The following is a 66,823-nucleotide window of genomic DNA, read 5'->3' as shown; positions in this document are numbered from 1 at the left end:
CTTGTAGTGGTCCAGGTGAGCTTCAATGTTGGCTGCTCGACCGTGACCGCTCCTAAAAAGGCGATGTCACAAGTCGAGCCCCAAGCTGAGAAAGCACATCTCTACCTATCGAGGTGACAGGTAGCTGCATCACGTATGTCTTGACTGAGACTACGGTTCCATCCATAAATGTAAAAGAAACTAAAGTTTGGCTGATCATTGTCCTTTGTGGACCCCCTACCCCGACTACACTCGTCGCAGCAGGAGCAAGGGGCCACGCTGATGGCCAGCTAGAAATAGGCACAATCGTAACATCAGCACCTGTGTCTATCAACATAGTCAGGGTAATAGACGTTCCTGAAGGATGCGTCACAACCACCTTTTCTTCAGGCTTGCCTCGTGCAATATCAATAGCTAATAAGACATCAGGAGACCCTGTTGAGCCAAAACCTCCGGCACCCCTCTGTTTTGGCAGCGACCTCGGGACCATTAATCGAAATAATATCAATTGTGCAATTTTTGACCCCTGAGGAATGGTAATCGGGGGGGTCAGCGTATATACCATAATCTTTATAATCCCTGTATAATCAGCATCGATAAGGCTCGGTACAATAAAAATGCCCTGACGGGACACGGAGGAGCGCCCAATTAACAGAGCACTCAGTCCATGGCCCAGCGGTCCTCGTTGATCTGAATCAATTAGAGTGACCGCCGTTGTGACTAAAGTGGTATCTACTGCTGTTGCCAGGTCCATTCCCACGCTTCCTGCAGTGGCGGTGGCGCAACGGTCCAGGCACCCTATACCGCCTCCTGTACTTGTGTCATAGTGCGAGGAGGATGCATCGCGCTTGGTACCCGGTTTCCCGATCGCCTACACTCCGCAGAATTATGGGTGGCGCTTCGACAATTCACACACCATCTACCTCCACTCTGACGTGGGGAGCTTACTTGCCCGCTCGCTTGTCCCTTACTTGCGTTTCTGCACTCTTTACGAAAATGACCTGATTTTCCGCAATTATAACATTTCTTATCATTATTATTACATTTTCCTTTTGATTGCTGTTGCACCAACGGACGTACCGCTGCTCCAACAGCAGCAGCCATAACCGTAGCCTGTTCTTGGGAAAGCACCCGTTCTGCTGTTTCCAGCAGCTGAGCAGTGGTACTGCCTCGAGGTAGGGTACCAAGAGCTTTCTTGGTTTTATCGTTCGCATTATCAAAAGCAAGTAAGTCTAAAAACTTAGCTTTCATGGTCTCATCAAGGTCAGGGTGAGCAGAAATAGCTGCATGCAATCTATCAACAAACCCAGAACAAGGCTCCGTAGGTCCTCGGCGAACATTTGTAAAAGCAGGAGGGTTTTTTTCCCCTCTAATCCCCAACAAAGCCCTGTGAGCTAGCTGTTGACTGAGTTGCAAAACCTCCACAGCAAAATTAGCTTGCCAGTCAGTTCGAACGTAAGGTCCCGTCCCCATTAACATCTGTGTCTGTACCCCATACAAAGGATCACCTTGAGGACGCCGGGTGGCAGCAGCCTGATCACATAGGTTCTGCCACACACTGAAAAACTGCAACTGCTGAGAAGGGGTGAGCAACATTTGAGAAATCTGCTTTGAATCATGTGGTGTGAGTAAATTTGCAGTAAATAAATGCTCCACTATAGCCCTAGTATAGGGAGAGCCTAGTCCATATTAACTAACAGCCTGTTTCGCCTCCTTTAACAATTTCCAATCAAACGGTTCCCAATCCTTTCCACCCCCAGCATTAGCAAACACCGGAAACGCCATAGGCTCAAGAAACACGCCCTCAATTGCCGCGTCTCTAATTTCTCCCCTCCATCGGTTTTTCAATCCTTCCTCCCCTCCTACCGCTCCCCCATGCCCCTCAAATCCCGACAATGGCGGCCACGACAAGGCATGATGAGGCAGTGGCAAAGGAGCAGGGTAAGCTGGAGGAGCTCGTGAACTGGATTGATCGTCTAGACGAGCTTCCAACGCTTCCAACTTTTTTAACAACTCCCAGAACTGAAGGTCTGTCAGTCCACCAGGTGGTACTCTAGTGCTGCTGCCAGGTGATGGCGGAGTAGAGGGTGGCAGAGGAGGGTACGGCGTTGGCTGATCCCTGGAATCCTCAGGGCGGTCTCCTTCGGTACTTTCGACAACAGTGTCTTTGGGAGGGGGAGGAGGAAACGTAGTTTCTTCCTCTTTTCCACTTTCATAAACAGGCATCTCAAGAGGGTCTGTAGCGGGAGTAGGCTGGCTCGGGGCAGTAACGGCATGACTCACTACATTCCCCTGTGTTATTCTGCAGCCCCGGGGTTGAGGGACGACAGCTTCTGGCGATCCCCCAAAAGAAAGGCTCGTGGGGGAAACATCCTTAACTCTGGGTGTTAATGCTGCAAAGGCAGAGGCGGCCGCAGCACGTTCTGCCTGCATTGTTTTCAAAGTCTCTGATACTAACCTCCACACGGTGGAGAGTTTCTGTGCCTCCTTGGATCCTTTACTTACTTCATCCCACAACACCGCTCCTATTTTAGCCCACGTATCTTGAGCAAAAGCGGCAGCAACAGTGGGGATAAGTCCTTTATCCCGCGCCCATGCTAAGAGCGCCTTCAAGGTAGGCGTATCATACTTCAGTCCTCTCGTAGAGAGTATATGTTGGAGGAGCTTAACTACCGCCTCTTCTTCTTTGGAGTGCATAGACCACATCTCCTCCCCGGCCGCTCGCTTGGCCAGAGTGAGATTCCCTAACTTGATGCGCTAGCGTCTTCCCGAGTGCCGGGGCAGCACTCACCTATCGACCGGCTTCTTCTGCCCCCTCCGTCCGTTGGTTGCTCATCGGGTATTCGCTGATCCCAACACCGATCTGAGGGTCCCTGTTCGGGCGCCACTTGTCGACGCAGAAGGCTCGGACAGTAACACCACGACCAATATGATCAGGTTAATGCCACTTTATTGCACAGATAGCTCAGTTATTATAGACATTCTGATTCCGCATCACACGCCGACAATTTGCTGATTGGTTGCATGAGCTGTACATGCAGTAAGCAACATATTATAATTGCCTTAAAACATCTGTCCACGCGAACAATCACCCCTCCTATATCCTGGGCGAAGTTCTGCATTTTGCATGCTGAGTTCAGCACACTTTCTCATATCTTGTTTGTCTCAGCATTTCTAACACCGCTACAATGTTTTCACATAACCTTCAAACTTACAAGGCCTACACAGTTGTTAACAATTCTTCGGTGCTTGGAGTGTTCACAGGATGACCCCTTTGTACTAAAAATCCTCCCACACATTGGGACCTCCCCAGTCAGCCATGACTTCAGGTAGATCACGGAAAGTGGCTTGGCGAGCACGTCTGCCAGCTCTTTCAGCACTCTTGGATGTAACCCATCCGGTCCCATAGACCTGTGCGCATCCAAGCGGCGTAGCAGGTCGTAGATCACTTCCTCTTTCATTGCGATGGCCTCGTGCAGCTTCCCCTCCCTGTCTCCCAGCTCACGAGGCTGGGTGCCCAGGGAACAGTTAGTTCCACTGCTAAAGACTGAGGCAAAGTAGGCATTGAGCACCTCAGCCTTTTCCTCAGCCTTTGTGACTATGTTTCCCTCTGCATCCAGTAAGGGAGGGAGATTTTCCCTAATCCTCCCTTCGTTGTTAATGAATTTATAGAAACATTTTTTGTTATCCTTAACAGCTGTAGCTAGGTTGAGCTCGAGCTGCGCTTTGGCTCTCCTAATTTTCTCCCTGCATAGCTTCGCTATATCTTTACAGTCTTCATGAGAGACCTGCCCCCTCTTCCAGAGGTCATAGACTCTCCTTTTGTTCTTGAGGTCCGGCCAAAGGTCCCTATTTAGCCAGGCCCGTCTCCTTCCCCGCCTACTTGTTTTTCGGCACACAGGGACAGCCTCCTCCTGTGCCTTTAAGACTTCTCTCTTGAAGTACGTCCGGCCTTCCTGGGCTCCTATATCCTTCAGGGCAGCCTCCCAAGGGACTTTGTCCAGCAGTCTTCTGAACAGGTCAAAATTTGCCCTCCGGAAGTCTAAGGTGGCAGTTTTACTAACCCCTCGCCTTGTTTCCTCAAGAATCAGAAACTCGATCATCTCACGATCACTGTGCCCTAGACGGCCACCAACCTTTACTTCCCCTACAAGTTCTTCCCTCTTCACAAGAAGCAGGTCCAGGAGGGCACCTTCCCTGGTGGGCTCACTTACCAGCTGTGTGAGGAAGTTATCTTCCACACATTCCGGGAGCCTCCTGGATTGTTCCCTCTCAGCTGTGCTGTATTCCCAGCAGATATCCGGGAGGTCAAAGTCCCCCACAAGAACAACGGCAAGTGATCGCGAGATTTCCCCCAGCTGCTTATAGAAAGCTTCGTCCGCCTCACTGCTTTGGTTGGGAGGTCTATAGCAGACTCGCACAGCGATAGCAGCTTTATCGGCCCTTAACCTAATCCAAACGCTCTCCACCCCGTCATCACTATACTCGATTTCTGAGCTCTCGTAGCATTCTCTAATATACAGGGCCACTCCTCCACCTCTCCTTTCCTGTCTGTCCCTCCTGAAGAGCTTGTAGCCATCGATTGTGGCACTCCAGTCATGTGAGGCATCCCACCACGTTTCTGTGATAGCCACCGTGTCATAGTTTCCCTGGTGCATCATGGCTTCAAGCTCCCCCTGTTTGTTGCGCATACTGCGTGCATTGGTATAGATGCACTTCAGATGTGCTAATGACTCCAGCACCTTTTTGCGAGTGTGGGCCCCATTTCCCACCAGACCCCTTTCAGGTGCTTCCATGATTTCTAAGCGTCTATCCCTTCTCTCCAATGAAATGTCAGAGTGAGAGTCCTCGCTAGCCCACCATCCTTCAAGCCCTGGCATGCCTCCCTTGGATTTATTCCTGACAGGCCCAGTTGTCTCCCCTTCCCCCCTCATATCTAGTTTAAAGCCCTGTCAATGAGCCTTGCTAACTCCTGCCCCAAAATTCTTTTCCCCTTCTGGGACAGGTGCGTCCCACCTGCCACCAGCAGGCCAGGTGACTCATATAGCAGCCTGTGATCAAAAAACCCAAAGCCCTGCCAGTAACACCAGTCCCGGAGCCGCGAGTTGACCTGTTGCCTCTTCCTGTTAATTTCCTCATTCATAATTGCCACTGAAGGGATAGAGGAGAATACAACTTGTGTTCCTGACCCCTTAAGCCGTCGCCCCAAGGCTCTAAAATCTCTTTTAATCGATTTTGGGCTCCTCCTACCCACTTCGTCACTACCCACCTGAAATACTAAGAGGGGGTAGTAGTCAGAGGAGTTTACTAGGGCCGGAAGTTTGCCTAACGCATCCCTGACCCGTGCCCCAGGGAGGCAGCAGACTTCCCTGTGAAGTGGGTCTGGACGGCATGTTGGCCCCTCCACCCCCCTCAATAGAGAGTCACCCACCACAATGACCCGTCTGCTTTTCCTTTTGGAGCCAACTGTGATGCTGGGTCCATGGCGACTTGGTCTTTCTGACGTTCCTGGCCTGGGTGTATCATCCTCCTCTCCAACAGCCAGTTCCTCCTGCAGGGCTTCATATCTGTTCTGCAAAGGTAACTGGGAAGGTGGGAGGGGCCGGGAGGGCATTCTCCTGCTTCCCCGCGCAGGGACCGGTTTCCATTCCCCCTCGTCTCTGCGATCCCCTCCTATTGCCTGGTGACGAGAGGGGAGGGGGTCCTCTGACTTGTGTGGGGCCTCACCCTCTTCCCTTTCTCTCCGGGAGCGGGTCCACCAGTCACTCTCCCTCTCGCATTCTCTCATACTCCTCAACCTCTCCACTTCTTCCTTCAGCTCAGCCACCAGAATGAGCAGATCATTTACCTGTTCACGTCTTACACAAGTGTTGTCTCTGCTGCCCTCCATGGCGAGTGCCAGGCTCCGGCACTCTTTGCAGCCAGAGGCCTGGCTGCCCATATGTTTGCGTGGGGCCTCTGTCTGGGTGCCCACAGTTTTTTTAACAGCAGCCTTCGACCGGGTAGCAACCACGGCTGGATCTCTAGACACAAGAGAGACCTTGTGACTCGACGGTCAGTTTGGGGGAGCACTGGTTGCTCGCTCTCTGCAGGGACTAGTTCTTGCTCTGGGCAAGGCATCTCGGTCGTATTTAAAGCACCCGTTGCATGTTTATTTTATTAATTGGTGCTTATTTGCATAAATTAACATGGCATTTGGGAGGGAACATGGAGGGTTTGATTAGCTGAAGGAAGGAAATGGAAAGAAAGGCATCTTGTCTCTCCCAACATTATAAAAAAGGCTGATTTTTTTTGTTTCCGAGTCACCAGATTTTGATGACTTTGTTTAATTTTTGCTGAATATTCATGTCCAGTGGAAAGAAAAATAATCTATATTTTGGTTCTGTTTTTCTCTTGAAAGGACCAATCCTCAGGTCTGGGCCTCGATAAACTCCTGTCCCCAAAGCAGAAGGCGTGTGGGAACATTCTCCTTGGGCTTCTCAAGGCTTGTATTTTTCAAAATAAACCTCAAAGGAACGTTTTTATCTAGCCCTTAACGATTCCAAAGGGAAACCGGCTGCCTTCCGGAAACGAAGACGGGCCTCCCAGTAAGGCTGGAGTCAGCGGCAGCCCTGCCAGCTGGGAGGACTGGGAGTTTTTCAGCAGAAAACCTGGGGGCTGTTTCCTTTTCAACAAAGAAAAAGAAGTGGGATGTTGCAGCGCTGAGTGATTTTTTAAATTCCATAGAAAGGGATGAGTTTTGAGCAGTTTGGCTCTGGAGGCGGGGTGGGAAAGCGAGTGCCGAGAGAATGTGGCCCATGTTCTCCGGCGCCAGGACGGCTCGCCGATGCTCCAGGCCGCTCTGGCCGGCGGCAAAGGCCTGCTGGGGCGAGACGGCGGTGGCCGGGATGGCCAGGTACTGCCGGCTCTGCCACCCCCACCATTCCCCCTCCGCCCACCTCGTCTCTCCCTGTCTCTCCGTCCCCCGGCCCACACGGCGGAGGAGCAGGCGAGGGGGGAAGTGCGGGTTATGCTGAGTTCCCCCCAAAAGAGGTGGGTCACGGCCCCAAAATGTCTGGAAGTTGGGCGGGGGTCGCAGTGTTTAAAAAACGTTCAAACCTGTAACTCTGGGTGTGAGGCACTGAAATAGAGAACAAGCTCTTCTTTTGATAGCTATTGAAAAATAATATTAATTTCTGTATCTAGAAGGAGACGAAAATAAAAAGCTCTCTCTCTAAGGATGAAATTATTTCATGGTATGAAATTATTTCGTGGTATGAACTAATGCTGTGGGCCAGCCTGCGTCAAGTGCCTCAAGTCCTCATCTCTACACCTGGGAAGGCTTAAAAGCACCGAGACCGCTGATCCCACATAGGCTAGCTGGCTATGAAGTACATATTTTCCCAAATTCAGACAAGAGAGTTCTAGAAGTGCAGTTTTCCCCAGCATTACAAGAGAAGTTAGTGCTGTGTCGCTCACAGCAGGACACCGGGTAATGGCGGTGACAGACGGAAGATGTCACTGCGAGCCGATTGTGATGCGTGAGGTGAGTTGCCGGGCAAGCGATGACCTGCAGAGGAGGCCACCGCCTGGTGACTGTGACCACCCCGGGAAGGCGGAGGGCTAGTCGCCCCGCACAGAGGCCCTGGGCTCAGTGTGCAGCTTGCACTGTGCAGTGAGGTCCTCGTCCTCCTCCCGGCTGGGCACGGCCGTCTTCTCCTGAGGTACCCCGTGTGCCACAGGGCGCTGACGATGGCTTCTGCCTGGGAGAGGAATCGTCACTACGGGGACCTGCAGAAAGCAGTCGCTTTCCTCCCCTCGCTCCTTGCTGATAGCTCCCTCAGGAGCAACGACACCGCTCAGAGTGTCCACGGAGTGCTGCTCTTTGCGGATATCTCAGGTGGGGGGAGCAGGGAGGAGCAGCCACGGACATGAGCCATGTGGGGACACAGCAGGCCCTTTGGAGCCCCTCAGACAGAGTGGTCATCTTGTCACTGCTGAGGTCTTCTGCTGGGATGCCCACAGAGAGCGGGATGGGTGACCTTGGGCGGTCCATCACGGCTGCCACCAGTGCGGAGCTGGCACGGGAAGGTGTCCCCTACAGGCTCTCGGGCCGGGCATCGTGGAAACTGCTGCCAGGTCTTTTGGCCCACATGGGCATTTCCTGATTTCTGGATGTCCCTGTTCCAGGTTTCACTGCGTTGACCGAGAAATTCGTGCAGAGGAGCGGCGTGGACAGAGGCACTGATGAGCTGGCGCAAACGCTCAATGAGTACCTGTGCAACATTTTGGAGGGTAGGAGCCGTGCTGCAGGACTGTGTGGCATCGGGCCGTGATGGTGGAGGGTGGAGGCAGCCTGGTCCTGCCTCCTTGGAAGGGCTGGGGCTTTCTGTGAGGAACAGCGAGCGCAGCCAGGGTCTGCTGGCGGGTCAGCACCAGCGCGGGTCCTTTCTGCTCCCCGCTGCGGCCGAGGAGGCACCCACTTTCTCAGCAGCCACCTCGGTGCCTCTGGCGTGAACAGCCGTCTCAGTGCTGCGTCAGGGCCCAGAGCAGGCTGAGGGCATCCAGCAAGTGCGCCAGGGTCTGGAGCGTCTGTGCTATGAGGAAAGTCTGAGAGAGCTGGGCCTGGTTTGCCTGGAGAAGAGAAGGCTTGCGGGGGGGACCTTAGAAACGTGCCTACAACCTGAAGAGAGGGTGCAAAGAGGACAGAGCCAGGTTCTCCCCAGTGGTGCCCAGAGTGGAACAGGAGGTTCCCTCTGTGCATCAGGAAACACTTTTCGACTGTGAGGGTGACTGAGCACTGGCAGAGGTTGCCCAGGGAGCTTGTGAAGTCTCCCTCCTTAGAGCTATTCGGAAACCATCAGCCACCGTCCTGGTCAGCTGGCTCTGTGCAGCCGGGCTTGAGCAGCGGGGTTGGACCAGATGGACCCCAGAGGTACCTTCCAGCCTTCACCTTTCTGAGGTCTGGTGGCATCTGGAGGCCCTGCCTCCCTGCCTGCTGTGCGGGGTACAAGGGCTGTGACCACCGTGAGCCTGGGAGAGAGGCCGGAGCGGTGCTTTCCTGAGCTGTGCCCCACAGTGCACCCTTGCCCCGGTGCTCCCCCCAGGCAGAGGGCCTTGCTCGGTGGCTTCTGGAAGAAGGTGTCCACATGACTCTGCCTTTTCTTCCCTCTGTCCACAGAGTTCCTGATTTTTGGAGGAGACATCTTGAAGTTTGCTGGTAGGTTCTCGGGGCGATGACCTCGGGCACTGAGCTGTAGCATTTAACTCCCGTGGCGGCCGTTTGCTCTGCGCTCCTTCTCAAGAGGCTCTGTGCAGCGCCTTGAGCCAGCTCTTTGGCCACGCACGCACCCCTCCAGCAGTGCCCTCTCTCCAGTGCTGCAGCTGCAGAGGAGCGCTCGGGACAGGGGGTGTCACCGCTGCCAGCCGTCTGCTGCTGTGGCTGGCCCGGGATAGGAGAGGTGTCCCGGTGCCCAGGACACGGTCCTCCAGGACGATGGCCTCCCACAAGCCCATCTTCCTCCGCACGGCAGCTGGTTTCTGCTGTCTCTGCAGAACCAGACCGTAGGTCGGGGAGAGTCAGGTCTCGGCAGAGCCTTTACCTTCCCTCCCTTTCCCCAGGAGATGCTGTGCTGGTGCTGTGGAGAACACCACCCCAGGAGGTGGCCAGGACCATCAGCCTGGTGCTGCACTGTAGCCAGCAGATCCAGAAGAAGTACGGAAGACGTGACACAGATGTGGGGCAGAAGATCCAACTGAAGATAGGTACGGGCGCTGTGCCAGACGCAGCTGTGTGGCACTCTGCCATGCCACAGGGTGCTTCTGGTTTGCTGGGCTTCTGGGGCAGGCAGCTGGGGATGACGCCTGGCGCACTCAACACATTCTCAATGTCAACTCGGTTCGTCTATTTCTAGACGCCTGTTTTAGGGACTAGTGTCAGCGTCTCCCCGAGGAGGAGGGAGGATGCTTTACCCCTCCGTAACGCCCCTCTCCCCGCTGGGCTTCAGAGGAGCTTCTGAGCAGCCGAGATGCTGGGGGCTGTGGAGTTCCAAATGTTCCCTGTGTCAGTTCTGCTTCTCCTTCTCCCCAGGGATCTCTGCAGGGACCATGAGCCTCCCGGTTTTCGGAGATGAGAGCTGGCAACACTTCTGCGTTTTTGGCCCGTGCCTGGCTGAAGTTCGTGACGCCGAAGAGGTTGCGGGTGCAGGTGAAGTTGTCCTCTCGGCCACCTGCTGGGAGCTCTGTGAGCAGCACCGGCTGAGGATCAAGCATCTCGCAGGCACAAGAGCTGTGCAGGCAGGTGGATGGGTTGGCCTCGAGAGCCATTCTGAGGGCCTGGGCCTGGCCATGAAGGAGGGAGGTGTTGGAAGGCTGAGGAGATGAATGTGGAGAGAGTTGTAGGTGGGAAAGCGGGCAGGCAGGGGAAGGTCTTGTCCTTCCATCTCAAGGGTAACCGTGGGCTGGGCTTTCTTGCTTTGAGGGGTCAGGAGGCGCTGGGAGGGTTTGAGCCCCAGCAGCAATGTCCTCTGTGGGCCATGGAGCTGTGGTTGCTTGGAGATGGGCATGCTTGGAGAATGGCTGTCCAGCTCCGGTGCTTCTGAGGAAGCACTGCTGTCCCATCCAGCCAGGTGGGCTACTTCTCCCCTTCTCTGGGCAGTGACGGTGGAGGGCAGGCTCTGTCCCCTGGGAGTCCTGGGGAGGCCAGTGGCAGTGCTTTCATTCTGTGTGTCTTCAGGTGACGGGCATGGATCCGATGCCTTGGTCCGAATGCCAAGACGCCTTACGCAAGCTCGTACAAGACCCAGTGAGACACCGCTCAAAAAGGGAAGGTGAGTGCCCACTTCCCCTTGCTCTGTGATTGTCCCGAAAGGTGGGGCTTTGCTGCTTCAGGGGCCAGAGAGGAACCACCTCCTCCCTCTTCCCTCTGTCCGTTAGCACTCAGGCTGTTGGGCCTCCCAGGGCGGTGGCTGCTGCCGCCTCCTCCTTCCAGGGGAGAGCTCTGCCCTCAGCATCTGGAGGTGGCAACATGAGCAAGCGCAGAAGACTCTTTCTCCCCCACTTCCAGGGCCAGGCCCTGCTTTGCAACAGCTCGTAGTCCCGTCCACCCAGCGACCACCTGCCTTTTCTCTCCTCAGGTGCCATGAGGCCTACTCTTCTCTTGCCCAGTGACCTGAACGCCAAGGATGTGCTTAGGAAGTACATACCAGTCGCTGCTCTCGGGAAGGTACGGCAAGGCCACCGCTGCTGGGGGCTGCATTTTCGGAGGGCAGAAGAAGTGGTGCCTTGCAGAGGTGGAGCTCTTACGGGAACAGACCAATCAAAGAAAATGCGCCCTGCGATGACAACGCAGGGAAACTGAGCCCAGGGGCACCGGTGCTGCACCATTGTCTGCGTTGTCCTCAGAGAGACATGGGTGGCAGGAGGAGGACTCCTGTCCCTCTGTCTTTTCCGTGGCTATGGTTCTGGGTGTGCCGCGGACACGACGGTGGGATAAAGGGGAGATTCCCCTGAAGTCCCTGGAGCATCCCTGAGGGTCTCCCCTCATGTCCGTACCGGTCCCCAGATGGCGTGTTAGCGGAGCAGCCTTCTCTCCTTTGTCATTTGTGTTATGACTCGGCGTCTGCCTGCCGCAGGCTGGGCGGCCTGCCCGCCCTTTTGCACCGAGAGGAGGATTTATCCCTTCCTCTGCTATTACCCGCTATCGCCAGCACGCCTGCTCTCCCTCGGTACTGGTGTGGGCAGTAAGAGCCCGGGAGAGCAGGCTGGTGAAGCCGTCGTGCTCTTGTCTTCCAGCTCGATGCAGGACTGCCCATGGATCTCCTCTCTGAGCTACGGCCAGTCACCTGCATCTTTGTCCAGCTGCAGCTTGCTGCAGGTACCAGCTCGGTGCATCTCAGCACCGTCCTCAAGGAGGCCAGCAGGGTGATGCTAGAAATCCTCTCTCCTCACAAGGGCCACATCAACAAAGTCCTCCTGTGTGATAAAGTGAGTGGGGGGGAACGGTGGCCTCCCCCAGCGCCAGAGGGTGGGCAGTGAGCGCGAGGGAGAGACTCCCTCTTAGGCGCTGTAGCAACATGTTCCACATCTGTCCTGGGCAGGGCTGCACGTTCCTCTGCGTGCTGGGACTCCCTGGAAACAAGCTGCCCTGCGAGAGCCTTCACGCCCTGCAGAGTGCTCTGGAGATCTTCAACTCGTGCTCCACCATGCTCGAGGAAAGAGAGTGAGTGTGTGGCGGGGGTCGGCGGGGTGCATGCTGCCTGGGACGGCGCAAGGGGGCTTCACAGAAAGAGATGTGCCTTCTAGCTTGCTCTCCCTTGTCCCTGGCAGGAAGGAGGCAGTGCCCTGAGAGGTGCAGGCAACCCCTGGGCTCAGCCCACGGCAGCCAGACGGAGTCCCTCCAAGCACACTCTGCTGGCCACCGCGCTGGAAAGAGCCCTCGTGAGGGCCAGAGGCCGGCCCTTCTGGGCCACTGCCCCATGAACGGGGATGGGGCCCAGCCACCTGATCCCAAGTGGCTGTCATCGCCAGGCGGTGACATGGCGGGCGCCTTCTTCCCTCTCTCTTTGCTCACAAGAGGGCTGTGGCCCTGCACGTGCTCTGCCCCTGCCCCTTGTCCCTTGCAACCTGCAGATGTTGCACCCCTGAGCTCTCCACATCCCCGAGACCCACGCTGGCAGGGCAGCACAGCCGGTGGCCCAGGCTGGCACCGAGGGGAGGTGTGGGAAGGGATGAAGCCAGGCGGGCAGGACTGCGCCTGGGGCGCTGCTCAAGCCCTGCTGTTTCTCTGTGTGCCAGGACAATGTCTGTGGCAGTTACCAGAGGGACGATGTTCTGCGGAGTCACTGGCCACCCGCTGAGACACGAATACACAGGTATTGGCCTGGAAGGGTGCCGCGGGGCTGGCGGCACGGGCCACACCGACGCATGCTCTCTCTCTCTAACGCGTGCTCTCTCTCTGGCAGTCCTTGGCCAGAAGGTGAACTTGGCTGCCCGGATGATGGTGCACTACCCTGGGCTGGTGTCCTGTGATGCAGTGACCTACGCCGCCTCCCGGCTGCCCGCTTTCTACTTCAAGGAGCTGCCGGAGAGAGAGATGAAAGGCCTCAGGCAGCCTGGCCCTGTCTATCAATACGTGGGGGTCACCGAGGAGAGGTGAGTGTCCTCTGAGACGGTCGGAAGCCCTGGCATGGCAGGCTTTTTGCCCCTCTCCCCTGCTGTCTCCAGCTGCTGAGAGAGCGGGAGTGAAACCAGAGGGATGGGGAAGGTTTGTCTGTCTTGGTAGACACAACCTGGCCTTGTGGGCTGGGTCTAAAGGGCTTTGGGCTGTGCTTTCCCTGCTGTGCTTGCTCCACCACGTGCCCTGGGAATGCTGACCCAAGGAGTTTTCTGTCCCAGCTGCTCTGAGCAGGAAGCTTTGGGCCAGTCTGGTCCCCATGGGGAAACGTGGACCATCGGGACACTCTTCCTCAGGTCTTCCTGCAGAAATCTCAGCTCTTCTGGGCCAGGATTTCACCTTCCCTTTAGAGGACGGTTTGAAGGTTACCACTGCCGTCTCTTTGAGACTGCGGGAAGACTTGAGCCAAAGGTGCCAGGTGCTTGGCATCCCAAGCCCTTCAGGGACACAAGTCCCCCTTTCAAAGACGCTTGGTGTTCTTGGCCAAAGTGGTAAAGCTGTCTCCCAGCCAACAGCACGCCCTGGCTTCTTTCACGTGTCTTCTCCTGTTTCTCTGTGTTTGGCCTCTGGGGATGGACTCTTGATATGTTCTCCTGTCCCACCGTGGCCGCTGGGCTTCTTTACGCTTGAAGCTGTCGTAGCGTGTCAGCTTGAACTTTGGCTGGGAAAGAGTGCAGGGGATAACAGCCTGCTCCAGAGAAAAGCCGGTACCCGAGGAGCACCTCCTTCCCTACCACGCCAGGCTGCTTCTCTAGGTCCCCTGGCTTCTCACCGTCTCATTGACTTGTGTTGTCTTTTCCCCTGCTTCTAGCATCTTTGGCGTGGGTCTTACCAAGAAGAGGTCGGAGTACGTCCCCTTGCTGGGTAGGTGGAGAACGCCTTGCTCTTCTGAAGCCCAGGTTCTTCCCCTTGGTAACTTTTAGTGCCTTGCTGGGAAGGGAGAGGCTTTTACCAGGGATGGTGTTGCCTGCAGCAGCCCTAAGAAAGCGCCGCCTGTCTTGGTCTCTGCTTGCTTGATATCTTTGGGTGGAAAACGAGGTGGGGCGCCTGCTGCTCCCTGCTGTCTTCCAGACCTGGTAGGAAGGTTGCTTTCAACTGTGGAGCTGCTCACAGCCTGGGGGCTAAACTGATCCCTGTCTTTGGGGTCAGGAAAGAGATTTCCTTCTGCCAAATCGATGGAGAGTTTTGACGGTGGGTTCTCCTCCTTGTACTCCTCAGAGCTGCTTTCTTGGCAGCATCTGGGCGAAGACACGGCAATGTCAGGAGGCAGGGGATGCCTGTATTCACTCGGGGTCTTGCCGAATGTTTTGGGCCCTGTTGTGGGTTAACCCCGCTTGGCAGCTCAGCCCCACAGAGCCACTCGCTCCCCACAGTGGGATGGGGAAGAGAATCGGAAGGGTTAAAGTGAGAGCACTGGTGCGCTGAGACACAGACAGCTTAATAGGGAAAGCAAAAGCTGCACACACGCCCAAAGCAAAATCAGGCATTCATTCACTGCTTCCCATGGGTGGGCAGGCGTCTTGCCATTTCGAGGAAAGCAAGGTTTCATCACGTGTGACAGTGACTTGGGAAGACAAATGCCATCACTCCGAACGTCCCCCCTTCCTCCTTTCCGCCGGATTTTCTTGCTGAGCACGGCGTTGTATGGTCTGGAATAGGCCTTTGGGCAGTTGGGGTCAGCTGTGGTGGCTGTGGCGGCTGTGCCGCCTCCCAGCTTCTTGTGCACCCCCAGACTGTTCGCCAGCGGGGCAGCATGAGCAATGGAAAAGGCCTCGACGCTGCGCAGGCGCTCTTCAGCCATAACTAAAACATGGTTGTGTTATCAACAGCGGTGTTTGGTCACAAATACAAAACATAGACCTGTACAGGCTATTGCTGAATAAAATTAACTGTAGCCCGGACCAAACCAGAACGGGACTGACGACGCTGCCTTAGCTACTGGGAGGTGCTGTGCAGCTCACGGCACAGCGAGGAGATGCTTTGAGTCTGTTTGGGACGCAGCTGCCTGAACCGGCTGCAGTCATCCCTTACAGTCTCGTGCTGGATCGCTGCGGGGAGTCGCATGGGGCCGTCAGAATCTCCGTGCCTGTGGGATAGGGGAGAGGGCGAGGGGGCTGCGCTGCGGGGCAGGCAAGCAGGTGGCCCCGTGACTGCTCTGAGGAAGGCAGAGGTGCCCAAGCGTGGACGAGCAGGTGGGAAGGAGGCCTGGGTGCCGGCAGGCTGGCCGATGTGGTAGCGGGGAGGGAAGCTGCGGTGGAGGGTGCCCGCAAAAGGGACGGCTCTTTGCTTTTCAGCACGCCCCCAGCAGCTCGTTCTCTGGTTTGTCTTCGCAGGTCGGAAGCAGGAGACTGACCTCTTTGTCAGCTGCTTGAACGCCTATAGGGATTCAGGCCAAAGGAACATCCTGGCGGTTGAGGGCACGATGGGCTGTGGAAAGAGCCACTTACTTGCTGAACTGGCCTCTCTAGGCCAGGATGCTGGCCACAGGTACAGGTTTTCCACCTGTAGCTTTGGGACACTGCCCCTGCCCATCCCCTGACAGCCGTGGAACGCTCCAGCCCCTCTGCCAGGGTACCTGGCCCTTGGACTGCAGCCTCCCGACAGAGCCTCCTGGAGACACTGCCTGGGAGCACCTGCGTGCTCCGCTCCCGCCTCTGCCTCTTTGGGGAGTTGGAGGTGGCTTCTGGAGCCACGGCCTTTCCTCCTTCACCCCTGGGTCAGGCGCAGATAGAAGGAAAGAGCCCAAGCTCAGTGCTTTTCATCCCACTCCAGACCCCAGAGACAGCAGGGCTGCCTGTCTCAGAAGCCCTGCTCGCCCTCGGCGTGTTTCCCAGGAGGAGCACGGGGGTCTGTGCTCTGGCAGGCAGACCGATAAGGTCTGGAGCCCAAAGGCAAACCCACCACTTGCTCCATTCTTGCCTCTCAGCCCCGTGAGTTCCTCTGCAGGGGGCACGTAGGGAGACCTAGGCCGGCGCTGCAGAGACACAGGCTCTGGACCCGGCTCTCCCGCTGGCTTGGCAGCAACTGCCCCTCTGTGCCCTTTCTCGTACGAGGAGGGAAAAGCTTGGCCTTCTGTGGGAAGCGCTTGGAGATGGGGGGCTGAAGAGCTCCCCCCAAAGGGCACCTCCACCCCTCTTGTCTTAGAAGGCTGGGGCTGTGGGGAATCTCAGTGCCTTTTGCTTTTGCACCGCAGGGTGGTTGCCCTGGAACTGCTGGAGATCGACACGAGGCAGCCCTTCTCTGCCATCCACATGCTGATGGCCAGGGCCCTGGGCCTCCAGGACTGTGAATCGCGCGGCGACAGGCAGCGCGTGCTGAAGACAAAGCTGCAAGGGACAATCGAAGAGAGCAGCTACTGCCTCCTCAATGACATTTTCGGTGTCAAGGTGAGAGCCAGAGGCCCCTGTGGACGTTGAGAAGGCCTTCTCCTGAGCTTGTCTGGGTCTGACCTTGAGTGGGCACGCTGCTGGGAGTGCCTTAGCTCCGGGGTGGGCATTGCGGGGGTCACAGTGTGCATTTGCCATGCCTGGGCCCGGGGGGCTCCCTGTCTGTGGGGCTGGTGTCCTGCGCCGCATCCGCAGTGCCCGGTGCCTTGTTCGGCACCCTGGAAGTGGCACTGGAGAGAGGCTGTTCCTGACCTCGTGCCGAGGTCACCGCTGTGCGAGGGGTCTGCCCCAGCCAGCCCACGATTCCCACAGCCAGAGAACCGGCTCAGCCCAAGCCCCAGCTCTGCAGAGACCCTCAGCAGAGGGCCTTTGCTTTAGGCTCTGGGTGGAGTCCCCGCTGCGGCTCCCTGCCCCTGTGCTGGGCAGAGGTGAGGTGCTGAGGCTGTCAGAGACGGTGGGCTCTGCGGTCTTGCGTGCTGGGTAGGTGTGCCGAGCCCCGGAGCCGTGTTTCTCCCTGACTCTGCTTTTCTGGCCAGTTCCCCATTTCGGACAATGTTCGCGAGATGGATGAAACTCAAAGAAGACTGGAATTGCACTCGACTCGGGTGAAAGTGCTGGAGAAGGTGAGCATTTCTCCTTCCTTCCCCCTGGGTCAGAGAAGGAAAAACCCTGCCGTCTGCGGGCTCTGTACCACTGAGGTGTGAGCAGGCAGGATGACTGCGCACCTGGGTCATGGCCCGTCAGAGCCCGAGAAAGCCCTCGCCCCCCCACTTCCCCCCGCAGCCCCACAAACACACCCGAGGACTTTCCTCCCGTAAAGTGTGCCCTGGAGGAGGAACAATGTCTTCTGGGTTCCCTTGCCCGAGCTCCCTCCTTCTGCAGGGCAAGTGATGTTAGGTATGACCCTCCAGTCTCAAAGAGTCAGTAAGCTTCCGAGCGGGAAAGTGGCTGGGGAGAGACTTCAGAGCATCCTCTCAAGAGACGGAGGCTAAATCTCGTCCCCTGCAAGACAGCTGAGAATCCACTGGATTCCCCTCAGAGCAACCTGCTTTTTTTCAGACCCTTACAGGAGATTTTGGCATATTTGTCATCGACAATGCCCATTTCATCGACCCTGACTCCTGGTTCATCATGTCACCCGTGCTCCAGAAGGTCTCCCTCTTCATGGTCATGAGCTTAGCCCCAGGCTACGAGATAACCGAGAGCTTTCGCAAAGCCGCAGCAGACAACGCCACGTCCCAGAAAATCACTTATCTTCATCTGGACAAGCTGAAAGCTTCAGTTGTGATGCAGAAAGTCTGCAAGGACCTCGGAGTGGTCAGCATCCCCAGGGATCTGGTGAGGTAAGTTGGAGGCAGGGGAGCTCTTCCTGAGGGCCTGAACCTCTGCTGACCGTGGTAGGGAATCAGGCCCCCAGGCAAGGGAGCGCAGGGCCGCTAGAAGCATCCCGGACTCTAGCGAGTGCCAGGCGTGGGCGGCTTGTTATGCCTCACCCTGGTGGGTGCGCGCTGAGAGCGGGCAACTCCCGAGACACCCAGCCTGGGAGGTGTCAGCCTTGGCTGCCGCACAGGGAGGAAGGGAGGAAGAGTCCTGAGCCCAGCTGTGTCTGGGTGTGAACAGAAAAGGCCTTGGTCTGGGTGGCTGGGCTGTGGGGGAGGTTCCCCGGGGCAGAGGTCCATCCTCTCCAGGCTCCTGAGGAGAAGAAAGGCAGGGCTCGCTGCTCTGCGCTTTGGGCATTGTCCGCAATTCTTTTCCCGTGGACTTCGGCAAAGGCTGGAGGGTTCAGGGGGCACAAAATCCCAAGGCAGTGGGAGGACGATCCCTTTCCAAAGTGAGGCGTAGCTGTGATGAAGATGCTGGCTACCCTGGTATGCCTGAGTGACTGGCCGCCCAGCTGAACTGTGTTTCACCTTACTTTCCTTGTGCTGGTCCCCGACGGGTCTGCTCCTGTGCAGGTTCCTGATCCGAACCAGCTCAGGGATCCCATATTACTGCGAGGAGCTGCTGCGCTGCCTTCGTGCCAACGACATGCTCCAGTTCTGCACCCGGAGGCAGTCTGGAAAAGCAAAGGACAACTGGGAGAGCCTGATCAGTAAGCACCTTGGCTGCGACTAGCGAGTTGCTGTGGCGTGTTCTCCACAGCAGAGTCTTGCCCCGTTGTTCCCCCATGGCTCTGGGCAGAGTCAGATCTTGGTCTGGCGGAGGTGTGGGCTCCTGTGCGCCTTGCTGTTGGGACAGGCAAAGCAGGGGCAGTGAGTTCTGGTGGCTCGGAGGGACCTACATTCTTGGGGCGGGGGTTGTGGGGCTAAAACACAGGGGAAATCCTTCCGAAGCACATGTGCTTGTGGTGTTTCTTAGGCATTCCAATGGGCATGCAGTTTAGCTTGGCCAAAGGCTAGCTCACTTGAGAACAAACCCCAGCTTGAGGTGAGGGACGAGCCCAGGAAACTTGAATGCCAAACCATAAATCCCCACAAGAGTGCCGGTAACGGAAGAAAACGGTGGTAATGCCATCCGAGAGAGCAATGCCAGCCAGAGTGCCGCGGCCTTGGGAAGAGCCAGGACTGAGGCCACGTCTTGCATTAGCACCAGCAGTTTCCCTGGCTGGGAACTGGTGGGAACTGTTTTGCTCTGCTTCATGACCACCACATTCAGGGCAGGCACTGGACCATGTCAGGGGCGACTTGTCCCATCCCAAGTGAATCGTGAAGCGCTCGCGAGCTGCGAGTCGCTTTGCGAACTGCCTTATCGGTGCTCTCTTGCTCCGCCCAGCATCTGCAGCCGAGGCTTCATCCCTCGCAGCAACCTGGAGCTCCGAGGCGCGGAATGACGGGAGGGTCTGCCTCCTCAGGCCAGGCGTGACCCTGGAGAACACCGCGCTGCCCATCCCCTTGAAAGGTAAGGAGCCGAGCGCCGCTCTGCCGGCTGTCGGCTGTGCTGGGGCTCCTTCCCGGGGCAGGGGCTGGAGGGAGGCCGGGCATCCGTGTGCTGCAGAGTCACCCTCTCAGCGTGGGGGCTCTGCTGGGAAGGCGGCTCCGGTCCCACCAGAAACAGGCCTGGGGCTGCAGGCAGCCGCTTTCCCCTCCTGTGAGCCTGCTGGCTGCTCTCCGTCAGCAGGTAGGAGAGAAAAGGTTATCCGTGCAACACTGAAATGGCTCCCTTTTCTCACCAAAACAAATACTTTGCTGGGAAAAGGCTTTGACTTGCCTCTGTCCCAACTTTGACGCAGCATCTGTGTTGCTGTTCTCTTTTTAAGTTCCCCAGCTAATGCTGGTCTCAAGGCACTTAATCCAAACCAAATCCTTCTCTTTTTTCTTCTTTTTTTTCGTTTTGTTTTGGTTTTTTGTTTTCTGCGGATCGGCATGGAAATCCTCCTGTAGCCAGGGGAGCTGGATGGGGGAGCTTTCAATGAGTGTCCCTCCTCTCTGGCCATAGACATTTGTTATGAACTGTGAAGAGACATCATGCTAAAGTATTCCTGCTGTGAAGTGGCTTTGTCCAAAAAAAAAAAAAAAAAAAAAGAAAACCAAGAGAAAGGAATAGTATTGTCTGGCCAAGTTAAGGCAAGCGTTGTGGGGAGCTCTGTGTCCACCTGTGATGTGGGGAAAGTTCTCTGTGTGTGCTGTTGGGCAAAAGCCTACTCCAGATCTGGTAGGGCACATCATGGGATGCGCATACCTGCTGGGTCCTGCCCTCCCTGCCCTCGGTGGGGGAGCATTTGTTTGAGCATCTGGCTTTTCCCCAGGCCTCATGGCCTGCGATTCCATCAGGAGCGGAGCCAGTTTGAAGATGCCTACCCTGGGTTGCGATTGCCCAGTAGGTGCAGCCGCAAGGAGAGGAGGCCAAAGTCTACCCCATCTCATGGGTTGAAACTTTCCAGCCTCTCCAGCCTCAGCATGGGGAAGAGGCAAGAGAGACGTGTTGTTTCTTCTTGACAGAGATTGCGCTGACTCAGCTGGATCGGATGCAGCCGCTGACGCGGATGGTTGTGAAGTTTGCAGCCATCATCGGGCCGGTGTTTACCACCCAGCTCCTGTTGCACATCCTTCCCACTGGCCTCAGGACCCATATGAATTCCTTGTTGGACGAGCTGGTGGGCGACAACATCCTGAGGTGGCTGAAAAACACAGAGGTGCCAGAAGATGTGCAAGATCCTACCGAGGGGCCAGCCACCTCTTCGCAGGTGGAGAGCAGTAAGTGGTAGCGGGCAGGTGGACAAGGGAGCTCCCAGCTGTGTCCCGGCAGGGCTCCCCAGGGCATGGTGCGCTTCCCCTGCTGTGAGGGGTGGCTGGGGCTCAGGCAGGCACGGCTCTTTGCGATGGGTTGTTCAAAGACCTTACGGGTCAGTCTCAAAGCCCGCTAGCTTTGCGCTGGAGGGAGGTTCCCACCAAGTGCCATCCCGAGTGCTGCTCGTAGCACAGGCACGGGAGGGCGTGTGGAGCCCCTGACATCCTCTCCCAGCCACCTGATCAAAGATGCTCTCCAGGTTGCCCCGGGGCCCTTGACGGGCTTTTATTCAGCTTTGACTCCCCTGTGGTGCAGGAGGAAGCTCAGGAGGCTGGGGACTGCCTTGCCAAGAGCAGGGAGAAAGTGCTGGACGGGGCTTGCTTGGGCTGGTGGTGACATGCCCAGCTCCTGCCTGGAGCGCAGCTGAGCGCTGTGTCCGCGGGGCTGGGCTAGCGTCAGCAAGGCAAGCTGGGCCCTTTTGCCCCGTGCTGCAAGGCTCGGTGTGCAGCAGTGCTGGTTGGCTGGCAAGGGTGCACGCCAAGGCATGACTCTCGTGCCCCGGCTGCGACGGCCCTGAGCTGGGGCTGATGCCGAGGCCCTTTGCCTTGCAGGTGTGCAGAGGCCCTCTCCCAGCACGAGGACCGAGGAGCAGCAGCCTGGCGTCTTGGCCTTCTGCGTCCCGCTGCTGCAGAAGGCTGCGTACGAGCTGTGGCCCGAGAGGCAGCGAGTCGCCTTGCACGGCAAGTGTGCCGCCTTCCTGGAGCAGCACGCGCACAAATGCAGGAGCTGCGGCCAAGGGGAGTTTGTCGCCTTCCACCACTTCGCCGTCACCAGCAGCCAGGACGGAGGCAGCTGTCGGGACCCTGCCGACGGAGGCGACTCATGCAGCTGGGAGGCCTTGGTGCTGGCTGGAGAAGAGCTGAAGCAGGATAGGACCCACGCCACTGGGGGTACGCTGTGCACCGTGCTCCACAGCCCGGGCCCTCCAGGAGCCCAGGGGTGTATGCTGGGGATCGGCTGGGAGGAGGTCTGCCGGGGACGAGCCCAGGAGCTGAGGACAACCACCGCAGACTTTGCTCAGCGTGTCGGCACCCTCGCAAGGGTCCTTGAAGCCCAGTGGGAGAGCGAGAGCAGCTCTTCCCCTGGGGCAGGCGAGGAGGTGTCTAACCCCCTGTTTTCTTTGCAGATGCCGCAGAGCAGCAGGCTTTCACGGAGGCGGAAACCGGGTGAGCAGACAAGGGTTTGATTCTCTGTAAAGGCAGGGGCCTCAGGGGTCTCCAGAGGAGACCAAGGAAGCGCTGGCATTTGCCTGCCGGTTGTGACTCTAGCTTAAGGAAGAGGCTTTCTGTGAGGTGGGAGCTGGGAAGAGATGGCCACGGAGGTGAGACAGTGCTGGAGGAAGCCCGTGGGCTCCTAGTGATGGTCACACTACGCTGGAGCAGGCCTTGCTTTCCAGTTCCTCGAGAGGAGCGCTACAAAATCTGCAGGCGAAAAGCCACCACAAGGGAGCCGGGTGGTTTGCCTGGGGGAGGTGACAGAAAGCCCAGCTTGTCTTCTTCTCCCTGGCTACAAAGCAGCTGTAGGAGTCATGCCTGCCCGTGGGCTCGCGCTCCCTTTTGAACAAAGGGCTTTTGATGGCCTCTCTGTGGGGCAAAAGACCAGTGTAGGTGATGCCTGTGCATTCTTTGCTCTCTTCTTCCCCTGGGAACGGTGCTCTGACTAGTGTGGCGGAGCGGCTTCTGCCAGAGGGCAAACAGACAACTGAGCTGCCCGACGAGACCGACAGGCAGCACAACGGCACACACTGGTGTGAATGCCGAGCCATCGTGGAATCGGTGCTTGTGCCTTTGGCTCGCCACTACGTGGCAATGGGCGATGCCGACCGAGCCTTTTACTACCTTCTGGAGTGTGCTGCTGCCTACCTGCACGTCTCCAACAGCTACATGGTGAGTTGCCTCGCTCGCCAGTGCCCACCGTGCACGGAGTCCTCTCAGTCAGCTGGCTCTGGGCAGGACAACTTCACCGCTGCAATAGGGCATGCCTTGACGGGGCCTTGGAAGGGACATGCTGGGGTCAGAGCCTGACTTCTTCCTCCGGCTTGCCTCTTCTGTGGACGGAGACACAGGCCACCGTGCCCATAGCAGGAGGGGAATTAGCAGGGAGGGGATCTGAAGGAGCACTGGTGCCTGTGCTCTGAGCCGGCGTGACTGTGTTGGGGCGGGCATCAGCAGGGGGAGAAACGGGCCCTCTTAAGACAGATGCCAGAGGCAACAGGGGAGGACGAGGCCGGCCATGGGCTCTGCATCACGCTCGCCTGCTCTCTCTGTGCTTGCGCAAAGGCCCTCATGAAGCTGAACGAAGCGGAGGTCCTGAGGAAGATGAAAGCCACTGCGATAGCCTGCTTTGAAGAGGCCACCTTCTTCAGCCTCAAAGGGGAGGTAAAGAGATGGGGAGGTCTGGAGGGATGTCCTGGGGGATGGAGCTGGATGCTTTCCCCGGCTGCAGGGGCTATCCCTGGCATCACAAGCCACCGGCAGACTCCGGCAGTCTCTTGGCCGACTCGAGCAGATCAGGGTGTTTCCCTTTTCCTCTGCAGGTTTGCTGGTGTATGCAACGCCTTCAGCTGGCAGAGAAAATGATGAGGGAGGCTTTGAGCTTGCTCAGAAGGAACTTCCCCGAGACCTTCCTTGGCGCCTTTGTCAAGGCTCAGGTGGAAAAGTTGCCTTGTGTCGCTTACGTGAGAAGAGCAGCCTGCCTTCTGCAGAAGGGCCGGTAAGGAGCAGAACTGAGAACCCAGGGGAGGAAGAGCCATTTCCTACCTGGTCCCAGACCTGCCTGGGCTTGAGGCCACACGTGACCTGACGCACGGCCCTTACAGGACCGAGGGGTTAAGGAGCGATGTGCGGGTGGAATGGGGAACGACAGAGCCCCACACTCCCTCCCCCCTGCATGCTCCTTCCCCCCTGGGTAAAAAGCAGCTCACAGCCGGGGCTGTGCCTGCCGGCACGCGTCGACGGCGGCAGGGCCTTGGTGGTGGCTGGGGACAGAGAGCTGCAAACAGGGAGTAGAGGCTGACGAGGGGCAGGGGAAGGAGCAGTGGGTGGGGGTGAGGTGTGAGAGCGAGGAAGCTCAGAGGGCGATAACCCTTTTCTTGCCGGTTCCCAGCTTTGCTTGGGCCCCCGGGCGCTGTAGCGCCAACGCGCCCTCTCGAGCGGTCAGCTTCCCCTGGCGGCACTGCTTTGTTTGCCCCCTTCCTCTCCATCAGCTCCCTTTCCTCCCAGGAGGTGCGACTGGCTTGTCCGCCGCCCTGCTTTCCCCCAGCCCTGTCTGATTTAGCGCTGTACAGCGAGAGCCTCTGGGCCCAGCAGTTTCTCTCGTGCAGCAGGATGAAGAGGCTGGCCTGGCTGCTGCAGCAGAGCTGCTGCCTTTCCTTACTGGAGCGCCTCTTCAGCCTGGAGGGCACTTCCAGCGGACGGAGGTTCTCCCGCCTGGCAGCGCGCATGAAGGCCAACACGGACAGGGCGTTGGACTCCTGTTGGACAGCAGAACTCCCGCCACGCACAGACTTAGGACACAGACAGATGCCAGCACAGACGCAGACACAGGTACAATTGGGCACACAGGCACCGTACAGAGACCTTCACAGACGCCGGCACCAATACAGGCAGGGACACCCGTACTGATACCATCAGAGATACCACCGCCCATTCCGTTGCAGGTGCAGATGCCGTTGTAGAGGCCGTGGCAGACACAGATACCGCTGCAGACGCCCTTGCAGAAACCAGGTAGTCTTTCAGATGCAACTGCAGACGGAGATGCCATGGGAGAGACAGATGCCACACCAGATACCCTTTCGTGCGCCACTGCAGATGTAGACAAAACCGGAGTGCAGAGAGCATTGCAGATGCCCTTGCAGACAGAGGGAGCGTTGCTGATGCAGGTACCATTTCAGAGGAAGGCATCTTTGGGGATGCCGGTGCGGATGCAGATAAAATTGAAGATGGAAACGCAGATGGAGACCACGTTGCAGGTGCTGTCGTTGCAGGTGCTGTTGCAGGTGCAGTTAGCGTGGCAGATGGTTTTCTTAAACAGGGACCATTCAGGACAACTTTACCGACTTCTTCTGTCACCAGAGCTGTATATTTGTTTTCCAAATAAAATGGTTCTTATGAAAACTCTGGAGTTCTGTTCTCCGCCATACAACTCTGCAATGACCAAGTCAAGTGGTATCGCCAGAGCGTTTCAATCTACTAGACTTCAGGAGACATTGATTAGCATTTGTAAAGCAACTTGACAGTGTTTTGGAGGGCTACAAAAGTAGAATTTGTAATGGCATGTTGCAGTTCCTTCTTTGTTGGATGGAGGAGTCAATATTAGTACAATTAGCCACTTCCCATCGCAAGCAGTTTTGAAAGAATCCAGCGTGTTTTGAAAGAATCGGGGAAGGAAGGCACTTCCTTGTGTTTCAAGCCTCTTCTGTCAAGGTACATTGGTACTGAAGTTCAAAAATAAGCACACATATTATGTGAGTTATCTCTGAAATAAGTCCGTTCACTGACAGAGAGCCGCCACAGTTTCTATTGTAATTTCACCAAAGACACCAAAGAGTAAGACATTTGCCAATGTCAGGCAGAGTTTGCCTTTGGTGAAGCCGTGTTGGCTGTCACCAATCACCTCCCTATTTCCCATGTGCCTTAGTAGCGTTTCCAGGAGGATCTGCTCCATGACCTTGCCAGGCACAGAGGTGAGACTGACCGGCCTGTAGTTCCCTGGGTCTTCCTTTTTTCCCTTTTTGAAAATGGGCGTTCTGTTTCCCCTTTTCCAATCAGCAGGAACTTCACCAGGCTGCCACGACTTCTCAAATATAATGGAAAGAGGCTTGGCGACTTCATCTGACAGCTCCCTCAGGACCCGTGGATGGATTTCATCTGGTCCCGTGGACTTATGCACCTTCAGGTTCCTCAGATGGTCCTGAACCCGATCTTCTCCTACAGTGGGCGCTTCTTCATTCTCATAGACCCTGCTTTTGCATCCTGCAACTTGGGTGGTGTGGGTGGAGCCCTTGCTGGTGAAGGCCGAGGCGAGAAAGTCATTCAGCATCTCAGCCTTCTCCGTGTCCTGGGTGACCAGGTCTCCTGTGTGCTTCCTGAGAGGGCCCACACCTTCCCTAGTCTTGCCTGTACCCGTGACGTACTCATAGGAGTTTTTCTTGTTATCCTTGATGCCCCTAGCCAGATTTAACCAGGCTGGGAAGTTTTCAAGTGACGTCCCTGACCCCGGCCCCGGGGAGGCAGCATACCTCCCTGTCAAGAGGGTCTGCGCGGCATATTGGGCCTACTACTATAACCCGCCTCTTCTCCCTTGCAGAGGCAGTTTTTAAACTGGGGGTAGGCCTTGCTGGTCCCGGCATCTCTTCTGGTGTAGCCAAACCATCTTCCATGCCATCCATGGGCTGGCCTCCCTCCTCAAGAGCCTCATACCTGTTGTGCAGAGGCACCTGGTTGGGGGATGTGGGCAAGGAGGGAGTTCGCTTCCCTCCCCTCGTAGGGACTAGCCTCCATTCACTGGCCTCCTTTTGGCCACTGCCTTCAGTGGCAGGGCGAAGGGACCAGATCTCCTTCAGCTCGGGGTTTTTTTGGGGGCTCCTCTGGTTTTTGACTCAGGGAGGTCAGAGTCTGCTTCCACCAATCCATTCCTTTCTCACTCTCCCTGATGCTCCGCAGCCCTTCTGTTTCCTCTTTCAGCTCTGCTGCCAGGCTGAGCAGATCATCCCCCTGGTGGCACCTCACGCAGCTGTCACCTCTTCTACCACCCACCAGCCCTGGGAGATTAAGGCACTCTCTGCAGCCGGCGACCTGGGGGGCTGCGTGCTTCCAGGGGAGCTCAGTTGGTACGGCCACGTCTGCTCTGGCAGGTGCAGCAGATGCGGGAAGCTGCGTCCTTCAGTTGGAGACCATGGCTGACCTTCCCCCCCGAGCGTCCTGCGCCCTTCCACGCGAACTGACGCGCCATGCCCTGCCTGCCCGCCCTGTTCACCGCACTCCCTTGGGCCGCCTTTGAAGGGGCTGGGGGCTGGCCGCTGCTGCTGCAGGCTCACTTGCCTCAGCCAGTGACCGTTGGTGGCGGTTACGCCTCCTTTAAACCTGCCGCGGCTGCTGCAGGCTCCGCCCCGGCCTCGTCAGACGCTCTCGCATCAGCTGTCAGCTGCGGGCTCCCTGCGGGTCCCTGCCACTGCCCGGTCTTCTCCCGGCCTCAGAAAAACTCGGAAAAAGCCCCTTTTCGCCACCGTTGCCCGGCTCTGCTGCCAACGTGCCAGCACCGGAGCTGTTTGCCTCGGCGAGTGACCTGTGCTTGTAGATTTGCTGGCTTAAACCCTGTTTTTCATTTTACTGAGCCTCCACTGCACCAAGTGAAATTAAATTTCCAGTCTTTCAAGTACTCTTGAGTGTCTCCCTGTGAAGCTGTGAAAGTTACTGCATTGCTCAAAGCAATGATGAGAAGCTCTCTGTGGTTCCAATTTGTAGCTACCACATGCTTGGTGACTTGACATTTCAAAAAATGGGTCTCAGCTGACCCATCCCCACCTGTTTGGCTTCTGAAGGAAAAACACTCATTTTTTAAAAACGCGACATGACGAGGAGAGTATCTTCTCCGTTGTTTTTGGTCCTAGATACAAACATTGGGCTTTTTGTCCTCGAGGTGAGACTGACCCGGAACATCCCACACAGAATCTCAAATACAAGGTTGCCGACTTCACGCCAAAGGCAATTAGCAAGAAAGAAATACAGTCTCCTCTGCTGACATTCGGGGACAGGTAGAGGAGAGTACTTCATTACTTACCAATGAAGTAATGAAGGAAAAAAACCCAAGGAACACAACACGCGTATTTATGCATGTATCATCACATACTCATCCTTCAGCCCTCGGGTTTGGGCTTTCTGATTCTCGGCACAGTGCTGGATGGTTTGTTTGCCGCACACTACGTTCTCCTCCTCCACAGGAATTCGTAGTTAGTACCAACCGTTTCATTACAGAACCAGAGCACAACACAGAGGGCAGTCAATAAGTAGCGGGTTTTGGTTTGTTACTTAGGATCATAGGTAAGGCATTCTTACCCATGGTAAGAATATAATAAGGTATAAAGAAGAGAACGGTATAACTTCCAAGAGAAATTATGATCTACCAAGGTATAGATATATATACATAGAAAAGTATATATATATCTCAATTAATGTGGAAACATTCTTTGTTTTTATGGGACTGTTGAATTGGGTCTCTAAAGAGTCTCTTCTATCCCTACGGGACAGGAGAACAGCATGAAAGGAATAGGTTAGGGAAAACTGTTTGGGTTTTTCCTGCCTCAGGCAAGGGCAAACCCATTCGTGGGACTGTTTTTGCTCAAGGACCTGGAGGTACTTGGTGGGTGATGCTGGAGAATGGGGAAGCTCAATGTGTACCCCAAGGAAATTCGACCCTGGGTGAGAAGACTTAATTCCGAGCTGTATGATATTAACCGTTATATGATGCTAACAGTGTTCTAGAAGTGTTCTTCAGGATAACACAGTAGTGATGAAACCTGAATGTTGTGGTTTGGCCTCAGACGGCAACAAAGAACCATGTGCCGCTCGCTCGGGCCTTCCCAATACAGGACTCTTGGGTTGAGACAAAGGCAGTTTAACAGAACGGCAAAGGGAACAAGCAAACAACAACAATCACACGGACAGAGGAATATACAAACACGATCACGGAACCGCCGCTCCCCGCCGCTCCCCGACCGGACCCGGGACGCCCCAGCCTGCTCCGAACGGTGACTTCCTGCCCCCTCCCCGGGCAGCTCAGGGTGGGCATGGCTCACATGGCATGGAATACCAGGAAAAATTAACCCTATCCCCGCCGGAACCAGGACATTATCCACCCCTTATTCCATACCATCTATGCCATGCCCGGATCTTACAGGTTCCAATGAATTGCCACCACTCTCCCCTGTCATATATATATATACACACATATATATTCATGCGGATATAATGCCCTTAGTTTATGGGCCATCCCTCCAAAGCGTCCGTTGAGTTCTTTTAATCCATGGCTTTGGGCTCCACCTGTTAGAACAGTCTCTCAGGGCAGGTGAGATGCTGGGTGGTGCTGGTCTGTTGCATGCTGTATTTTCGGAGGTTGTGACTGGTGCACCCGGTGTGGCTCATGCACACAATCCGTGGGCTGAAGATGTAGATCTTGAGGAAGTTGCTGGGCGCCAGCTGCTGAGGTCAGTTCTTATCCCATCACCCCTGTGCCTTACTCGTAGTACAACTGATAGCAATTATAGTAATGAGCACATACAGTGAGAGTGTTACTTAGCAATTAACAGCACACAATTTGATTCATTGGCTATTCTCATCCAAAATCAGATCCCCATGAGGTATACGTCGGACTTCCCCATGCTGCCACATCACGCACCAAGTGCACCCAGGTCCTTGGGCAAAAGCAATCCCACGGATGGGTTTGCCTTTGCCCGAGGCAGGACTAACCCAGACTGTCTTCCCTAGCGTATTCTTCATGTGCACTACGGGGACTTCATCCCCTTCTACGGTACGTGGAAGTTTTGATTGGGCAGGGCCAGCCCCATTGGTAGATCCCCTGGTGTTAACTAGCCAGGTAGCTTTTGCTAGATGTGTATCCCAATGTTTTAAAGTCCCACCACCCATTGCTCTCGGTGTAGTTTTTAACGATCCATTGTATCGTTCTAGCTTCCCGGCGGCTGGTGCGTGACAGGGGATGTGATATACCCACTCAATGCCATGCTCTTTGGCCCAGGTGTCTATGAGGCTGTTTCGGAAATGAGTCCCGTTGTCCGACTCGATTCTCTCTGGGGTACCATGTCACCACAGGACTTGCTTAAAAGAGCAAAAGGTGGTGGGCTGGCTGCCTGCAAAAGCAGCCCCACAGCCACAGCCTTCTGCGTGGAGGCAAGGGGGAGGAGTGGGAAAGGCTGCTCCACAACTTTTCAGCCCCCTGCCCTGAAAGCAAGGCTCTCGTGTGCAGGTGAAGGGGCTGGTGGAGTTCCTCTTAGAAAACCACTGGGGCCAAGATGTCTGGCCTTTCCAGTCCCTCAGCTGAGGAGTCGCCAGCAGCCAGGGACGCATCCAGAGGTAGGAGGAGGGACTGAGGGTTCTCACAGCCAGAGCAGAAAGCTGGTGGAGGGCTTTGGGTGGGTTTTGCTTTAGGTGTTGTCCACTTCCCACAAGTCACTTGGCTACACAAGTTTTTGCTTTCCAGATTTGCCTTTGGAAGAGCAACGTGGCCCTGCTGGGGAAGGTGATGTAGAGCACCAGGCCAAAGCCTTCCTGGACGCACCACCCTCTCTGCTCGTCCTCCAGAAAGCAGCAGGGGTAGATGCGGTGAGAGGACGGGAAATGGCAAAGGTAGGGCAGGTCCACAAACCCTGGGACAAGGCGTCTCATCTAGGAGGAGGTTCCCGATGAGTTCAAGGAGCTGCTCTGCCTCTTCCTGATATTTTTGCTCTGTTGGATTTAGGTAGGGCGTCCCTTGCCACCTGCTAACGCCAACATTTCTGCTTTAGGCACCCGCCGCTTTGCCTCCAACTGCCCCAGAGACCACGGAAGATGCCCCAGGATGCGCACAAGAACTAAAGAGCCTTTCCCAGGAAAGATGGTTAAAGGAGTCAGCTTTGCTTCCATCAAGACGTGATGAATCCAGTTGATCCTGCCTTTACCTATCTAAACCCACTGGGGGATGGAAAGCTTTGCAGGCTCCCTCCAGGAAACTGAAAACCCAAAAGGAAGAGAGAAGAGGCCTGGGATGAGGAGAGGGAACGCTGGCAAGAAGAGGAAAGAAGGAAGAGTGCAAAAGATGGGGACGGAAAAAGAGGAGGGAGAAGCCCAGGTGTGTCCCAGGCTCTGCTACCCATCTTTCCCAGCCGGGGAAACTGCTCTAAGGCAGTCCAAGGGGCTGGCAAGGGAGGGCAAGGGACGGTGCTGCGCAGGGTTTGGGAAGAACTCCACGGCAGCTCCCCAGGGGCTCCCCATGGAGCCCTGCTGCGTGGCACAGGGGCACTGAGCACCTCTGCACACGCAGGGGCCTCTAAGGGCATTTCCATGGGGGATACGGTGCCAGAGCCATCCCCTCGGCAATGCCCGCAAGAGCTCTCTCTTCTGGGCTACAAACTACTCCTTGTCAACTCTGTTTCCCAAAGAAAGGGCAACCAAGTCCTGCCTTTGTGGGTTCATCAGTGCTTTCCGACTCTCGTTGTAGATGCCCATTTCCTTTCAGGAGCCGAACCCCTGCCATTCCTGGGCTCCCGCACCTCATGTCTGTCCACAATAAAAGGCTGTTTTCTCCCATCTGACTGCGCCTCTCGTCAGCTGTTCTGGAGTGAGAGCTCTTGTTTTGCGATGGTGCTTGTAAGCATCTGCTCTGCAACCGATTTGAGCAAAAGAGAGTAAAATCCTGTTCCCACTTGTAACCCTTGTGCTGCGTGTCCTTGCAAGTGGTTTTGGAGATGAAAAATCCATGGCATTTCAGGCTCATCATGATTTGACTCATTGGAAAGGAAGGAGAAGGGAAGGAAAAGGGGAAGGGGAAACAAAAGGGGAAGGAAAAAGGGAAGTAAAATGAGAAAGCAAAGGGGAGGGAAGGGAAGGAAAAGGTTGGACTGCTGTGCTGTGCTCCCATTGGTCGAATGTGGAGATTGACAGTGGCAGCGGGCCAATGGAGCGGTGCAACCCAAGAAGGAGGGGGCGGGCGATGGGGCAGCGGTGGCCAATGGGCGCCCGTCGTGGGCGGGCCGGCCCGGGGGAAAATGGCAGCCGGCTGGAAAGGGGAGCGGGGCGGTCGGGGCGGAAAGCAGGGCCCGGCGGGGGTGGGTGGTTGGGCCGGGCCCGCGGGGCCGCTGCGAGCACGTGGTGAGGCAGCTGGAGCATGTGAAGGTGAGTGGGCGGCCCCGAGGGGTGGTGGAGGGGCCGGTAGGGCCCTGAGTGGGGCTGGGAGGGCTGAGGGGGGGCATTGACGGGTGGGAGGGGGGTGTCTGGGCCCGGCTCCCCGCAGGGTGCCTTGGTCCTGGGGGGTTTGGGGTGCGGTGCCGGCGATGGCGGAGAAATGGAGCCCGTCAGGGTGGTAAGAAAGCGATGCTCGGGCCGTGCTGGTGCCGCCCCGGAGGGACGCGGGGCCGGGCCCTCCGCAGTTTGCCAGCGCTCCCCGCAAAGTGTCGGTGGGGCCCTGGGTGTGCCGGGCTGTGGGGTGTCTGCTGTCCCTCAGCGTCGCCCAGGGGGGCTGCAGAGGGGGGCGAAGCAGAGAGGGGAAGCAGAGAGGGGGAGCCGGTTTGTGGCCTGACCCGGAGAGTGGGACTCCTGCTGCTGGGGCTGGCAAAGGGGCTGGCGTGGCTGGTTTTGGGGCTGAGAAAGAGAGGGAGTTGTGTGGCTTTGGGCTGAGGAAGAGGGCTGGAGATGAAATCCGCGCCAGGCCCCTTCTCTCTGCGCGGAGGATCTGTCCCAGCCCCGCTCCGGAGGGGCAGAGGTGAGGTGGGGGTCCCCCATCTCATCCCCCTTGGCTGGGTGTGACAAACAGGCTCATTTCTCCTCTCTTCTTTTCCCAGCGTCACCTTCTGCGGCACGGCAAGAAAACCCTGCCTGGCTGATTCCGCTCACTGCTCAGGTAGTCGCATGCCTGGGGCGAGACACGTTGGTGAGTTCAGGGTCGCTACAGATCTTCCCCGTCAAAGCCGCAGAAAAGGCAAATTTGCTGCCAGTGCAGAAAAGCTGATGAGGAGTTTTGTGCTTGTTTTTGTGCGGCTATGTAGTCGTTTGAGGACCAAAGGCCTCCAAGAGAAGCGTTATAAAAACAGGTGTTTTTATTAATACTAAAGTGAGAAGTGTAGAGTAACGCGAGGAATGAGTGCATTTTTTATTAGCGTCGACAGCTCTAGATTCGCCAATAACAGCACTTCAAAAGCGCTCGTGTCCAGGGCGCTCTGAAAACCATTAACTAATTAATCCGGTGCCAAAGGCTGAGAAATCATTTCAGGAGCTCAAGTCTTGGGATGTTTAATGAAGTGAGATGGAGCCTTTCAAGTGGCGGTAACGTGATGCTGCTGGAGAAGTTGTTAGAGGAGAGCAATTAGTGCTTTCCTGGGAAATACGGGCCGTATTTATTACAGCACCTCACGTACGCATGCGTCTATCCTGCCGCAGCTGTTCCCCCTGTCCTGCCGCAGCTGTTCCCCACTCGCCTTCCTCACTTCCTCTTCCTCACACTTTCAGGCACGTCAGCATCAGCAACCAATTCCAAGCGGAGCTTCCCGACCTCCAGGACCCAGCCCGTTTGGAAGAGGAGGAAGAGGGAGCGTCGCTGGTCTGGAAACCCTGGGGCGACATCGAAACCAACCCGGAGACGCAGGAGAAAGGTTTTTCTAATGCTTCTCTTCCACTTTCACCCCACCCAGGGATATGATGGGTTGAAAATTCCACCTTTTTGGGATTCTCTCCCTCCTTTTCTTGCCCGCCTTCATGTTCGAGGGAAGGAGATGGCTGGGTTTTGGTGGGAGAGTGACTAAAGAATAACGGGCGATGCTCTCGGCAGCGTCTTCCATGAAAAACAGGCGTTTGGAGCTGTCCCACCTCATCTGCGGCACCCTCGGGAGAGGGGAGTTTTCAAGTGCCTCAAGTCCTCATCTCTACACCTGGGAAGGCTTAAAAGCACCGAGACCGCTAATCCCACATAGGCTAGCTGGCTATGAAGTACATATTTTCCCAAATTCAGACAAGAGAGTTCTAGAAGTGCAGTTTTCCCCAGCATTACAAGAGAAGTTAGTGCTGTGTCGCTCACAGCAGGACACCGGGTAATGGCGGTGACAGACGGAAGATGTCACTGCGAGCCAATTGTGATGCGTGAGGTGAGTTGCCGGGCAAGCGATGACCTGCAGAGGAGGCCACCGCCTGGTGACTGTGACCACCCCGGGAAGGCGGAGGGCTAGTCGCCCCACACAGAGGCCCCGGGCTCAGTGTGCAGCTTGCACTGTGCAGTGAGGTCCTCGTCCTCCTCCCGGCTGGGCACGGCCGTCTTCTCCTGAGGTACCCCGTGTGCCACAGGGCGCTGACGATGGCTTCTGCCTGGGAGAGGAATCGTCACTACGGGGACCTGCAGAAAGCAGTCGCTTTCCTCCCCTCGCTCCTTGCTGATAGCTCCCTCAGGAGCAACGACACCGCTCAGAGTGTCCACGGAGTGCTGCTCTTTGCGGATATCTCAGGTGGGGGGAGCAGGGAGGAGCAGCCACGGACATGAGCCATGTGGGGACACAGCAGGCCCTTTGGAGCCCCTCAGACAGAGTGGTCATCTTGTCACTGCTGAGGTCTTCTGCTGGGATGCCCACAGAGAGCGGGATGGGTGACCTTGGGCGGTCCATCACGGCTGCCACCAGTGCGGAGCTGGCACGGGAAGGTGTCCCCTACAGGCTCTCGGGCCGGGCATCGTGGAAACTGCTGCCAGGTCTTTTGGCCCACATGGGCATTTCCTGATTTCTGGATGTCCCTGTTCCAGGTTTCACTGCGTTGACCGAGAAATTCGTGCAGAGGAGCGGCGTGGACAGAGGCACTGATGAGCTGGCGCAAACGCTCAATGAGTACCTGTGCGACATTTTGGAGGGTAGGAGCCGTGCTGCAGGACTGTGTGGCATCGGGCCGTGATGGTGGAGGGTGGAGGCAGCCTGGTCCTGCCTCCTTGGAAGGGCTGGGGCTTTCTGTGAGGAACAGCGAGCGCAGCCAGGGTCTGCTGGCGGGTCAGCACCAGCGCGGGTCCTTTCTGCTCCCCGCTGCGGCCGAGGAGGCACCCACTTTCTCAGCAGCCACCTCGGTGCCTCTGGCGTGAACAGCCGTCTCAGTGCTGCGTCAGGGCCCAGAGCAGGCTGAGGGCATCCAGCAAGTGCTCCAGGGTCTGGAGCGTCTGTGCTATGAGGAAAGTCTGAGCGAGCTGGGCCTGGTTTGCCTGGAGAAGAGAAGGCTTGCGGGGGGGACCTTAGAAACGTGCCTACAACCTGAAGAGAGGGTGCAAAGAGGACAGAGCCAGGTTCTCCCCAGTGGTGCCCAGAGTGGAACAGGAGGTTCCCTCTGTGCATCAGGAAACACTTTTCGACTGTGAGGGTGACTGAGCACTGGCAGAGGTTGCCCAGGGAGCTTGTGAAGTCTCCCTCCTTAGAGCTATTCGGAAACCATCAGCCACCGTCCTGGTCAGCTGGCTCTGTGCAGCCGGGCTTGAGCAGCGGGGCTGGACCAGATGGACCCCAGAGGTACCTTCCAGCCTTCACCTTTCTGAGGTCTGGTGGCATCTGGAGGCCCTGCCTCCCTGCCTGCTGTGCGGGTACAAGGGCTGTGACCACCGTGAGCCTGGGAGAGAGGCCGGAGCGGTGCTTTCCTGAGCTGTGCCCCACAGTGCACCCTTGCCCCGGTGCTCCCCCCAGGCAGAGGGCCTTGCTCGGTGGCTTCTGGAAGAAGGTGTCCACATGACTCTGCCTTTTCTTCCCTCTGTCCACAGAGTTCCTGATTTTTGGAGGAGACATCTTGAAGTTTGCTGGTAGGTTCTTGGGGGGGCGATGACCTCGGGCACTGAGCTGTAGCATTTAACTCCCGTGGCGGCCGTTTGCTCTGCGCTCCTTCTCAAGAGGCTCTGTGCAGCGCCTTGAGCCAGCTCTTTGGCCACGCACGCACCCCTCCAGCAGTGCCCTCTCTCCAGTGCTGCAGCTGCAGAGGAGCGCTCGGGACAGGGGGTGTCACCGCTGCCAGCCGTCTGCTGCTGTGGCTGGCCCGGGATAGGAGAGGTGTCCCGGTGCCCAGGACACAGTCCTCCAGGACGATGGCCTCCCACAAGCCCATCTTCCTCCGCACGGCAGCTGGTTTCTGCTGTCTCTGCAGAACCAGACCGTAGGTCGGGGAGAGTCAGGTCTCGGCAGAGCCTTTACCTTCCCTCCCTTTCCCCAGGAGATGCTGTGCTGGTGCTGTGGAGAACACCACCCCAGGAGGTGGCCAGGACCATCAGCCTGGTGCTGCACTGTAGCCAGCAGATCCAGAAGAAGTACGGAAGACGTGACACAGATGTGGGGCAGAAGATCCAACTGAAGATAGGTACGGGCGCTGTGCCAGACGCAGCTGTGTGGCACTCTGCCATGCCACAGGGTGCTTCTGGTTTGCTGGGCTTCTGGGGCAGGCAGCTGGGGATGACGCCTGGCGCACTCAACACATTCTCAATGTCAACTCGGTTCGTCTATTTCTAGACGCCTGTTTTAGGGAATCGTGTCAGCGTCTCCCCGAGGAGGAGGGAGGATGCTCTACCCCTCCGTAACGCCCCTCTCCCCGCTGGGCTTCAGAGGAGCTTCTGAGCAGCCGAGATGCTGGGGGCTGTGGAGTTCCAAATGTTCCCTGTGTCAGTTCTGCTTCTCCTTCTCCCCAGGGATCTCTGCAGGGACCATGAGCCTCCCGGTTTTCGGAGATGAGAGCTGGCAACACTTCTGCATTTTTGGCCCGTGCCTGGCTGAAGTTCGTGACGCTGAAGAGGTTGCGGGTGCAGGTGAAGTTGTCCTCTCGGCCACCTGCTGGGAGCTCTGTGAGCAGCACCGGCTGAGGATCAAGCATCTCGCAGGCACAAGAGCTGTGCAGGCAGGTGGATGGGTTGGCCTCGAGAGCCATTCTGAGGGCCTGGGCCTGGCCATGAAGGAGGGAGGTGTTGGAAGGCTGAGGAGATGAATGTGGAGAGAGTTGTAGGTGGGAAAGCGGGCAGGCAGGGGAAGGTCTTGTCCTTCCATCTCAAGGGTAACCGTGGGCTGGGCTTTCTTGCTTTGAGGGGTCAGGAGGCGCTGGGAGGGTTTGAGCCCCAGCAGCAATGTCCTCTGTGGGCCATGGAGCTGTGGTTGCTTGGAGATGGGCATGCTTGGAGAATGGCTGTCCAGCTCCGGTGCTTCTGAGGAAGCACTGCTGTCCCATCCAGCCAGGTGGGCTACTTCTCCCCTTCTCTGGGCAGTGACGGTGGAGGGCAGGCTCTGTCCCCTGGGAGTCCTGGGGAGGCCAGTGGCAGTGCTTTCATTCTGTGTGTCTTCAGGTGACGGGCGTGGATCCGATGCCTTGGTCCGAATGCCAAGACGCCTTACGCAAGCTCGTACAAGACCCAGTGAGACACCACTCAAAAAGGGAAGGTGAGTGCCCACTTCCCCTTGCTCTGTGATTGTCCCGAAAGGTGGGGCTTTGCTGCTTCAGGGGCCAGAGAGGAACCACCTCCTCCCTCTTCCCTCTGTCCGTTAGCACTCAGGCTGTTGGGCCTCCCAGGGCGGTGGCTGCTGCCGCCTCCTCCTTCCAGGGGAGAGCTCTGCCCTCAGCATCTGGAGGTGGCAACATGAGCAAGCGCAGAAGACTCTTTCTCCCCCGGTTCCAGGGCCAGGCCCTGCTTTGCAACGGCTCGTAGTCCCATCCACCCAGCGACCACCTGCCTTTTCTCTCCTCAGGTGCCATGAGGCCTACTCTTCTCTTGCCCAGTGACCTGAACGCCAAGGATGTGCTTAGGAAGTACATACCAGTCGCTGCTCTCGGGAAGGTACGGCAAGGCCACCGCTGCTGGGGGCTGCATTTTCGGAGGGCAGAAGAAGTGGTGCCTTGCAGAGATGGAGCTCTTACGGGAACAGACCAATCAAAGAAAATGCGCCCTGCGATGACAACGCAGGGAAACTGAGCCCAGGGGCACCGGTGCCGCACCATTGTCTGCGTTGTCCTCAGAGAGACATGGGTGGCAGGAGGAGGACTCCTGTCCCTCTGTCTTTTCCGTGGCTATGGTTCTGGGTGTGCCGCGGACACGACGGTGGGATAAAGGGGAGATTCCCCTGAAGTCCCTGGAGCATCCCTGAGGGTCTCCCCTCATGTCCGTACCGGTCCCCAGATGGCGTGTTAGCGGAGCAGCCTTCTCTCCTTTGTCATTTGTGTTATGACTCGGCGTCTGCCTGCCGCAGGCTGGGCGGCCTGCCCGCCCTTTTGCACCGAGAGGAGGATTTATCCCTTCCTCTGCTATTACCCGCTATCGCCAGCACGCCTGCTCTCCCTCGGTACTGGTGTGGGCAGTAAGAGCCCGGGAGAGCAGGCTGGTGAAGCCGTCGTGCTCTTGTCTTCCAGCTCGATGCAGGACTGCCCATGGATCTCCTCTCTGAGCTACGGCCAGTCACCTGCATCTTTGTCCAGCTGCAGCTTGCTGCAGGTACCAGCTCGGTGCATCTCAGCACCGTCCTCAAGGAGGCCAGCAGGGTGATGCTAGAAATCCTCTCTCCTCACAAGGGCCACATCAACAAAGTCCTCCTGTGTGATAAAGTGAGTGGGGGGGAACGGTGGCCTCCCCCAGCGCCAGAGGGTGGGCAGTGAGCGCGAGGGAGAGACTCCCTCTTAGGCGCTGTAGCAACATGTTCCACATCTGTCCTGGGCAGGGCTGCACGTTCCTCTGCGTGCTGGGACTCCCTGGAAACAAGCTGCCCTGCGAGAGCCTTCACGCCCTGCAGAGTGCTCTGGAGATCTTCAACTCGTGCTCCACCATGCTCGAGGAAAGAGAGTGAGTGTGTGGCGGGGGTCGGCGGGGTGCATGCTGCCTGGGACGGCGCAAGGGGGGCTTCACAGAAAGAGATGTGCCTTCTAGCTTGCTCTCCCTTGTCCCTGGCAGGAAGGAGGCAGTGCCCTGAGAGGTGCAGGCAACCCCTGGGCTCAGCCCACGGCAGCCAGACGGAGTCCCTCCAAGCACAATCTGCTGGCCACCGCGCTGGAAAGAGCCCTCGTGAGGGCCAGAGGCCGCTGCGGCCAGAGGCAGGCCCTTCTGGGCCACTGCCCCATGAACGGGGATGGGGCCCAGCCACCTGATCCCAAGTGGCTGTCATCGCCAGGCGGTGACATGGCGGGCGCCTTCTTCCCTCTCTCTTTGCTCACAAGAGGGCTGTGGCCCTGCACGTGCTCTGCCCCTGCCCCTTGTCCCTTGCAACCTGCAGATGTTGCACCCCTGAGCTCTCCACGTCCCCGAGACCCACGCTGGCAGGGCAGCACAGCCGGTGGCCCAGGCTGGCACCGAGGGGAGGTGTGGGAAGGGATGAAGCCAGGCGGGCAGGACTGCGCCTGGGGCGCTGCTCAAGCCCTGCTGTTTCTCTGTGTGCCAGGACAATGTCTGTGGCAGTTACCAGAGGGACGATGTTCTGCGGAGTCACTGGCCACCCGCTGAGACACGAATACACAGGTATTGGCCTGGAAGGGTGCCGCGGGGCTGGCGGCACGGGCCACACCGACGTATGCTCTCTCTCTCTAACGCATGCTCTCTCTCTGGCAGTCTTTGGCCAGAAGGTGAACTTGGCTGCCCGGATGATGGTGCACTACCCTGGGCTGGTGTCCTGTGATGCAGTGACCTACGCCGCCTCCCGGCTGCCCGCTTCCTACTTCAAGGAGCTGCCGGAGAGAGAGATGAAAGGCCTCAGGCAGCCTGGCCCTGTCTATCAATACGTGGGGGTCACCGAGGAGAGGTGAGTGTCCTCTGAGACGGTCGGAAGCCCTGGCATGGCAGGCTTTTTGCCCCTCTCCCCTGCTGTCTCCAGCTGCTGAGAGAGCGGGAGTGAAACCAGAGGGATGGGGAAGGTTTGTCTGTCTTGGTAGACACAACCTGGCCTTGTGGGCTGGGTCTAAAGGGCTTTGGGCTGTGCTTTCCCTGCTGTGCTTGCTCCACCACGTGCCCTGGGAATGCTGACCCAAGGAGTTTTCTGTCCCAGCTGCTCTGAGCAGGAAGCTTTGGGCCAGTCTGGTCCCCATGGGGAAACGTGGACCATCGGGACACTCTTCCTCAGGTCTTCCTGCAGAAATCTCAGCTCTTCTGGGCCAGGATTTCACCTTCCCTTTAGAGGACGGTTTGAAGGTTACCACTGCCGTCTCTTTGAGACTGCGGGAAGACTTGAGCCAAAGGTGCCAGGTGCTTGGCATCCCAAGCCCTTCAGGGACACAAGTCCCCCTTTCAAAGACGCTTGGTGTTCTTGGCCAAAGTGGTAAAGCTGTCTCCCAGCCAACAGCACGCCCTGGCTTCTTTCACGTGTCTTCTCCTGTTTCTCTGTGTTTGGCCTCTGGGGATGGACTCTTGATATGTTCTCCTGTCCCACCGTGGCCGCTGGGCTTCTTTACGCTTGAAGCTGTCGTAGCGTGTCAGCTTGAACTTTGGCTGGGAAAGAGTGCAGGGGATAACAGCCTGCTCCAGAGAAAAGCCGGTACCCGAGGAGCACCTCCTTCCCTACCACGCCAGGCTGCTTCTCTAGGTCCCCTGGCTTCTCACCATCTCATTGACTTGTGTTGTCTTTTCCCCTGCTTCTAGCATCTTTGGCGTGGGTCTTACCAAGAAGAGGTCGGAGTACGTCCCCTTGCTGGGTAGGTGGAGAACGCCTTGCTCTTCTGAAGCCCAGGTTCTTCCCCTTGGTAACTTTTAGTGCCTTGCTGGGAAGGGAGAGGCTTTTACCAGGGATGGTGTTGCCTGCAGCAGCCCTAAGAAAGCGCCGCCTGTCTTGGTCTCTGCTTGCTTGATATCTTTGGGTGGAAAACGAGGTGGGGCGCCTGCTGCTCCCTGCTGTCTTCCAGACCTGGTAGGAAGGTTGCTTTCAACTGTGGAGCTGCTCACAGCCTGGGGGCTAAACTGATCCCTGTCTTTGGGGTCAGGAAAGAGATTTCCTTCTGCCAAATCGATGGAGAGTTTTGACGGTGGGTTCTCCTCCTTGTACTCCTCAGAGCTGCTTTCTTGGCAGCATCTGGGCGAAGACACGGCAGTGTCAGGAGGCAGGGGATGCCTGTATTCACTCGGGGTCTTGCCGAATGTTTTGGGCCCTGTTGTGGGTTAACCCCGCTTGGCAGCTCAGCCCCACAGAGCCACTCGCACCCCACAGTGGGATGGGGAAGAGAATCGGAAGGGTTAAAGGGAGAGCACTGGTGCGCTGAGACACAGACAGCTTAATAGGGAAAGCAAAAGCTGCACACACGCCCAAAGCAAAATCAGGCATTCATTCACTGCTTCCCATGGGCGGGCAGGCGTCTTGCCATTTCGAGGAAAGCAAGGTTTCATCACGTGTGACGGTGACTTGGGAAGACAAATGCCATCACTCCGAACGTCCCCCCTTCCTCCTTTCCGCCGGATTTTCTTGCTGAGCACGGCGTTGTATGGTCTGGAATAGGCCTTTGGGCAGTTGGGGTCAGCTGTGGTGGCTGTGGCGGCTGTGCCGCCTCCCAGCTTCTTGTGCACCCCCAGACTGTTCGCCAGCAGGGCAGCGCGAGCAATGGAAAAGGCCTCGACGCTGCGCAGGCGCTCTTCAGCCATAACTAAAACCTGGTTGTGTTATCAACAGCGGTGTTTGGTCACAAATACAAAACATAGACCTGTACAGGCTATTGCTGAATAAAATTAACTGTAGCCCGGACCAAACCAGAACGGGACTGACGACGCTGCCTTAGCTACTGGGAGGTGCTGTGCAGCTCACGGCACAGCGAGGAGATGCTTTGAGTCTGTTTGGGACGCAGCTGCCTGAACCGGCTGCAGTCATCCCTTACAGTCTCGTGCTGGATCGCTGCGGGGAGTCGCATGGGGCCGTCAGAATCTCCGTGCCTGTGGGATAGGGGAGAGGGCGAGGGGGCTGCGCTGCGGGGCAGGCAAGCAGGTGGCCCCGTGACTGCTCTGAGGAAGGCAGAGGTGCCCAAGCGTGGACGAGCAGGTGGGAAGGAGGCCTGGGTGCCGGCAGGCTGGCCGATGTGGTAGCGGGGAGGGAAGCTGCGGTGGAGGGTGCCCGCAAAAGGGACGGCTCTTTGCTTTTCAGCACGCCCCCAGCAGCTCGTTCTCTGGTTTGTCTTCGCAGGTCGGAAGCAGGAGACTGACCTCTTTGTCAGCTGCTTGAACGCCTATAGGGATTCAGGCCAAAGGAACATCCTGGCGGTTGAGGGCACGATGGGCTGTGGAAAGAGCCACTTACTTGCTGAACTGGCCTCTCTAGGCCAGGATGCTGGCCACAGGTACAGGTTTTCCACCTGTAGCTTTGGGACGCTGCCCCTGCCCATCCCCTGACAGCCGTGGAACGCTCCAGCCCCTCTGCCAGGGTACCTGGCCCTTGGACTGCAGCCTCCCGACAGAGCCTCCTGGAGACACTGCCTGGGAGCACCTGCGTGCTCCGCTCCCGCCTCTGCCTCTTTGGGGAGTTGGAGGTGGCTTCTGGAGCCACGGCCTTTCCTCCTTCACCCCTGGGTCAGGCGCAGATAGAAGGAAAGAGCCCAAGCTCAGTGCTTTTCATCCCACTCCAGACCCCAGAGACAGCAGGGCTGCCTGTCTCAGAAGCCCTGCTCGCCCTCGGCGTGTTTCCCAGGAGGAGCACGGGGGCCTGTGCTCTGGCAGGCAGACCGATAAGGTCTGGAGCCCAAAGGCAAACCCACCACTTGCTCCATTCTTGCCTCTCAGCCCCGTGAGTTCCTCTGCAGGGGGCACGTAGGGAGACCTAGGCCGGCGCTGCAGAGACACAGGCTCTGGACCCGGCTCTCCCGCTGGCTTGGCAGCAACTGCCCCTCTGTGCCCTTTCTCGTACGAGGAGGGAAAAGCTTGGCCTTCTGTGGGAAGCGCTTGGAGATGGGGGGCTGAAGAGCTCCCCCCAAAGGGCACCTCCGCCCCTCTTGTCTTAGAAGGCTGGGGCTGTGGGGAATCTCAGTGCCTTTTGCTTTTGCACCGCAGGGTGGTTGCCCTGGAACTGCTGGAGATCGACACGAGGCAGCCCTTCTCTGCCATCCACATGCTGATGGCCAGGGCCCTGGGCCTCCAGGACTGTGAATCGCGCGGCGACAGGCAGCGCGTGCTGAAGACAAAGCTGCAAGGGACAATCGAAGAGAGCAGCTACTGCCTCCTCAATGACATTTTCGGTGTCAAGGTGAGAGCCAGAGGCCCCTGTGGATGTTGAGAAGGCCTTCTCCTGAGCTTGTCTGGGTCTGACCTTGAGTGGGCACGCTGCTGGGAGTGCCTTAGCTCCGGGGTGGGCATTGCGGGGGTCACAGTGTGCATTTGCCATGCCTGGGCCCGGGGGGCTCCCTGTCTGTGGGGCTGGTGTCCTGCGCCGCATCCGCAGTGCCCGGTGCCTTGTTCGGCACCCTGGAAGTGGCACTGGAGAGAGGCTGTTCCTGACCTCGTGCCGAGGTCACCGCTGTGCGAGGGGTCTGCCCCAGCCAGCCCACGATTCCCACAGCCAGAGAACCGGCTCAGCCCAAGCCCCAGCTCTGCAGAGACCCTCAGCAGAGGGCCTTTGCTTTAGGCTCTGGGTGGAGTCCCCGCTGCGGCTCCCTGCCCCTGTGCTGGGCAGAGGTGAGGTGCTGAGGCTGTCAGAGACGGTGGGCTCTGCGGTCTTGTGTGCTGGGTAGGTGTGCCGAGCCCCGGAGCCGTGTTTCTCCCTGACTCTGCTTTTCTGGCCAGTTCCCCATTTCGGACAATGTTCGCGAGATGGATGAAACTCAAAGAAGACTGGAATTGCACTCGACTCGGGTGAAAGTGCTGGAGAAGGTGAGCATTTCTCCTTCCTTCCCCCTGGGTCAGAGAAGGAAAAACCCTGCCGTCTGCGGGCTCTGTACCACTGAGGTGTGAGCAGGCGGGATGACTGCGCACCTGGGTCATGGCCCATCAGAGCCCGAGAAAGCCCTCGCCCCCCCACTTCCCCCCGCAGCCCCACAAACACACCCGAGGACTTTCCTCCCGTAAAGTGTGCCCTGGAGGAGGAGCAATGTCTTCTGGGTTCCCTTGCCCGAGCTCCCTCCTGCAGGGCAAGTGATGTTAGGTATGACCCTCCAGTCTCAAAGAGTCAGTAAGCTTCCGAGCGGGAAAGTGGCTGGGGAGAGACTTCAGAGCATCCTCTCAAGAGACGGAGGCTAAATCTCGTCCCCTGCAAGACAGCTGAGAATCCACTGGATTCCCCTCAGAGCAACCTGCTTTTTTTCAGACCCTTACAGGAGATTTTGGCATATTTGTCATCGACAATGCCCATTTCATCGACCCTGACTCCTGGTTCATCATGTCACCCGTGCTCCAGAAGGTCTCCCTCTTCATGGTCATGAGCTTAGCCCCAGGCTACGAGATAACCGAGAGCTTTCGCAAAGCCGCAGCAGACAACGCCACGTCCCAGAAAATCACTTATCTTCATCTGGACAAGCTGAAAGCTTCAGTTGTGATGCAGAAAGTCTGCAAGGACCTCGGAGTGGTCAGCATCCCCAGGGATCTGGTGAGGTAAGTTGGAGGCAGGGGAGCTCTTCCTGAGGGCCTGAACCTCTGCTGACCGTGGTAGGGAATCAGGCCCCCAGGCAAGGGAGCGCAGGGCCGCTAGAAGCATCCCGGACTCTAGCGAGTGCCAGGCGTGGGCGGCTTGTTATGCCTCACCCTGGTGGGTGTGCGCTGAGAGCGGGCAACTCCCGAGACACCCAGCCTGGGAGGTGTCAGCCTTGGCTGCCGCACAGGGAGGAAGGGAGGAAGAGTCCTGAGCCCAGCTGTGTCTGGGTTTGAACAGAAAAGGCCTTGGTCTGGGTGGCTGGGCTGTGGGGGAGATTCCCCGGGGCAGAGGTCCATCCTCTCCAGGCTCCTGAGGAGAAGAAAGGCAGGGCTCGCTGCTCTGCGCTTTGGGCATTGTCCGCAATTCTTTTCCCGTGGACTTCGGCAAAGGCTGGAGGGTTCAGGGGGCACAAAATCCCAAGGCAGTGGGAGGACGATCCCTTTCCAAAGTGAGGCGTAGCTGTGATGAAGATGCTGGCTACCCTGGTATGCCTGAGTGACTGGCCGCCCAGCTGAACTGTGTTTCACCTTACTTTCCTTGTGCTGGTCCCCGACGGGTCTGCTCCTGTGCAGGTTCCTGATCCGAACCAGCTCAGGGATCCCATATTACTGCGAGGAGCTGCTGCGCTGCCTTCGTGCCAACGACATGCTCCAGTTCTGCACCCGGAGGCAGTCTGGAAAAGCAAAGGACAACTGGGAGAGCCTGATCAGTAAGCACCTTGGCTGCGACTAGCGAGTTGCTGTGGCGTGTTCTCCACAGCAGAGTCTTGCCCCGTTGTTCCCCCATGGCTCTGGGCAGAGTCGGATCTTGGTCTGGCGGAGGTGTGGGCTCCTGTGCGCCTTGCTGTTGGGACAGGCAAAGCAGGGGCAGTGAGTTCTGGTGGCTCGGAGGGACCTACATTCTTGGGGCGGGGGTTGTGGGGCTAAAACACAGGGGAAATCCTTCCGAAGCACATGTGCTTGTGGTGTTTCTTAGGCATTCCAATGGGCATGCAGTTTAGCTTGGCCAAAGGCTAGCTCACTTGAGAACAAACCCCAGCTTGAGGTGAGGGACGAGCCCAGGAAACTTGAATGCCAAACCATAAATCCCCACAAGAGTGCCGGTAACGGAAGAAAACGGTGGTAATGCCATCCGAGAGAGCAATGCCAGCCAGAGTGCCGCGGCCTTGGGAAGAGCCAGGACTGAGGCCACGTCTTGCATTAGCACCAGCAGTTTCCCTGGCTGGGAACTGGTGGGAACTGTTTTGCTCTGCTTCATGACCACCACATTCAGGGCAGGCACTGGACCATGTCAGGGGCGACTTGTCCCATCCCAAGTGAATCGTGAAGCGCTCGCGAGCTGCGAGTCGCTTTGCGAACTGCCTTATCGGTGCTCTCTTGCTCCGCCCAGCATCTGCAGCCGAGGCTTCATCCCTCGCGGCAACCTGGAGCTCCGAGGCGCGGAATGACGGGAGGGTCTGCCTCCTCAGGCCAGGTGTGACCCTGGAGAACACCGCGCTGCCCATCCCCTTGAAAGGTAAGGAGCCGAGCGCCGCTCTGCCGGCTGTCGGCTGTGCTGGGGCTCCTTCCCGGGGCAGGGGCTGGAGGGAGGCCGGGCATCCGTGTGCTGCAGAGTCACCCTCTCAGCGTGGGGGCTCTGCTGGGAAGGCGGCTCCGGTCCCACCAGAAACAGGCCTGGGGCTGCAGGCAGCCGCTTTCCCCTCCTGTGAGCCTGCTGGCTGCTCTCCGTCAGCAGGTAGGAGAGAAAAGGTTATCCGTGCAACACTGAAATGGCTCCCTTTTCTCACCAAAACAAATACTTTGCTGGGAAAAGGCTTTGACTTGCCTCTGTCCCAACTTTGACGCAGCATCTGTATTGCTGTTCTCTTTTTAAGTTCCCCAGCTAATGCTGGTCTCAAGGCACTTAATCCAAACCAAATTCTTCTCTTTTTTCTTCTTTTTTTTCGTTTTGTTTTGGTTTTTTGTTTTCTGCGGATCAGCATGGAAATCCTCCTGTAGCCAGGGGAGCTGGGTGGGGGAGCTTTCAATGAGTGTCCCTCCTCTCTGGCCATAGACATTTGTTATGAATTGTGAAGAGACATCATGCTAAAGTATTCCTGCTGTGAAGTGGCTTTGTCCAAAAAAAAAAAAAAAAAAGAAAACCAAGAGAAAGGAATAGTATTGTCTGGCCAAGTTAAGGCAAGCGTTGTGGGGAGCTCTGTGTCCACCTGTGATGTGGGGAAAGTTCTCTGTGTGCGCTGTTGGGCAAAAGCCTACTCCAGATCTGGTAGGGCACATCATGGGATGCGCATACCTGCTGGGTCCTGCCCTCCCTGCCCTCGGTGGGGGAGCATTTGTTTGAGCATCTGGCTTTTCCCCAGGCCTCATGGCCTGCGATTCCATCAGGAGCGGAGCCAGTTTGAAGATGCCTACCCTGGGTTGCGATTGCCCAGTAGGTGCAGCCGCAAGGAGAGGAGGCCAAAGTCTACCCCATCTCATGGGTTGAAACTTTCCAGCCTCTCCAGCCTCAGCATGGGGAAGAGGCAAGAGAGACGTGTTGTTTCTTCTTGACAGAGATTGCGCTGACTCAGATGGATCGGATGCAGCTGCTGACGCGGATGGTTGTGAAGTTTGCAGCCATCATCGGGCCGGTGTTTACCACCCAGCTCCTGTTGCACATCCTTCCCACTGGCCTCAGGACCCATATGAATTCCTCGTTGGACGAGCTGGTGAGCGACAACATCCTGAGGTGGCTGAAAAACACAGAGGTGCCAGAAGATGTGCAAGATCCTACCGAGGGGCCAGCCACCTCTTCGCAGGTGGAGAGCAGTAAGTGGTAGCGGGCAGGTGGACAAGGGAGCTCCCAGCTGTGTCCCGGCAGGGCTCCCCAGGGCATGGTGCGCTTCCCCTGCTGTGAGGGGTGGCTGGGGCTCAGGCAGGCACGGCTCTTTGCGATGGGTTGTTCAAAGACCTTACGGGTCAGTCTCAAAGCCCGCTAGCTTTGCGCTGGAGGGAGGTTCCCACCAAGTGCCATCCCGAGTGCTGCTCGTAGCACAGGCACGGGAGGGCGTGTGGAGCCCCTGACATCCTCTCCCAGCCACCTGATCAAAGATGCTCTCCAGGTTGCCCCGGGGCCCTTGACGGGCTTTTATTCAGCTTTGACTCCCCTGTGGCGCAGGAGGAAGCTCAGGAGGCTGGGGACTGCCTTGCCAAGAGCAGGGAGAAAGTGCTGGACGGGGCTTGCTTGGGCTGGTGGTGACATGCCCAGCTCCTGCCTGGAGCGCAGCTGAGCGCTGTGTCCGCGGGGCTGGGCTAGCGTCAGCAAGGCAAGCTGGGCCCTTTTGCCCCGTGCTGCAAGGCTCGGTATGCAGCAGTGCTGGTTGGCTGGCAAGGGTGCACGCCAAGGCATGACTCTCGTGCCCCGGCTGCGACGGCCCTGAGCTGGGGCTGATGCCGAGGCCCTTTGCCTTGCAGGTGTGCAGAGGCCCTCTCCCAGCACGAGGACCGAGGAGCAGCAGCCTGGCGTCTTGGCCTTCTGCGTCCCGCTGCTGCAGAAGGCTGCGTACGAGCTGTGGCCCGAGAGGCAGCGAGTCGCCTTGCGAGGCAAGTGTGCCGCCTTCCTGGAGTAGCACGCGCACAAATGCAAGAGCTGCGGCCAAGGGGAGTTTGTCGCCTTCCACCACTTCGCCGTCACCAGCAGCCAGGACGGAGGCAGCTGTCGGGACCCTGCCGACGGAGGCGACTCATGCAGCTGGGAGGCCTTGGTGCTGGCTGGAGAAGAGCTGAAGCAGGACAGGACCCACGCCACTGGGGGTACGCTGTGCACCGTGCTCCACAGCCCGGGCCCTCCAGGAGCCCAGGGGTGTATGCTGGGGATCGGCTGGGAGGAGGTCTGCCGGGGATGAGCCCAGGAGCTGAGGACAACCACCGCAGACTTTGCTCAGCGTGTCGGCACCCTCGCAAGGGTCCTTGAAGCCCAGTGGGAGAGCGAGAGCAGCTCTTCCCCTGGGGCAGGCGAGGAGGTGTCTAACCCCCTGTTTTCTTTGCAGATGCCGCAGAGCAGCAGGCTTTCACGGAGGCGGAAACCGGGTGAGCAGACAAGGGTTTGATTCTCTGTAAAGGCAGGGGCCTCAGGGGTCTCCAGAGGAGACCAAGGAAGCGCTGGCATTTGCCTGCCGGTTGTGACTCTAGCTTAAGGAAGAGGCTTTCTGTGAGGTGGGAGCTGGGAAGAGATGGCCACGGAGGTGAGACAGTGCTGGAGGAAGCCCGTGGGCTCCTAGTGATGGTCACACTACGCTGGAGCAGGCCTTGCTTTCCAGTTCCTCGAGAGGAGCGCTACAAAATCTGCAGGCGAAAAGCCACCACAAGGGAGCCGGGTGGTTTGCCTGGGGGAGGTGACAGAAAGCCTAGCTTGTCGTCTTCTCCCTGGCTACAAAGCAGCTGTAGGAGTCATGCCTGCCCGTGGGCTCGCGCTCTCTTTTGAACAAAGGGCTTTTGATGGCCTCTCTGTGGGGTAAAAGACCAGTGTAGGTGATGCCTGTGCATTCTTTGCTCTCTTCTTCCCCTGGGGACAGGTCCTCTGACTAGTGTGGCGGAGCGGCTTCTGCCAGAGGGCGAACAGACAACTGAGCTGCCCGACGAGACCGACAGGCAGCACAACGGCACACACTGGTGTGAATGCCGAGCCATCGTGGAATCGGTGCTTGTGCCTTTGGCTCGCCACTACGTGGCAATGGGCGATGCCGACCGAGCCTTTTACTACCTTCTGGAGTGTGCTGCTGCCTACCTGCACGTCTCCAACAGCTACATGGTGAGTTGCCTCGCTCGCCAGCGCCCATCGTGCACGGAGTCCTCTCAGTCAGCTGGCTCTGGGCAGGACAACTTCACCGCTGCAATAGGGCATGCCTTGACGGGGCCTTGGAAGGGACATGCTGGGGTCAGAGCCTGACTTCTTCCTCCGGCTTGCCTCTTCTGTGGACGGAGACACAGGCCACCGTGCCCATAGCAGGAGGGGAATTAGCAGGGAGGGGATCTGAAGGAGCACTGGTGCCTGTGCTCTGAGCCGGCGTGACTGTGTTGGGGCGGGCATCAGCAGGGGGAGAAACGGGCCCTCTTAAGACAGATGCCAGAGGCAACAGGGGAGGACGAGGCCGGCCATGGGCTCTGCATCACGCTCGCCTGCTCTCTCTGTGCTTGCGCAAAGGCCCTCATGAAGCTGAACGAAGCGGAGGTCCTGAGGAAGATGAAAGCCACTGCGATAGCCTGCTTTGAAGAGGCCACCTTCTTCAGCCTCAAAGGGGAGGTAAAGAGATGGGGAGGTCTGGAGGGATGTCCTGGGGGATGGAGCTGGATGCTTTCCCCGGCTGCAGGGGCTATCCCTGGCATCACAAGCCACCGGCAGACTCCGGCAGTCTCTTGGCCGACTCGAGCAGATCAGGGTGTTTCCCTTTTCCTCTGCAGGTTTGCTGGTGTATGCAACGCCTTCAGCTGGCAGAGAAAATGATGAGGGAGGCTTTGAGCTTGCTCAGAAGGAACTTCCCCGAGACCTTCCTTGGCGCCTTTGTCAAGGCTCAGGTGGAAAAGTTGCCTTGTGTCGCTTACGTGAGAAGAGCAGCCTGCCTTCTGCAGAAGGGCCGGTAAGGAACAGAACTGAGAACCCAGGGGAGGAAGAGCCATTTCCTACCTGGTCCCAGACCTGCCTGGGCTTGAGGCCACACGTGACCTGACGCATGGCCCTTACAGGACCGAGGGGTTAAGGAGCGATGTGCGGGTGGAATGGGGAACGACAGAGCCCCACACTCCCTCCCCCCTGTACGCTCCTTCCCCCCTGGGTAAAAAGCAGCTCACAGCCGGGGCTGTGCCTGCCGGCACACGTCGACGGCGGCAGGGCCTTGGTGGTGGCTGGGGACAGAGAGCTGCAAACAGGGAGTAGAGGCTGACGAGGGGCAGGGCTCAGGAGACGGGGAAGGAGCAGTGGGTGGGGGTGAGGTGTGAGAGTGAGGAAGCTCAGAGGGCGATAACCCTTTTCTTGCCGGTTCCCAGCTTTGCTTGGGCCCCCGGGCGCTGTAGCGCCAACGCGCCCTCTCGAGCGGTCAGCTTCCCCTGGCGGCACTGCTTTGTTTGCCCCCTTCCTCTCCATCAGCTCCCTTTCCTCCCAGGAGGTGCGACTGGCTTGTCCGCCGCCCTGCTTTCCCCCAGCCCTGTCTGATTTAGCGCTGTACAGCGAGAGCCTCTGGACCCAGCAGTTTCTCTCGTGCAGCAGGATGAAGAGGCTGGCCTGGCTGCTGCAGCAGAGCTGCTGCCTTTCCTTACTGGAGCGCCTCTTCAGCCTGGAGGGCACTTCCAGCGGACGGAGGTTCTCCCGCCTGGCAGCGCGCATGAAGGCCAACACGGACAGGGCGTTGGACTCCTGTTGGACAGCAGAACTCCCGCCACGCACAGACTTAGGACACAGACAGATGCCAGCACAGACGCAGACACAGGTACAATTGGGCACACAGGCACCATACAGAGACCTTCACAGACGCCGGCACCAATACAGGCAGGGACACCCGTACTGATACCATCAGAGATACCACCGCCCATTCCGTTGCAGGTGCAGATGCCGTTGTAGAGGCCGTGGCAGACACAGATACCGCTGCAGACGCCCTTGCAGAAACCAGGTAGTCTTTCAGATGCAACTGCAGACGGAGATGCCATGGGAGAGACAGATGCCACACCAGATACCCTTTCGTGCGCCACTGCAGATGTAGACAAAACCGGAGTGCAGAGAGCATTGCAGATGCCCTTGCAGACAGAGGGAGCGTTGCTGATGCAGGTACCATTTCAGAGGAAGGCATCTTTGGGGATGCCGGTGCGGATGCAGATAAAATTGAAGATGGAAACGCAGATGGAGACCACGTTGCAGGTGCTGTCGTTGCAGGTGCTGTTGCAGGTGCAGTTAGCGTGGCAGATGGTTTTCTTAAACAGGGACCATTCAGGACAACTTTACCGACTTCTTCTGTCACCAGAGCTGTATATTTGTTTTCCAAATAAAATGGTTCTTATGAAAACTCAGGAGTTCTGTTCTCTGCCATACAACTCTGCAATGACCAAGTCAAGTGGTATCGCCAGAGCGTTTCAATCTACTAGACTTCAGGAGACATTGATTAGCATTTGTAAAGCAACTTGACAGTGTTTTGGAGGGCTACAAAAGTAGAATTTGTAATGGCATGTTGCAGTTCCTTCTTTGTTGGATGGAGGAGTCAATATTAGTACAATTAGCCACTTCCCATCGCAAGCAGTTTTGAAAGAATCCAGCGTGTTTTGAAAGAATCGGGGAAGGAAGGCACTTCCTTGTGTTTCAAGCCTCTTCTGTCAAGGTACATTGGTACTGAAGTTCAAAAATAAGCACACATATTATGTGAGTTATCTCTGAAATAAGTCCGTTCACTGACAGAGAGCCGCCACAGTTTCTATTGTAATTTCACCAAAGAGTAAGACATTTGCCAATGTCAGGCAGAGTTTGCCTTTGGTGAAGCCGTGTTGGCTGTCACCAATCACCTCCCTATTTCCCATGTGCCTTAGTAGCGTTTCCAGGAGGATCTGCTCCATGACCTTGCCAGGCACAGAGGTGAGACTGACCGGCCTGTAGTTCCCTGGGTCTTCCTTTTTTCCCTTTTTGAAAATGGGCGTTCTGTTTCCCCTTTTCCAATCAGCAGGAACTTCACCAGGCTGCCACGACTTCTCAAATATAATGGAAAGAGGCTTGGCGACTTCATCTGACAGCTCCCTCAGGACCCGTGGATGGATTTCATCTGGTCCCGTGGACTTATGCACCTTCAGGTTCCTCAGATGGTCCTGAACCCGATCTTCTCCTACAGTGGGCACTTCTTCATTCTCATAGACCCTGCTTTTGCATCCTGCAACTTGGGTGGTGTGGGTGGAGCCCTTGCTGGTGAAGGCCGAGGCGAGAAAGTCATTCAGCATCTCAGCCTTCTCCGTGTCCTGGGTGACCAGGTCTCCTGTGTGCTTCCTGAGAGGGCCCACACCTTCCCTAGTCTTGCCTGTACCCGTGACGTACTCATAGGAGTTTTTCTTGTTATCCTTGATGCCCCTAGCCAGATTTAACCAGGCTGGGAAGTTTTCAAGTGACGTCCCTGACCCCGGCCCCGGGGAGGCAGCATACCTCCCTGTCAAGAGGGTCTGCGCGGCATATTGGGCCTACTACTATAACCCGCCTCTTCTCCCTTGCAGAGGCAGTTTTTAAACTGGGGGTAGGCCTTGCTGGTCCCGGCATCTCTTCTGGTGTAGCCAGACCATCTTCCATGCCATCCATGGGCTGGCCTCCCTCCTCAAGAGCCTCATACCTGTTGTGCAGAGGCACCTGGTTGGGGGATGTGGGCAAGGAGGGAGTTCGCTTCCCTCCCCTCGTAGGGACTAGCCTCCATTCACTGGCCTCCTTTTGGCCACTGCCTTCAGTGGCAGGGCGAAGGGACCAGATCTCCTTCAGCTCGGGGTTTTTTTGGGGGCTCTTCTGGTTTTTGACTCAGGGACCCGGTCAGAGTCTGCTTCCACCAATCCATTCCTTTCTCACTCTCCCTGATGCTCCGCAGCCCTTCTGTTTCCTCTTTCAGCTCTGCTGCCAGGCTGAGCAGATCATCCCCCTGGTGGCACCTCACGCAGCTGTCACCTCTTCTACCACCCACCAGCCCTGGGAGATTAAGGCACTCTCTGCAGCCGGCGACCTGGGGGGCTGCGTGCTTCCAGGGGAGCTCAGTTGGTACGGCCACGTCTGCTCTGGCAGGTGCAGCAGATGCGGGAAGCTGCGTCCTTCAGTTGGAGACCATGGCTGACCTTCCCCCCCGAGCGTCCTGCGCCCTTCCACGCGAACTGACGCGCCATGCCCTGCCTGCCCGCCCTGTTCACCGCACTCCCTTGGGCCGCCTTTGAAGGGGCTGGGGGCTGGCCGCTGCTGCTGCAGGCTCACTTGCCTCAGCCAGTGACCGTTGGTGGCGGTTACGCCTCCTTTAAACCTGCCGCGGCTGCTGCAGGCTCCGCCCCGGCCTCGTCAGACGCTCTCGCATCAGCTGTCAGCTGCGGGCTCCCTGCGGGTCCCTGCCACTGCCCGGTCTTCTCCCGGCCTCAGAAAAACTCGGAAAAAGCCCCTTTTCGCCACCGTTGCCCGGCTCTGCTGCCGACGTGCCAGCACCGGAGCTGTTTGCCTCGGCGAGTGACCTGTGCTTGTAGATTTGCTGGCTTAAACCCTGTTTTTCATTTTACTGAGCCTCCACTGCACCAAGTGAAATTAAATTTCCAGTCTTTCAAGTACTCTTGAGCGTCTCCCTGTGAAGCTGTGAAAGTTACTGCATTGCTCAAAGCAATGATGAGAAGCTCTCTGTGGTTCCAATTTGTAGCTACCACATGCTTGGTGACTTGACATTTCAAAAAATGGGTCTCAGCTGACCCATCCCCACCTGTTTGGCTTCTGAAGGAAAAACACTCATTTTTTAAAAACGCGACATGACGAGGAGAGTATCTTCTCCGTTGTTTTTGGTCCTAGATACAAACATTGGGCTTTTTGTCCTCGAGGTGAGACTGACCCGGAACATCCCACACAGAATCTCAAATACAAGGTTGCCGACTTCACGCCAAAGGCAATTAGCAAGAAAGAAATACAGTCTCCTCTGTTGACATTCGGGGACAGGTAGAGGAGAGTACTTCATTACTTACCAATGAAGTAATGAAGGAAAAAAACCCAAGGAACACAACACGCGTATTTATGCATGTATCATCACATACTCATCCTTCAGCCCTCGGGTTTGGGCTTTCTGATTCTCGGCACAGTGCTGGATGGTTTGTTTGCCGCACACTACGTTCTCCTCCTCCACAGGAATTCGTAGTTAGTACCAACCGTTTCATTACAGAACCAGAGCACAACACAGAGGGCAGTCAATAAGTAGCGGGTTTTGGTTTGTTACTTAGGATCATAGGTAAGGCATTCTTACCCATGGTAAGAATATAATAAGGTATAAAGAAGAGAACGGTATAACTTCCAAGAGAAATTATGATCTACCAAGGTATAGATATATATACATAGAAAAGTATATATATATCTCAATTAATGTGGAAACATTCTTTGTTTTTATGGGACTGTTGAATTGGGTCTCTAAAGAGTCTCTTCTATCCCTACGGGACAGGAGAACAGCATGAAAGGAATAGGTTAGGGAAAACTGTTTGGGTTTTTCCTGCCTCAGGCAAGGGCAAACCCATTCGTGGGACTGTTTTTGCTCAAGGACCTGGAGGTACTTGGTGGGTGATGCTGGAGAATGGGGAAGCTCAATGTGTACCCCAAGGAAATTCGACCCTGGGTGAGAAGACTTAATTCCGAGCTGTATGATATTAACCGTTATATGATGCTAACAGTGTTCTAGAAGTGTTCTTCAGGATAACACAGTAGTGATGAAACCTGAATGTTGTGGTTTGGCCTCAGACGGCAACAAAGAACCATGTGCCGCTCGCTCGGGCCTTCCCAATACAGGACTCTTGGGTTGAGACAAAGGCAGTTTAACAGAACGGCAAAGGGAACAAGCAAACAACAACAATCACACGGACAGAGGAATATACAAACACGATCACGGAACCGCCGCTCCCCGCCGCTCCCCGACCGGACCCGGGACGCCCCAGCCTGCTCCGAACGGTGACTTCCTACCCCTCCCCGGGCAGCTCAGGGTGGGCATGGCTCACATGGCATGGAATACCAGGAAAAATTAACCCTATCCCCGCCGGAACCAGGACATTATCCACCCCTTATTCCATACCATCTATGCCATGCCCGGATCTTACAGGTTCCAATGAATTGCCACCACTTTCCCCTGTCATATATATATATACACACATATATATTCATGCGGATATAATGCCCTTAGTTTATGGGCCATCCCTCCAAAGCGTCCGTTGAGTTCTTTTAATCCATGGCTTTGGGCTCCACCTGTTAGAACAGTCTCTCAGGGCAGGTGAGATGCTGGGTGGTGCTGGTCTGTTGCATGCTGTATTTTCGGAGGTTGTGACTGGTGCACCCGGTGTGGCTCATGCACACAATCCGTGGGCTGAAGATGTAGATCTTGAGGAAGTTGCTGGGCGCCAGCTGCTGAGGTCAGTTCTTATCCCATCACCCCTGTGCCTTACTCATAGTACAACTGATAGCAATTATAGTAATGAGCACATACAGTGAGAGTGTTACTTAGCAATTAACAGCACACAATTTGATTCATTGGCTATTCTCACCCAAAATCAGATCCCCATGAGGTATACGTCGGACTTCCCCATGCTGCCACATCACGCACCAAGTGCACCCAGGTCCTTGGGCAAAAGCAATCCCACGGATGGGTTTGCCTTTGCCCGAGGCAGGACTAACCCAGACTGTCTTCCCTAGCGTATTCTTCATGTGCACTACGGGGACTTCATCCCCTTCTACGGTACGTGGAAGTTTTGATTGGGCAGGGCCAGCCCCATTGGTAGATCCCCTGGTGTTAACTAGCCAGGTAGCTTTTGCTAGATGTGTATCCCAATGTTTTAAAGTCCCACCACCCATTGCTCTCGGTGTAGTTTTTAACGATCCATTGTATCGTTCTAGCTTCCCGGCGGCTGGTGCGTGACAGGGGATGTGATATACCCACTCAATGCCATGCTCTTTGGCCCAGGTGTCTATGAGGCTGTTTCGGAAATGAGTCCCGTTGTCCGACTCGATTCTCTCTGGGGTACCATGTCACCACAGGACTTGCTTTTCAAGGCCCAGGATAGTGTTCCGGGCAGTGGCATGGGGCACAGGGTATGTTTCCAGCCATCCAGTGGTTGCTTCCACCATTGTGAGCACATAGCTTATTTGTTAGCTAGGCCTCTTCTAACTCTCTGAAATTAACAGCACGTTGTGTCTGAAACGGTTCGTTCAGAGTGATAAGACAGTTTGTGCCACAGAATGGTGTGCACAGAGACTCTTGATTATACTTATTGCTATAACAACCAAGGTCAGCCGGCTGCAGAGTGTGCCTTCGCCTCTCTGGGCTGGTGGGTGGTAGAAGAGGTGACAGCTGTGTGAGATGCCACCAGGGGGATGATCTACTCAGCCTCAGTGCTTATTTTCAAACTTCAGTACCAATGTACCTTGAGAGAAGAGGCTTGAAACAGTGCCTTCCTTCCCCGATTATCTCCCCGATTATGCAGCACCCTCAGGGGGAAGAGATGGAAACCAGACCGGCAGACACTGCGGCTACTGCAACCCCTGTGACAGCCACTTCGACTACTCCAACCCCCGTAGCAGCCACTGCCACTGAACCAGGGAATGAACCCGTGCCAGTATCAGTTGCCCCCATACAGAAGAAGTACACGAAGAAATCAGTTCGCTTAGTAAGAGATGATGATGAACCAGGGTCATCACGAGAGCAGGAGGAAGAGGCAGAACCAGAGATAATTACTCGATCCCTATCCTTGAGTGATCTGCAGGATATGCAAAAAAATTTTAGCCAACTTTCAGGTGAGCACATTTTCACCTGGCTGCTCCGGTGCTGGGATAACGGGGCCAGTAGCCTGGAATTAGAGAGTAGGGAGGCCAGGCAGCTGGGATCCCTGTCTAGGGAAGGCAGCATTGACAAGGTAATTGGGAAAAAGACCCAAGCCCTCAGCCTCTGGAAACGACTCCTGTCAGGTGTGAGGGAGAGGTACTCCTTCACTGAAGATGTTGTATGTCAACCAAGCAAGTGGACTACCATGGAAAGAGGTATCCAGTAACTGAGAGAATTAGCCGTGCGGGAGATGATTTATTATGACTTGGACAATGCAGACTTACCCACAGACCCTGATGAGGTGCAATGCACAAGGCCCATGTGGCAGAAGTTTGTACGGAGCGCACCATCATCATATGCCAACTCACTGGCAGTAATGGAATGGAAAGGTGAAGAGCGACCAACGGTGGATGAGGTGGCTGGCCGGCTCCGGCAATATGAAGAAAGTCTCTCTTCCCCCCTTGTCTCAGCTGTGGAGAAACTGTCGCGGAAGGTCCAGCAACTTGAAGAGAATATCTCCTACTCCCCACCTGTACAGGCCAGTGTCTCAGCTATTAGAAGCAGGCATTTCCCCACTCAAGAGAGAGAGTACAGAGGGTACACACCACGAGGCACCCTGTGGTTCTACCTGCGTGACCACGGAGAGGACATGAGGAAGTGGGATGGACAACCTACTTCGATCCTGCGGACATGGGTAGAGGAGTTGCAAGGAAGGACAACCACAAAAGGGGATCCCTCCAGGAAAAGTGCGGTCCCAGTTTCCAGTGGGACGTTCCCCAGACAGAGCAGAAGGCCTGATGTTGCTTCTGATCCTCTTGAAGGAAGTTCCAAGTCATTTATGCAAGAAGTGAGTAATGGATACTATGACCAGTATTAGAGGGGCCCTGCCTCCGGCCAGGTGGAGGAAAGGGACAACCGGGTTTATTGGACGGTGTGGATTCGATGGCCTGGCACATCAGACCCACAGGAGTATAAGGCTCTAGTGGACACGGGTGCAGAGTGTACTTTAATACCATCAAGCTATAGAGGGGCAGAACCCATTTGTATTTCTGGGGTGACAGGGGGATCCCAAGAGTTGACTGTACTGGAGGCGGAAGTGAGCCTAACTGGGAATGAGTGGCAAAAACATCCCATTGTGCCTGGCCCAGAGGCTCCATGCATCCTTGGTATAGATTACCTCAGGAGAGGGTATTTTAAGGACCCAAAAGGGTACCGTTGGGCCTTTGGCATAGCTGCCTTGGAGACGGAGGAAGTTAAACAGTTGTCTACCTTGCCTGGTCTCTCGGAGGATTCTTCTGTTGTGGGGTTGTTGAGGGTCAAAGAACAACAGGTGCCGATTGCTACCGCAACGGTGCATTGGCGGCAATATCGCATTAACCGAGACTCTCTGATTCCCATCCATAAGCTGATTCGTCAACTAGAGGTTCAAGGAGTGATCAGCAAGACTCGCTCACCCTTTAACAGTCCCATGTGGCCGGTGAGAAAATCTAATGGAGAGTGGAGGCTAACTGTAGACTATCGTGGTCTGAATGAAGTCACACCACCGCTGAGTGCTGCCGTGCCGGACATGGTACAACTCCAGTACAAACTGGAGTCCAAGGCAGCCAAGCGGTATGCTACGACTGATATAGTGAATGCATTCTTCTCAATCCCTTTGGCAGCAGAGTGCAGGCCACAGTTTGCTTTCACTTGGAGGGGCGTCCAATACACCTGGAATCGACTGCCCCAGGGGTGGAAACACAGCCCCACCATTTGCCATGGGCTGATCCAGACTGCACTGGAACAGGGTGAAGCTCCAGAACATCTGCAGTACATTGATGACATCATTGTATGGGGAAACACAGCAGAAGAAGTTTTTGAGAAAGGGGGTAAAATAGTCTGAATCCTCCTGAAAGCTGGTTTTGCCATAACACGAAGTAAGGTCAAGGGACCTGCGCAGGAGATCCAGTTTTTAGGAATAAAATGGCAAGATGGACGCCGTCAGATCCCAATGGATGTGATCAACAAAATAGCAGCTATGTCTCCACCAACTAGTAAAAAGGAAACACAAGCTTTCTTAGGCATTGTGGGTTTTTGGAGAATGCATATCCCAGATTACAGCCTAATTGTGAGCCCTCTGTATCAAGTAACCCGGAAGAAGAATGACTTTAAATGGGGTCCTGAGCAACGACAAGCTTTTGAACAAATCAAACAGGAAATAGTCCATGCAGTGGCCCTGGGGCCAGTCCGTGCAGGACAAGATGTTAAAAATGTGCTCTACACCGCAGCCGGGGAGAACGGCCCTACCTGGAGCCTCTGGCAGAAAGCACCAGGGGAGACCCGAGGTCAGCCCCTGGGGTTTTGGAGTTGGGGATACAGAGGATCCAAAGCCTGCTACACTCCAACAGAAAAAGAGATATTGGCAGCATATGAAGGGGTTCGAGCTGCTTCGGAAGTGGTTGGCACAGAAGCGCAGCTCCTCCCAGCACCTCGACTGCCGGTGCTGCGCTGGGTGTTCAAAGAAAGGGTCCCCACCACACATCATGCAACTGATGCTACATGGAGTAAGTGGATTGCACTGGTCACACAGCGAACTCGAATGGGAAACCCCAGTCGCCCAGGAATTCTGGAAGTGACCATGGACTGGCCAGAAGGCAAGGATTTCGGAATGTCACCAGAGGAGGAGGTGACGCGTGCAGAAGAGTCCCCACCATATAATAAACTGCCAGAAAATGAGAAGAAATATGCCCTGTTCACTGACGGGTCCTGCCGGATTGTGGGAAAGCATCGAAAGTGGAAGGCTGCTGTGTGGAGTCTTACACGAAAAGTTGCAGAAGCCAGTGAAGGAGAGGGTGAATCGAGCCAGTTTGCAGAGGTGAAAGCCATTCAGCTGGCTTTGGACATTGCCGAGCGAGAAAAATGGCCAGTACTTTATCTCTACACTGACTCATGGATGGTGGCAAATGCTCTGTGGGGGTGGTTACAGCAGTGGAAGGCAACTGGCGGCACAGAGGCAAACCCATCTGGGCTGCTGACCTATGGCAAGATATTTCTGCCCGGATAGAGAATCTGGTTGTGAAAGTACGCCATGTAGATGCCCACGTACCAAAGAATCGGGCCACAGAGGAACATCAGAACAACCAGCAGGTGGATCGGGCTGCTAGGATTGAAGTGTCTCAGGTGGATCTGGACTGGCAACATAAGGGTGAACTATTCACAGCTCGATGGGCCCATGACTCCTCAGGCCATCAAGGAAGAGACGCGACATACAGATGGGATCGTGACCAAGGGGTGGACTTGACCATGGACACTATTGCACAGGTCATCCGTGAATGTGAGACATGCGCTGCAATCAAGCAAGTGGAGCGTTTGAAGCCTTTTTGGTATAGAGGACGATGGCTGAAATATAAATATGGGGAGGCCTGGCAGATTGATTATATCACACTGCCACAAACCCGTCAAGGCAAGTGCCATGTGCTCACAATGGTGGAAGCAACCACTGGATGGCTGGAAACATACCCTGTGCCCCATGCCACTGCCCGGAACACTATCCTGGGCCTTGAAAAGCAAGTCCTGTGGTGACATGGTACCCCAGAGAGAATCGAGTCGGACAACGGGACTCATTTCCGAAACAGCCTCATAGACACCTGGGCCAAAGAGCATGGCATTGAGTGGGTATATCACATCCCCTGTCACGCACCAGCCGCCGGGAAGCTAGAACGATACAATGGATCGTTAAAAACTACACCGAGAGCAATGGGTGGTGGGACTTTAAAACATTGGGATACACATCTAGCAAAAGCTACCTGGCTAGTTAACACCAGGGGATCTACCAATGGGGCTGGCCCTGCCCAATCAAAACTTCCACGTACCGTAGAAGGGGATGAAGTCCCCGTAGTGCACATGAAGAATACGCTAGGGAAGACAGTCTGGGTTAGTCCTGCCTCGGGCAAAGGCAAACCCATCCGTGGGATTGCTTTTGCCCAAGGACCTGGGTGCACTTGGTGCGTGATGTGGCAGCATGGGGAAGTCCGACGTATACCTCATGGGGATCTGATTTTGGGTGAGAATAGCCAATGAATCAAATTGTGTGCTGTTAATTGCTAAGTAACACTCTCACTGTATGTGCTCATTACTATAATTGCTATCAGTTGTACTATGAGTAAGGCACAGGGGTGATGGGATAAGAACTGACCTCAGCAGCTGGCGCCCAGCAACTTCCTCAAGATCTACATCTTCAGCCCACGGATTGTGTGCATGAGCCACACCGGGTGCACCAGTCACAACCTCCGAAAATACAGCATGCAACAGACCAGCACCACCCAGCATCTCACCTGCCCTGAGAGACTGTTCTAACAGGTGGAGCCCAAAGCCATGGATTAAAAGAACTCAACGGACGCTTTGGAGGGATGGCCCATAAACTAAGGGCATTATATCCGCATGAATATATATGTGTGTATATATATATATGACAGGGGAAAGTGGTGGCAATTCATTGGAACCTGTAAGATCCGGGCATGGCATAGATGGTATGGAATAAGGGGTGGATAATGTCCTGGTTCCGGCGGGGATAGGGTTAATTTTTCCTGGTATTCCATGCCATGTGAGCCATGCCCACCCTGAGCTGCCCGGGGAGGGGGCAGGAAGTCACCGTTCGGAGCAGGCTGGGGCGTCCCGGGTCCGGTCGGGGAGCGGCGGGGAGCGGCGGTTCCGTGATCGTGTTTGTATATTCCTCTGTCCGTGTGATTGTTGTTGTTTGCTTGTTCCCTTTGCCGTTCTGTTAAACTGCCTTTGTCTCAACCCAAGAGTCCTGTATTGGGAAGGCCCGAGCGAGCGGCACATGGTTCTTTGTTGCCGTCTGAGGCCAAACCACAACATTCAGGTTTCATCACTACTGTGTTATCCTGAAGAACACTTCTAGAACACTGTTAGCATCATATAACGGTTAATATCATACAGCTCGGAATTAAGTCTTCTCACCCAGGGTCGAATTTCCTTGGGGTACACATTGAGCTTCCCCATTCTCCAGCATCACCCACCAAGTACCTCCAGGTCCTTGAGCAAAAACAGTCCCACGAATGGGTTTGCCCTTGCCTGAGGTAGGAAAAACCCAAACAGTTTTCCCTAACCTATTCCTTTCATGCTGTTCTCCTGTCCCGTAGGGATAGAAGAGACTCTTTAGAGACCCAATTCAACAGTCCCATAAAAACAAAGAATGTTTCCACATTAATTGAGATATATATATACTTTTCTATGTATATATATCTATACCTTGGTAGATCATAATTTCTCTTGGAAGTTATACCGTTCTCTTCTTTATACCTTATTATATTCTTACCATGGGTAAGAATGCCTTACCTATGATCCTAAGTAACAAACCAAAACCCGCTACTTATTGACTGCCCTCTGTGTTGTGCTCTGGTTCTGTAATGAAACGGTTGGTACTAACTACGAATTCCTGTGGAGGAGGAGAACGTAGTGTGCGGCAAACAAACCATCCAGCACTGTGCCGAGAATCAGAAAGCCCAGACCCGAGGGCTGAAGGATGAGTATGTGATGATACATGCATAAATACGCGTGTTGTGTTCCTTGGGTTTTTTTCCTTCATTACTTCATTGGTAAGTAATGAAGTACTCTCCTCTACCTGTCCCCGAATGTCAACAGAGGAGACTGTATTTCTTTCTTGCTAATTGCCTTTGGCGTGAAGTCGGCAACCTTGTATTTGAGATTCTGTGTGGGATGTTCCGGGTCAGTCTCACCTCGAGGACAAAAAGCCCAATGTTTGTATCTAGGACCAAAAACAACGGAGAAGATACTCTCCTCGTCATGTCGCGTTTTTAAAAAATGAGTGTTTTTCCTTCAGAAGCCAAACAGGTGGGGATGGGTCAGCTGAGACCCATTTTTTGAAATGTCAAGTCACCAAGCATGTGGTAGCTACAAATTGGAACCACAGAGAGCTTCTCATCATTGCTTTGAGCAATGCAGTAACTTTCACAGCTTCACAGGGAGACGCTCAAGAGTACTTGAAAGACTGGAAATTTAATTTCACTTGGTGCAGTGGAGGCTCAGTAAAATGAAAAACAGGGTTTAAGCCAGCAAACCTACAAGCACAGGTCACTCGCCGAGGCAAACAGCTCCGGTGCTGGCACGTCGGCAGCAGAGCCGGGCAACGGTGGCGAAAAGGGGCTTTTTCCGAGTTTTTCTGAGGCCGGGAGAAGACCGGGCAGTGGCAGGGACCCGCAGGGAGCCCGCAGCTGACAGCTGATGCGAGAGCGTCTGACGAGGCCGGGGCGGAGCCTGCAGCAGCCGCGGCAGGTTTAAAGGAGGCGTAACCGCCACCAACGGTCACTGGCTGAGGCAAGTGAGCCTGCAGCAGCAGCGGCCAGCCCCCAGCCCCTTCAAAGGCGGCCCAAGGGAGTGCGGTGAACAGGGCGGGCAGGCAGGGCATGGCGCGTCAGTTCGCGTGGAAGGGCGCAGGACGCTCGGGGGGGAAGGTCAGCCATGGTCTCCAACTGAAGGACGCAGCTTCCCGCATCTGCTGCACCTGCCAGAGCAGACGTGGCCGTACCAACTGAGCTCCCCTGGAAGCACGCAGCCCCCCAGGTCGCCGGCTGCAGAGAGTGCCTTAATCTCCCAGGGCTGGTGGGTGGTAGAAGAGGTGACAGCTGCGTGAGGTGCCACCAGGGGGATGATCTGCTCAGCCTGGCAGCAGAGCTGAAAGAGGAAACAGAAGGGCTGCGGAGCATCAGGGAGAGTGAGAAAGGAATGGATTGGTGGAAGCAGACTCTGACCTCCCTGAGTCAAAAACCAGAGGAGCCCCCAAAAAAACCCCGAGCTGAAGGAGATCTGGTCCCTTCGCCCTGCCACTGAAGGCAGTGGCCAAAAGGAGGCCAGTGAATGGAGGCTAGTCCCTACGAGGGGAGGGAAGCGAACTCCCTCCTTGCCCACATCCCCCAACCAGGTGCCTCTGCACAACAGGTATGAGGCTCTTGAGGAGGGAGGCCAGCCCATGGATGGCATGGAAGATGGTTTGGCTACACCAGAAGAGATGCCGGGACCAGCAAGGCCTACCCCCAGTTTAAAAACTGCCTCTGCAAGGGAGAAGAGGCGGGTTATAGTAGTAGGCCCAATATGCCGCGCAGACCCTCTTGACAGGGAGGTATGCTGCCTCCCCGGGGCCGGGGTCAGGGACGTCACTTGAAAACTTCCCAGCCTGGTTAAATCTGGCTAGGGGCATCAAGGATAACAAGAAAAACTCCTATGAGTACGTCACGGGTACAGGCAAGACTAGGGAAGGTGTGGGCCCTCTCAGGAAGCACACAGGAGACCTGGTCACCCAGGACACGGAGAAGGCTGAGATGCTGAATGACTTTCTCGCCTCGGCCTTCACCAGCAAGGGCTCCACCCACACCACCCAAGTTGCAGGATGCAAAAGCAGGGTCTATGAGAATGAAGAAGCGCCCACTGTAGGAGAAGATCGGGTTCAGGACCATCTGAGGAACCTGAAGGTGCATAAGTCCACGGGACCAGATGAAATCCATCCACGGGTCCTGAGGGAGCTGTCAGATGAAGTCGCCAAGCCTCTTTCCATTATATTTGAGAAGTCGTGGCAGCCTGGTGAAGTTCCTGCTGATTGGAAAAGGGGAAACAGAACGCCCATTTTCAAAAAGGGAAAAAAGGAAGACCCAGGGAACTACAGGCCGGTCAGTCTCACCTCTGTGCCTGGCAAGGTCATGGAGCAGATCCTCCTGGAAACGCTACTAAGGCACATGGGAAATAGGGAGGTGATTGGTGACAGCCAACACGGCTTCACCAAAGGCAAACTCTGCCTGACATTGGCAAATGTCTTACTCTTTGGTGAAATTACAATAGAAACTGTGGCGGCTCTCTGTCAGTGAACGGACTTATTTCAGAGATAACTCACATAATATGTGTGCTTATTTTTGAACTTCAGTACCAATGTACCTTGACAGAAGAGGCTTGAAACACAAGGAAGTGCCTTCCTTCCCCGATTCTTTCAAAACACGCTGGATTCTTTCAAAACTGCTTGCGATGGGAAGTGGCTAATTGTACTAATATTGACTCCTCCATCCAACAAAGAAGGAACTGCAACATGCCATTACAAATTCTACTTTTGTAGCCCTCCAGAACACTGTCAAGTTGCTTTACAAATGCTAATCAATGTCTCCTGAAGTCTAGTAGATTGAAACGCTCTGGCGATACCACTTGACTTGGTCATTGCAGAGTTGTATGGCAGAGAACAGAACTCCTGAGTTTTCATAAGAACCATTTTATTTGGAAAACAAATATACAGCTCTGGTGACAGAAGAAGTCGGTAAAGTTGTCCTGAATGGTCCCTGTTTAAGAAAACCATCTGCCACGCTAACTGCACCTGCAACAGCACCTGCAACGACAGCACCTGCAACGTGGTCTCCATCTGCGTTTCCATCTTCAATTTTATCTGCATCCGCACCGGCATCCCCAAAGATGCCTTCCTCTGAAATGGTACCTGCATCAGCAACGCTCCCTCTGTCTGCAAGGGCATCTGCAATGCTCTCTGCACTCCGGTTTTGTCTACATCTGCAGTGGCGCACGAAAGGGTATCTGGTGTGGCATCTGTCTTTCCCATGGCATCTCCGTCTGCAGTTGCATCTGAAAGACTACCTGGTTTCTGCAAGGGCGTCTGCAGCGGTATCTGTGTCTGCCACGGCCTCTACAACGGCATCTGCACCTGCAACGGAATGGGCGGTGGTATCTCTGATGGTATCAGTACGGGTGTCCCTGCCTGTATTGGTGCCGGCGTCTGTGAAGGTCTCTGTATGGTGCCTGTGTGCCCAATTGTACCTGTGTCTGCGTCTGTGCTGGCATCTGTCTGTGTCCTAAGTCTGTGCGTGGCGGGAGTTCTGCTGTCCAACAGGAGTCCAACGCCCTGTCCGTGTTGGCCTTCATGCGCGCTGCCAGGCGGGAGAACCTCCGTCCGCTGGAAGTGCCCTCCAGGCTGAAGAGGCGCTCCAGTAAGGAAAGGCAGCAGCTCTGCTGCAGCAGCCAGGCCAGCCTCTTCATCCTGCTGCACGAGAGAAACTGCTGGGTCCAGAGGCTCTCGCTGTACAGCGCTAAATCAGACAGGGCTGGGGGAAAGCAGGGCGGCGGACAAGCCAGTCGCACCTCCTGGGAGGAAAGGGAGCTGATGGAGAGGAAGGGGGCAAACAAAGCAGTGCCGCCAGGGGAAGCTGACCGCTCGAGAGGGCGCGTTGGCGCTACAGCGCCCGGGGGCCCAAGCAAAGCTGGGAACCGGCAAGAAAAGGGTTATCGCCCTCTGAGCTTCCTCACTCTCACACCTCACCCCCACCCACTGCTCCTTCCCCGTCTCCTGAGCCCTGCCCCTCGTCAGCCTCTACTCCCTGTTTGCAGCTCTCTGTCCCCAGCCACCACCAAGGCCCTGCCGCTGTCGACGCGTGCCGGCAGGCACAGCCCCGGCTGTGAGCTGCTTTTTACCCAGGGGGGAAGGAGCGTACAGGGGGGAGGGAGTGTGGGGCTCTGTCGTTCCCCATTCCACCCGCACATCGCTCCTTAACCCCTCGGTCCTGTAAGGGCCATGCGTCAGGTCACGTGTGGCCTCAAGCCCAGGCAGGTCTGGGACCAGGTAGGAAATGGCTCTTCCTCCCCTGGGTTCTCAGTTCTGCTCCTTACCGGCCCTTCTGCAGAAGGCAGGCTGCTCTTCTCACGTAAGCGACACAAGGCAACTTTTCCACCTGAGCCTTGACAAAGGCGCCAAGGAAGGTCTCGGGGAAGTTCCTTCTGAGCAAGCTCAAAGCCTCCCTCATCATTTTCTCTGCCAGCTGAAGGCGTTGCATACACCAGCAAACCTGCAGAGGAAAAGGGAAACACCCTGATCTGCTCGAGTCGGCCAAGAGACTGCCGGAGTCTGCCGGTGGCTTGTGATGCCAGGGATAGCCCCTGCAGCCGGGGAAAGCATCCAGCTCCATCCCCCAGGACATCCCTCCAGACCTCCCCATCTCTTTACCTCCCCTTTGAGGCTGAAGAAGGTGGCCTCTTCAAAGCAGGCTATCGCAGTGGCTTTCATCTTCCTCAGGACCTCCGCTTCGTTCAGCTTCATGAGGGCCTTTGCGCAAGCACAGAGAGAGCAGGCGAGCGTGATGCAGAGCCCATGGCCGGCCTCGTCCTCCCCTGTTGCCTCTGGCATCTGTCTTAAGAGGGCCCGTTTCTCCCCCTGCTGATGCCCGCCCCAACACAGTCACGCCGGC

At 56.2% G+C, this 66,823-nt stretch overlaps 5 protein-coding genes across 5 annotated transcripts; all 5 read left to right on the top strand.

The window, feature by feature from the left end:
* The first annotated feature begins 10,127 nt into the window (after window positions 1-10,127).
* LOC141751770 (adenylate cyclase type 10-like) lies at window positions 10,128-14,889 on the top strand. The gene is made up of 7 exons (XM_074609135.1): window positions 10,128-10,254; window positions 10,694-10,787; window positions 11,094-11,182; window positions 11,752-11,943; window positions 12,057-12,178; window positions 12,754-12,846; window positions 14,865-14,889. The coding sequence occupies exons 2-7, from the start codon at window positions 10,703-10,705 to the stop codon at window positions 14,887-14,889; spliced, it is 606 nt and encodes a 201-aa protein (XP_074465236.1). The 5' UTR covers window positions 10,128-10,254; window positions 10,694-10,702.
* Window positions 14,890-15,251: 362 nt separating this feature from the next.
* On the top strand, window positions 15,252-22,435 carry LOC141751768 (adenylate cyclase type 10-like). Its single transcript, XM_074609133.1, has 8 exons — window positions 15,252-15,619; window positions 16,326-16,518; window positions 17,055-17,141; window positions 17,578-17,861; window positions 18,474-18,610; window positions 19,291-19,416; window positions 20,457-20,711; window positions 21,357-22,435. The coding sequence occupies exons 1-8, from the start codon at window positions 15,555-15,557 to the stop codon at window positions 21,989-21,991; spliced, it is 1,782 nt and encodes a 593-aa protein (XP_074465234.1). The 5' UTR covers window positions 15,252-15,554; the 3' UTR covers window positions 21,992-22,435.
* A 71-nt stretch (window positions 22,436-22,506) lies between these two features.
* Window positions 22,507-25,272, top strand: LOC141751674 (adenylate cyclase type 10-like). The gene is made up of 5 exons (XM_074608824.1): window positions 22,507-22,691; window positions 23,085-23,183; window positions 23,342-23,517; window positions 24,128-24,350; window positions 24,464-25,272. Exons 1-5 carry the CDS (start codon window positions 22,614-22,616, stop codon window positions 24,479-24,481), a joined length of 594 nt encoding a protein of 197 aa, XP_074464925.1. The 5' UTR covers window positions 22,507-22,613; the 3' UTR covers window positions 24,482-25,272.
* A 6,282-nt stretch (window positions 25,273-31,554) lies between these two features.
* Window positions 31,555-47,682, top strand: LOC141751612 (adenylate cyclase type 10-like). Its single transcript, XM_074608721.1, has 22 exons — window positions 31,555-31,688; window positions 32,354-32,442; window positions 33,018-33,160; window positions 33,337-34,398; window positions 35,284-35,322; window positions 35,727-35,870; window positions 36,196-36,401; window positions 36,841-36,934; window positions 37,241-37,329; window positions 37,899-38,090; window positions 38,204-38,325; window positions 38,918-38,994; window positions 39,085-39,274; window positions 40,108-40,160; window positions 41,630-41,783; window positions 42,490-42,682; window positions 43,219-43,305; window positions 43,739-44,022; window positions 44,635-44,771; window positions 45,452-45,577; window positions 46,615-46,869; window positions 47,515-47,682. Exons 7-22 carry the CDS (start codon window positions 36,213-36,215, stop codon window positions 47,667-47,669), a joined length of 2,397 nt encoding a protein of 798 aa, XP_074464822.1. The 5' UTR covers window positions 31,555-31,688; window positions 32,354-32,442; window positions 33,018-33,160; window positions 33,337-34,398; window positions 35,284-35,322; window positions 35,727-35,870; window positions 36,196-36,212; the 3' UTR covers window positions 47,670-47,682.
* Window positions 47,683-47,797: 115 nt separating this feature from the next.
* LOC141751613 (adenylate cyclase type 10-like) lies at window positions 47,798-51,085 on the top strand. The gene is made up of 7 exons (XM_074608722.1): window positions 47,798-47,853; window positions 48,090-48,129; window positions 48,615-48,850; window positions 49,244-49,342; window positions 49,501-49,676; window positions 50,300-50,522; window positions 50,636-51,085. Exons 2-7 carry the CDS (start codon window positions 48,090-48,092, stop codon window positions 50,651-50,653), a joined length of 792 nt encoding a protein of 263 aa, XP_074464823.1. The 5' UTR covers window positions 47,798-47,853; the 3' UTR covers window positions 50,654-51,085.
* Window positions 51,086-66,823: the final 15,738 nt, after the last annotated feature.

This window comes from Larus michahellis, chromosome 15 (assembly GCF_964199755.1).
Source record: "Larus michahellis chromosome 15, bLarMic1.1, whole genome shotgun sequence".
Taxonomy (NCBI): domain Eukaryota; kingdom Metazoa; phylum Chordata; class Aves; order Charadriiformes; family Laridae; genus Larus; species Larus michahellis.
Note: the sequence above shows the minus strand (reverse complement) of the source record. Positions and strands in the feature narration are given on the sequence as shown.

Coding starts and splice junctions, on each gene's coding strand:
- LOC141751674 (XM_074608824.1), top strand. CDS start 22,614: ATGGGCGATGCCGACCGAGCCTTTTACTACCTTCTGGAGTGTGCTGCT. Junction 23,184..23,341: donor TCTTCAGCCTCAAAGGGGAG/GTAAAGAGATGG, acceptor TTTCCTCTGCAG/GTTTGCTGGTGTATGCAACG. Junction 23,518..24,127: donor TGCCTTCTGCAGAAGGGCCG/GTAAGGAGCAGA, acceptor TCTCTCGTGCAG/CAGGATGAAGAGGCTGGCCT.
- LOC141751770 (XM_074609135.1), top strand. CDS start 10,703: ATGGATCCGATGCCTTGGTCCGAATGCCAAGACGCCTTACGCAAGCTC. Junction 11,183..11,751: donor CAGTCGCTGCTCTCGGGAAG/GTACGGCAAGGC, acceptor CTTGTCTTCCAG/CTCGATGCAGGACTGCCCAT. Junction 12,179..12,753: donor ACCATGCTCGAGGAAAGAGA/GTGAGTGTGTGG, acceptor TCTGTGTGCCAG/GACAATGTCTGTGGCAGTTA.
- LOC141751768 (XM_074609133.1), top strand. CDS start 15,555: ATGGGCTGTGGAAAGAGCCACTTACTTGCTGAACTGGCCTCTCTAGGC. Junction 15,620..16,325: donor GGCCAGGATGCTGGCCACAG/GTACAGGTTTTC, acceptor TTTGCACCGCAG/GGTGGTTGCCCTGGAACTGC. Junction 19,417..20,456: donor GCTGCCCATCCCCTTGAAAG/GTAAGGAGCCGA, acceptor TCTTCTTGACAG/AGATTGCGCTGACTCAGCTG.
- LOC141751612 (XM_074608721.1), top strand. CDS start 36,213: ATGAGCCTCCCGGTTTTCGGAGATGAGAGCTGGCAACACTTCTGCATT. Junction 36,402..36,840: donor CAGGCACAAGAGCTGTGCAG/GCAGGTGGATGG, acceptor GTGTGTCTTCAG/GTGACGGGCGTGGATCCGAT. Junction 38,995..39,084: donor GCTGAGACACGAATACACAG/GTATTGGCCTGG, acceptor TCTCTCTGGCAG/TCTTTGGCCAGAAGGTGAAC.
- LOC141751613 (XM_074608722.1), top strand. CDS start 48,090: ATGCCGCAGAGCAGCAGGCTTTCACGGAGGCGGAAACCGG. Junction 48,130..48,614: donor TTCACGGAGGCGGAAACCGG/GTGAGCAGACAA, acceptor CCCTGGGGACAG/GTCCTCTGACTAGTGTGGCG. Junction 49,343..49,500: donor TCTTCAGCCTCAAAGGGGAG/GTAAAGAGATGG, acceptor TTTCCTCTGCAG/GTTTGCTGGTGTATGCAACG.